The 66072-nt window shown below is 46.4% G+C and overlaps 1 protein-coding gene and 1 pseudogene across 1 annotated transcript; both read left to right on the top strand.

Annotated features, from left to right (window-relative positions):
- The first annotated feature begins 5346 nt into the window (after positions 1 to 5346).
- Positions 5347 to 42650, top strand: LOC134943272 (carboxypeptidase O-like). The gene is made up of 11 exons (XM_063932212.1): positions 5347 to 5420; positions 6504 to 6618; positions 11456 to 11499; positions 18313 to 18427; positions 22236 to 22337; positions 23886 to 23990; positions 25493 to 25603; positions 26028 to 26118; positions 28358 to 28560; positions 37327 to 37411; positions 40483 to 42650. The coding sequence occupies exons 2-11, from the start codon at positions 6508 to 6510 to the stop codon at positions 40734 to 40736; spliced, it is 1221 nt and encodes a 406-aa protein (XP_063788282.1). The 5' UTR covers positions 5347 to 5420; positions 6504 to 6507; the 3' UTR covers positions 40737 to 42650.
- A 5264-nt stretch (positions 42651 to 47914) lies between these two features.
- LOC134946254 (5S ribosomal RNA) lies at positions 47915 to 48033 on the top strand (annotated as a pseudogene).
- The last annotated feature ends 18039 nt before the right edge of the window (positions 48034 to 66072 follow it).

Below are 66072 nucleotides of genomic sequence, written 5' to 3'. Positions count from 1 at the left end.
TGATAGTTGCCAGGGGAGTGTAATGCTAGTTGCCAGGGGTGTGTAATGCTAGTTGCCAGGACTGTGTAATGCTAGTTGCCAGGGGAGTGTAATGCTAGTTGCCAGGGGTAATGCTAGTTGCCAGGGCTGTGTAATGCTAGTTGCCAGGGGAGTGTAATGCTAGTTGCCAGGGGTAATGCTAGTTGCCAGGGCTGTGTAATGCTAGTTGCCAGGGGTGTGTAATGCTAGTTGCCAGGACTGTGTAATGCTAGTTGCCAGGGGAGTGTAATGCTAGTTGCCAGGGGTAATGCTAGTTGCCAGGACTGTGTAATGCTAGTTGCCAGGAGTAATGCTAGTTGCCAGGGGAATATAATGCTAGTTGCCAGGGGTAATGCTAGCTGTCAGGGCTGTGTAATGCTAGTTGCCAGGGGTAATGTTAGTTGCCTGGGGTGTGTAATGCTAGTTGCCAGGGTTAATGCTAGTTGCCAGGGGTAATGATAGTTGCCAGGGGAGTGTAATGCTAGTTGCCAGGAGTAATGTTAGTTGCCAGGGGAATATAATGCTAGTTGCCAGGGGTAATGCTAGTTGCCAGGGCTGTGTAATGCTAGTTGCCAGGGGTAATGTTAGTTGCCAGGGGAATATAATGCTAGTTGCCAGGGGTAATACTAGTTTCCAGGGCTGTGTAATGCTAGTTACCAGGGGTAATGTTAGTTGCCAGGGCTGTGTAATGCTAGTTGCCAGGGGTAATGTTAGTTGCCAGGGGTGTGTAGTGCTAGTTGCCAGGGGTAATGCTAGTTGCCAGGGCTGTGTAATGCTAGCTGCCAGGGGTAATGTTAGTTGCCAGGGGAATATATTGCTAGTTGCCAGGGGTAATACTAGTTTCCAGGGCTGTGTAATGCCAGTTGCCAGGGGTAAAGCTAGTTGCCAGGGCTGTGAAATGCTAGTTGCCAGGGCTGTGTAATACTAGTTGCCAGGGTTAATGTTAGTTGCCAGGGCTGTGTAATGCTAGTTGCCAGGGATAATGCTAGTTGCCAGGGTTAATGTTAGTTGCCAGGTCTGTGTAATGCTAGTTGCCAGGGGTAATGCTAGTTTCCAGGGCTGTGTAATGCTGGTTGCCAGGGGTAATGCTAGTTTCCAGGGCTGTGTAATGCTAGTTGCCAGGGGTAATGCTAGTTTCCAGGGCTGTGTAATGTTAGTTGCCAGGGCTAATGCTAGTTGCCAGGGTTGTGTAATGCTAGTTGCCAGGGGTAATGCTATTTGACAGGGGTAATGTTAGTTTCCAGGGCTGTGTAATGGTAGTTGCCAGGGCTGTGTAATGGTAGTTGCCAGGGCTGTGTAATGTTAGTTGCCAGGGCTGTGTAATGGTAGTTGCCAGGGGTAATGCTAGTTTCCAGGGCTGTGTAATGCTAGTTGCCAGGGGAGTGTAATGCTAGTTGCCAAGGGTAATGCTAGTTGCTAGGGCTGTGTAATGCTAGTTGCCAGGGGTAATGTTAGTTGCCAGGGCTGTGTAATGCTAGTTGCCAGGACTGTGTAATCAGGGCTGGTACTAGCGCTTTTTGCGCCCCGGGCGGGAAATAGGGGGCGTGGCTGCATGCAGGGGGAGTGGTCAGTTTACGCCCCTTGTTCAGTAGAGTAGCGCCGCAAAAGGTCCTCTCCACGAAGGGAAACTAGACACTACGCGTCTAGTTCCCTTCGCAGCGGGCAGCTGGGGGCAGTAGCGGCGGGCAGCTGGGGCAGTAGCGGATCTTGCCATGGTGTGGCGCCCTCCACAAGGCGGCGCCCCGGGCAAAGGTCCTGCTTGCCGGTGTCAAGATCCACTACTGTGTGTAATGCTAGTTGCCAGGGTAGTGTATTGCTAGTTGCCAGGGCTGTGTAATGCTAGTTGCCAGGGGTAATGTTAGTTGCCAGGGGAATATAATGTTAGTTGCCAGGGGTAATACTAGTTTCAAGGGCTGTGTAATGCTAGTTACCAGGGGTAATGCTAGTTGCCAGGGCTGTGTAATGCTAGTTGCCAGGGCTGTGCAATGCTAGTTGCCAGGGGTAATGTTAGTTGCCAGGGCTGTGTAATGCTAGTTTCCAGGGGTAATGTTAGTTGCCAGGGCTGTGTAATGCTAGTTGCCAGGGGTAATGCTAGTTTCCAGGGCTGTGTAATGTTAGTTGCCAGGGGTAATGCTAGTTTCCAGGGCTGTGTAATGCTAGTTGCCAGGGGTAATGCTAGTTTCCAGGGCTGTGTAATGCTAGTTGCCAGGGGTAATGCTAGTTTCCAGGGCTGTGTAATGCTAGTTGCCAGGGGTAATGCTAGTTGCCAGGGCTGTGTAATGCTAGTTGCCAGGGGTAATGCTAGTTTCCAGGGCTGTGTAATGTTAGTTGCCAGGTCTGTGTAATGCTAGTTGCCAGGGGTAATGCTATTTGACAGGGGTAATGTTAGTTGCCATGGCTGTGTAATGCTAGTTTCCAGGGCTGTGTAATGCTATTTGCCAGGGGTAATGATAGTTTCCAGGTCTGTGTAATGCTAGTTGCCAGGGGTAATGTTAGTTTCCAGGGCTGTGTAATGCTGGTTGCCAGGGGAGTGTAATGCTAGTTGCCAAGGGTAATGCTAGTTGCTAGGGCTGTGTAATGCTAGTTGCCAGGGCTGTGTAATGCTAGTTGCCAAGGGTAATGCTAGTTGCTAGGGCTGTGTAATGCTAGTTGCCAGGGGTAATGTTAGTTGCTAGGGCTGTGTAATGCTAGTTGACAGGGCTGTGTAATGCTATTTGCCAGGGGTAATACTAGTTTCCAGGGCTGTGTAATGCTAGTTACCAGGGGTAATGCTAGTTGCCAGGGCTGTGTAATGCTAGTTGCCAGGGGTAATGCTAGTTTCCAGGGCTGTGTAATGCTAGTTGACAGGGCTGTGTAATGCTAGTTGCCAGGGGTAATACTAGTTTCCAGGGCTGTGTAATGCTAGTTACCAGGGGTAATGTTAGTTGCCAGGGCTGTGTAATGCTAGTTGCCAGGGGTAATGTTAGTTGCCAGGGCTGTGTAATGCTAGTTGCCAGGGGTAATGTTAGTTTCCAGGGCTGTGTAATGTTAGTTGCCAGGGGTAATGCTAGTTTCCAGGGTTGTGTAATGCTAGTTGCCAGGGGTAATGCTAGTTTCCAGGGCTGTGTAATGCTAGTTGCCAGGGGTAATGCTATTTGACAGGGGTAATGTGAGTTGCCAGGTCTGTGTAATGCTAGTTGCCAGGGGTAATGCTAGTTTCCAGGGCTGTGTAATGCTAGTTGCCAGGGGAGTGTAATGTTAGTTGCCAAGGGTAATGCTAGTTGCTAGGGCTGTGTAATGCTAGTTGCCAGGGGTAATGTTAGTTGCCAGGGCTGTGTAATGCTTGTTGCCAGGGGTGTGTAATGCTAGTTTCCAGGGGTAATGCTAGTTTACAGGGCTGTGTAATGCTAGTTGCTAGGGGGTATGTAACGCTAGTAGCCAGTGGTGCTGTGCATGTGTGTACAGCTCCCGCTCCAACCTGCTAGCTGAGTCCTGAAGCTGCCTGCTCGCTCCCTCGCTCCCCACTCCTCGCTGTCATATAACTCCACTCGGGAGGCGGAGTTTCTGAGAAATGACACGTTGCGCCATAACATCACGATGCAAACGCGTCATTCCGCAAAACTCCGCCCCCTGGACAGAGTACTATGTCTTGGAGGAGCAGTAGGGGCAGGGGGAAAGTGCCGCGGCGGGTGCCCCGTGCAGTGCTAGAAACGGCACTGGTCACATGCATTCCGCTTGCTGTTTATCGAGGGCTGGTTGCATTATGGCAGGGGGACCCCACACTTTGTGTCACCCAGGGGCTGGCTGGCAACTTTTTGCCTAGGGGGCAGACTCAAGCAGGTGGCCCGGCTTTTCAGCCAGTGCATGCAACGGAAAAATGGCAAAAAGTGTTGTGGGTGTACGGTAGTTTCCCTAGTGTGGGTGTGCTTCAAATAGCTATTGAAATATAAGAATAATTGTTATGGCACAGAGCTATAACAAATACATCATCTACCAGCACCATGAGGCTAAGGGCCTAATTCCGACTGACTGCTGCAGCGGCAGCGATCGCAGTCTGAATCCTCTTGTGAAGTGCGCACACGCAGCGGCACACTGCGCGTGCGCATCCCGGGAGCCCAGTGAGATGCTAAAAGCATCTCAGGGCTGCAATCGCCTCTGCCTGATTGACAGGCAGAGGCGGGCGACGGGGCGAGAAGGGGGTGCCAATGGCATTAGAACGCGATTGGCAGGGCATGGACCAGACAACATAGGCGTGTCCGGACCTTGCGGGGGCTGGCCGCTGCAGCTACATGACATCACACGCAGCCGCTGCGACCCGGGACGTGGCGGGTAGCCGCCTGCCAGCACAGCTAGGTTGTGCACTAGCTGCCCAGGCAGGGAGCTACTCGCCGGGTGCGAAGCCATCGCCGCCATGCAATGCTTTCGCACCCGTGTGTGTGTGTGTGGGGGGGGGGGGGGGGCAGAGCCAGACATGCAGGGCGGACTAGCCCTGTGCTGGGCGTACCCCCACATGCCTGAGAAAATGATCGTAGATGTGCTAAATTTAGCCCACCTATGGTCAGGTCTGAATTAGGCAGTGTCGGACTGGGGAATGTAGGGCCCACCGGGGGAATGCAGTGGTAGGGGACCATGTTAGGGGTGTGGCCAGTGTGCGAGGGGGTGTGGCCTGCCACCTCATTGGTTTGACTAACCATTAGAGAGTGCAACGTCTGGGCCCCTTCATATATACAATAAATTCAGCTGCTGCATGCATGATAATGTACCAGAGTAATAACAGATTAATAACAGCAATGCACTGTAGAAAATACACCATAGTCCAGTATAAGGTAACATATGTATGATGTATAATTCAAGTGCACAGTCTGGAACCTGATCCTTAGATCAGGAGGTGGGCCCCCAGGCAGTAGGGCCCACCGTTATTTTTCCCTTTACCCCTGTGGGCCAGTCCAAGCCTGGAATTTGGCCCTAAAATGGGACTATTCTAGTGACCGATATCCTGAGTAAAATCATATGTGGCATACCTGACAGCTGTTTCAACCAGCATAGAGTGGTTTTTCCATATAGCACGATGTATAGCACGATGTATAGCACGATGTATAGCATGATGTATAGCATGATGTATAGCACGATGTATAGCACAATGTATAGCACGATGTATAGCACGATGTATAGCACGATGTATAGCACGATGTATAGCACGATGTATAGCATGATGTATAGCATGATGTATAGCATGATGTGTTTGCAACAATGTTTCCTCATTAGTAATACTGTACATGACGTTATTTTCCATTGCAGCTGGATCTATGGAAACCAAGCGATGTAGAGAACGTCACCCCGGGTAGAGAGGTGCATGTACAGGTGCCTTCTTACCTTTTGCCGAAATTGAAACGAATATTTCTTCAAAAAGATATTCTAGTAAAGTAAGTCTATGGAACAGCATGTGCTGCTGCCCAATACGGTAGATGACGCAATAGTTTACCATACAGAAACCATCTAACACTATACCGAGCACTGAGCATAAAGGGTCTGACTAATCTGATGTCACTGTGTGACCTGGTGGATGCTTTAGTGCAGCTTTTCTGTCACATACTGTATTGCTGTATCATCCACTCTTTGGACCTTATGGTTACACGGAGTGTATGCAGAAAGATGGTGTCACAATTGTTCAGGAAAGTGATGAGTATTCTGGTTGGTGACTGGGTGGTTGCTATAACTGAATGCAAAAATTGTCTGTCTCATGGGGCGTGCTTTTGAAATGTCACAGGCTTGTCAGTGGAAGCGGCGGTGTTCCCAAACATGCATAGGCTGTAGTCAGACGGAGAAACTGCTCCGGTGGTGGTGATACATGCCAACACTTAGAGATCCAGAAGTGGCAGTATCCTCTGGCACCCGAGCCTCCTGGCGTTCCGGGATAAAATGCATACAAACATGCAGACAACAGTTAGAATTCCAAACCACGACTTGACTCCAACGAGTAAACCCCCCAATAATTTAGTATGGCCAGAAAAACTCTTTCTATGCTAAGTCTTTCTCAAGGTCTTGACCTACTGGACTACTCTTTAAGCCTACAGGAAATCTACAGACCAGTGCAGTCTCTTTACATCGCATGGGGTTTGCAGAAGGATAGGGGTTTCAAAAACGCTGAAGATTGATGGCTATTTAAGGAGCCCAGACCGACTTTTAGTAAATGTTGTATTTTGAACCCTCTGTGAATCCATGGCAATCCCCATGAGTTTGGATTCCTGCAGTACCGATCTTTAGTAAATCTTGATGGATCTTTTGTATAATTTACCCTGTAGTGACTATTGTTCCAAACTGCAGCGGGTAACAAGCCTAAACTTGCTGTACATTTCCACATTTGTTCCCCTGACATCGATGCTAACTGAATGTTCATTGGTAACATGTTTATAATAACAGGACACCAATAATATGTAGTATACAGGAAATATTCTATGACACTGGGTTTATTTTCATCATGTTTTATTTGTTATGTTCATTTCTAGGGTGATGATAAATGATGTACAGAAACTGATAGATGAAAACCGTTTCTATGAAGGAAAAAGCCATCAGAAATCGTTGTCTTCCTCTGATTACACAAAGCACCACTCAATTAAAGAGGTGAGGAGGGGGACTGTGCTATAACCACTCTATGGATGAGGTGAGGGGGGGAGGGGGGGTGCTATAATCACTCGATGGATGAGGTGAGGAGGGGGGCTGTGCTATAACCACTCTATGGATGAGGTGAGGAGGGGGCTGTGCTATAACCACTCTATGGATGAGGTGAGGAGGGGGACTGTGCTATAACCACTCTATGGATGAGGTGAGGAGGGGGACTGTGCTATAACCACTCTATGGATGAGGTGAGGAGGGGACTGTGCTATAACCACTCTATGGATGAGGTGAGGAGGGGACTGTGCTATAACCACTGTATGGATGAGGTGAGGAGGGGGCTGTGCTATAACCACTCTATGGATGAGGTGAGGAGGGGGCTGTGCTATAACCACTCTATGGATGAGGTGAGGAGAGGGACTGTGCTATAATCACTCTATGGATGAGGTGAGGAGGGGGACTGTGCTATAACCACTCTATGGATGAGGTGAGGAGGGGGACTGTGCTATAACCACTCTATGGATGAGGTGAGGAGGGGGCTGTGTTATAACCACTCTATGGATGAGGTGAGGAAGGGGCTGTGCTATAACCACTCTATGGATGAGGTGAGGATGGGGACTGTGCTATAATCGCTACCATGGATGAGGTGAGGAGGGGGCTGTGCTATAACCACTCTATGGATGAGGTGAGGATGGGGACTGTGCTATAATCACTACCATGGATGAGGTGAGGAGGGGGGATGTGCTATAACCACTCCATGGATGAGGTGAGGAGGGGTGCTGTGTTATAACCACTCTATGGATGAGGTGAGGAGGGGGCTGTGCTATAATCACTCCATGGATGAGGTGAGAAGGGGGGCTGTGCTATAACCACTCTATGGATGAGGTGAGGAGGGGTGCTGTGTTATAACCACTCTATGGATGAGGTGAGGAGGGGTGCTGTGTTATAACCACTCTATGGATGAGGTGAGGAGGGGGACTGTGCTATAACCACTCTATGGATGAGATGAGGAGGGGGCTGTGCTATAACCACTCTATGGATGAGGTGAGGAGGGGGGCTGTGCTATAACCACTCTATGGATGAGGTGAGGAGGGGGCTGTGCTATAACCACTCTATGGATAAGGTGAGGAGGGGGGCTGTGCTATAATCACTCTATGGATGAGGTGAGGAGGGGACTGTGCTATAATCACTCTATGGATGAGATGAGGAGGGGGGCTGTGCTATAATCACTCTATGGATGAGGTGAGGAGGGGGGCTGTGCTATAATCACTCTATGGATGAGGTGAGGAGGGGGGATGTGCTATAACCACTCTATGGATGAGGTGAGGAGGGGGCTGTGCTATAATCACTCTATGGATGAGGTGAGGAGGGGACTGTGCTATAACCACTCTATGGATGAGGTGAGGAGGGGGCTGTGCTATAACCACTCTATGGATGAGATGAGGAGGGGGCTGTGTCGTAACCACTCTATGGATGAGGTGAGGAGGGGGGCTGGGCTTTAATCACTCTATGGATGAGGTGAGGAGGGGACTGTGCTATAACCACTCTATGGATGAGGTGAGGAGGGGGCTGTGCTATAACCACTCTATGGATGAGGTGAGGAGGGGGGCTGTGCTATAACCACTCTATGGATGAGGTGAGGAGGGGGCTGTGCTATAACCACTTTATGGATGAGGTGAGGAGTGGGGCTGTGCTATAACCACTCTATGGATAAGGTGAGGAGGGGTGCTGTGCTATAACCACTTTATGGATGAGGTGAGGAGGGGGACTGTGCTATAACCACTCTATGGATGAGATGAGTAGGGGGCTGTGTTATAATCACTCTATGGATGAGGTGAGGAGGGGGCTGTGCTATAACCACTCTATGGATGAGATGAGGAGAAGGGCTGTGCTATAACCACTCTATGGATGAGGTGAGGAGGGGGGCTGTGCTATAACCACTCTATGGATGAGGTGAGGAGGGGGCTGTGCTATAACCACTTTATGGATGAGGTGAGGAGTGGGGCTGTGCTATAACCACTCTATGGATAAGGTGAGGAGGGGTGCTGTGCTATAACCACTTTATGGATGAGGTGAGGAGGGGGACTGTGCTATAACCACTCTATGGATGAGGTGAGGAGGGGGGCTGTGCTATAAACACTCTATGGGTGAGGTGAGGAGGGGGCTGTGCCATAACCACTCTATGGATGAGGTGAGGAGGGGTGCTGTGCTATAACCACTCTATGGATGAGATGAGTAGGGGGCTGTGCCATAACCACTCTATGGATGAGGTGAGGAGTGGGCTGTGCTATAACCACTCTATGGATGAGGTGAGGAGGGGGGCTGTGCTGTAACCACTCTATAGATGAGATGAGGAGGGGGCTGTGCCGTAACCACTCTATGGATGAGGTGAGGAGGGGTGCTGTGCTATAACCACTCTATGGATGAGATGAGGAGGGGTCTGTGTCATAACCACTCTATGAATGAGGTGAGGAGGGGGGCTGTGCTATAATCACTCTATGGATGAGGTGAAGAGGGGGGGGGGGTGCTATAATCAATCTATGGATGAGGTGAGGAGGGGGGCTGTGCTGTAATCACTCTATGGATGAGATGAGGAGGGGGACTGTGCTATAACCACTCTATGGATGAGGTGAGGAGGGGGCTGTGCTTTAATCACTCTATGGATGAGATGAGGAGGGGGCTGTGCTATAACCACTCTACGGATGAGATTAGGAGGGGGCTGTGCTATAGCCACTCTATGGATGAGGTGAGGAGGGGGCTGTGCTATAACCACTCTATGGATGAGGTGAGGAGGGCGCTGTGCTATAATCACTCTATGGATGAGATGAGGAGGGGGCTGTGCTATAACCACTCTATGGATGAGGTGAGGAGGGGGCTGTGCTATAACCACTCTATGGATGAGGTGAGGAGGGGGGCTGTGCTATAACCACTCTATGGATGAGATGAAGAGGGGGCTGTGCCGTAACCACTCTATGGATGAGGTGAGGAGGGGTGCTGTGCTATAACCACTCTATGGATGAGATGAGGAGGGGGCTGTGCCATAACCACTCTATGGATGAGGTGAGGAGGGGGCTGTGCTATAACCACTCTATGGATGAGGTGAGGAGGGGGCTGTGCTATAACCACTCTATGAATGAGGTCAGGAGAAGGGCTGTGCTATAACCACTCTATGGATGAGGTGAGGAGGGGGCTGTGCTATAACCACTCTATGGATGAGATGAGGAGGGGGGCTGTGCTATAACCACTCTATGGATGAGGTGAGGAGAGGGGCTGTGCTATAACCACTCTATGGATGAGGAGGGGGCTGTGCTATAACCACTCTATGGATGAGGAGGGGGCTGTGCTATAACCACTCTATGGATGAGGAGGGGGCTGTGCTATAACCTCTCTATGGATGAGGAGGGGGCTGTGCTATAACCACTCTATGGATGAGGAGGGGGCTGTGCTATAATCACTCTATGATCATTCTCAAGGCAGACTATAGTGAGAACACGGTGAAGTTAACCAGGGGGCAATGTAAAACACAGGACATTCTTGTTTTACTTTTTTTCTAATGCACTGACTTATTACACAGCACTGCACATATTACACAGCAATGCACATATTACACAGCACTGTACATATTACACAGCACTGTAATGGAGGGGATCTTAAACCGAATGACATACAATCATAGGAAACAGTAAGTAAACATGACGCTGGTTAAATGAGTTTATAACCTCGGCGTTGTGGGGAACTTGATACGTCATATAATATAGTAGCACCTGTAGCTGCTGGTGGGGGTGTACAGTATGCATGGCTACTCTACTTCATGGCGGCTGCATTATAATCATCCAATGATGAAGCAGCCACTGGTGACTGGTGTTTCTGTGCAGCCACTGGACGTCTGGTATGGTTTAGGGCTGTTGTTGTAATGAGAAAAGACCTTTGAGAGTTGAGACACAAAGAGTGACCTAGATGTTGTAGGAATCTCCAAATGTCAAATGCAAGAGCTAAACCAGAATGCTAGAAAATCAGCATTGCGATTTGCGATTATTTGGGGGGGGGGGGCAGTTTTGCCGTTGCAGTGTTTCTATTCTTCCACTTAAAATAAGATCCATAGTTACCTTCTATTGTAGTCTATTGTCGTATTTGGACTTAGTAAATCAAAGGATTGCACTCCTGCTATGAATATGCCCAGCAAATATATTCCTTATCAGGAGACGTTGCTGCCACTGGGCACGTGCAGCAGCTCCGCTCCGTCCCATATGCTGCATGATGTGGCCACAGCTATAGTAAAGTCATATTTTATACTGCTGCTATTCTGGTGATGATTTGAGCTGCCGGCCTGGTCGGGGGAGGGAGGGGGATCTGCATCTGTTTTTGCCTGTTCTGGAATATATTTTTAGGAGTGAAAACATAGGGATCATTTAGGGAAACTGGTGCATAGTGAGAGCGAATGAAACCCGTAGCAATCGCACTCATGTGACTTTCCTGCACCGCTCAGGAAACAAAAGCAAGCATCTGATTCGCTGTCATGGAAAACGGGAACATTTTACAGTGCACCACTATCCTATATTAAAAAAAGGCTAATGTTGCTCCTCACCTCTGCGGGGTGAATTCAAGTGTTTTGCACGCCTGCAGCCTCTAGATGGCGCCCGACGGAGCAATTCAAGTGTTGCTCCATTTGTGCACGCACAACCGTTGGTGCAGAACCTTATTGTTATGTTGTTCCGTCATTTTGATGGGCTGGTAACTAATAATACTATAATACATTTCCATATAGCATGATGTAAAGCATGATGTATTTGCAAAATGTTTCCCTATTGATAACACTGTATATTATTATGTTTTTTTTACATTGCAGCGTGATCTGAAACAAAACTTTCTTCAAAAGGATATTCCAGTAAAGTAAGTCTATGGAATAACATGTGCTGCTGCCCAATATGGTAGATGCCACTGCCGTACCTAGATATTTTAGTGCTGTGTGCAAGAAACAGCATCAGCTACCCCCCCCCCCGTGTGACAAACATATAGGGACATGGCTTTATGGGGAAGAGGCGTGGCCACAAATTAATACCAATTCATATTACGCTGCACAGTAGTCTTCATTATTCAAATGATGCCGCTAAGTAGCACCACTCACAAACATTACGCCAGGTAGAGCGCCATTTTACACATTACAGCAGGTAGAGCACCCTTGTACACATTACGGCAGGTAGAATCCCCTTTTACACATTATGGCAGGTAGAGTGCCCTTTTACACAGTACGGAAGGTAAATTCATGGAAGGATTGACATTAATAATTAATTTCTAATCCCGGCAATGCGGCTCTACCATGTAATCATAATAGTCATATGCACAATCATTTTTAGCTCATGACCTCAAAAATTTGCAAGTTATAAATGTCCTTCTCTGGTTAAATAATATGAATACATGCAGTAATTCCAATTCTTTACATCAAGGCTGTAGCCATGTAAAGTCTTTTCCGTCAATCTATTATAAATACAATATTATTTGTCACAGCAATACAATACAATGCATCTTCAGACAAATAGGAGGAAAAACATCTCCCTCCCATAGGGCCTCATTCCAACCTGATCACACGCTAGGTTTTATCGCCGCGCTGTGATCAGGTCAGAACTGCGCATGCGTATGCACCGCCGTGCGCATGCGAGTCGTACGGGTACAAAGAGGATCGTGCTGGGCGATGGATTTAACGAACAATCCATTCGCACAGCCGATCGCAAGGAGATTGAATGGAATAGAGGCCTTTGTGGGTGGCAACTGACCGTTTTCTGGGAGTGGTTGGAAAAACACAGGCGTGTCCAAGCGTGTGTTTTATGTCTGACATAAATTCTGGGCCCGGACAGGCTGAAGTGATCGCAGCGGCTGAGTAGGTTCTGGGCAACTCAGAAACTGCACAAAACTTTTTTGTACAGCTCGGCTACACACGCGTTCACACACTTGCACAGCTAAATTACACTCCCCGGTGGGCAGCAACTATCTGATTGCAGCGCTGCAAAAAGTAGCTAGCGAGCGATCAACTCGGAATGACCCCCATAGTCTCATAAAGTAGCAGGTTTAAGGTTCCTGTGTTGATACTTTGAATGATATGTGGTTATATTTATAATTACTATATCAACACTGTGACACTGTGACAATGTGGCTGTATCTATGTTGCAAGCTATGGGATTCTTTTATACAATCATATTGGTACATGTAATAATTCCAATTCTATACATCAAGGCTACAGCCATATGGAGTTTCCTCCCATCATTCACTATTATAAACTCAATATTGATTGTCACAGCAATACAAACAATGCGTCCTTGGATAAATAGAAGGGAATAAAGCCTCTCCCTGCGGCTGTTTTATTATATGCGTTGATAATATACCACTGAGTTGTAACCTCAGAATTTGACCTCATAAAAACATATCAACATCATATGCACCATAGGAGTACAGCCTGAGTCGCAATCACCCCCATCTGCTTTCCATCGTCATCCGTGGAGCGGGCGTTGGGTGAGAGTTGGAGCGGATGCCATGCTAATGGAAAAGTGTCCCTCCGGATCCCCGTATTCGGTGTTAGGTGGACCCTGTTACCAAAGGCATTGCAAGGTCCAGATACGCCGCGGGGACCGGGAAGACACCTGTGAAGGAAGAAGGGGAGGGAGAAAATAGTATTAGATATCAGACCGCCAATCGCGGTTATGTGCACTTCTGGGTACAGCTCCCCGAACCTCCGATCACGGTTAGCGCACAGCTAGGTACAGCATATATCTATAAATAGTATATACACAATAATAGAGTTCTCCAAAAAGGAATCTTCTCCAGGGCTAGTCCCCAAAAACCCTGTATATGTGAAATTTCTTCATGATTCCAGGAGCACTTCCAGCCTCATAAATATAGGATTTGTATCGGATAAAAAGTGACTGGTTTTCTGTTAAATATTGAATGTAGAAAAATATTATAAAACTAGTCTGGTACCGGATATAAATATATATTTTTTAGAGTCCCCTTTTACACATTACGGCAGGTAGATTCCCATTTTACACATTACGATAGGTAGAGCACCCTTTTACACATTACAGCAGGTAGATTCCCCTTTTACACATTACGGCAGCCAGAGTCCCCTTTTACACATTACGGCAGGCAGAGTCACCTTTTACACATTACGGCAGGCAGAGTTCCCTTTCACACATTACAGCAGGCAGAGTTCCCTTTCACACATTACAGCAGGCAGAGTCCCCTTTCACACATTACGGCAGGCAGAGTCCCCTTTTACACAGTACGACAGGTAGATTCCCCTTTTACACATTACGGCAGGTAGATTCCCTTTTACACATTACGGCTGGTCGAGTCCCCTTTTACACATTACGGCAGGCAGAGTTCCCTTTCACACATTATGGCAGGCAGAGCTCCCTTTTACACATTACGGCAGGTAGATTCCCCTTTTACACATTATGGCAGGTAGATTCCCCTTTTACACATTACGGCAGGTAGATTCCCCTATTACACATTATGGCAGGTAGATTCCCCTTTTACACATTATAGCTGGTCGAGTCCCCTTTTACACATTACGGCAGGCAGAGGTCCCTTTCACACATTTTGTCAGGCAGAGCTCCCTTTTACACATTACGGTAGGTAGATTCCCCTTTTACACATTACGGCAGGTAGATTCCCCTTTTACACATTACGGCAGGTAGATTCCCCTTTTACACATTACGGCAGGTAGATTCCCCTTTTACACATTATGGCAGGTAGATTCCCCTTTTACACATTACGGCAGGTAGATTCCCCTTTTACACATTACAGCAGGTAGATTCCCCTTTTACACATTACGGCAGGTCGAGTCCCCTTTTACACATTACAGCAGGTAGATTCCCCTTTTACACATTACGGCAGGTAGATTTCCCTTTTACACATTACGGCTGGTCGAGTCCCCTTTTACACATTAAGGCAGGTAGATTCCCCTTTTACACATTATGGCAGGTAGATTCCCCTTTTACACATTACGGCAGGTCGAGTCCCCTTTTACACATTACAGCACGTAGATTCCCCTTTTACACATTACGGCAGGTCGAGTCCCCTTTCACACATTACAGCAGGTAGATTCCCCTTTTACACATTACGGCAGGTCGAGTCCCCTTTTACACATTATGGCAGGTAGATTCCCCTTTTACACATTATGGCAGGTAGATTCCCCTTTTACACATTATGGCAGGTCGAGTCCCCTTTTGCACAGTATGGCAGGTCGAGTCCCCTTTTACACATTACGGCATATATAAGTATTATTGGAAAAATATCACTAACAAGTGCCTTCAGGAAGAAGACCAGGCAATTGGGTGTAGTAATAGGGTACAGCAGCCAGTGGAGGGACTGTGGCAGTCGGAGGTTACAGCATCTGCCAAGTGCCAAGACACACAGCACAAGTGCATAACCTGCTATTCGGAGGTCTTTGAAGGGGATGAAGCCAAATTCCACAGGGGGCGGGGCTTAAATAGCGGCTCCGGCTCCTTTACATTAAAAAATTATTTGGTCTGTCAGCGGGGCTTTCTGGGTACTCAAAACCACCGTGCGTGCAGGGCAACACTGCAGCTGCGGGCAGCAGGAGGCAGTAAGAGAGCGGACAGTGGCCGTGCATCAGATGGTGCACCCACAGTGCAGTTGCGCTGTGTGCAAGGCACCACTGGCACACACCTAGTTATGGCCTTGGATGATGCAACAGTTTACCATGCATAAACCATCTAACACTGTACTCAACACTAAGCTTAAAGGGTCTGACTAATCTGTGTCACCACGTGACCTTGTGGATGCTTTAGTGCAGCTTTTCTGTCACATACTGTATTGCTGAATATTCCTCTCTTTGGACCTCGGTCCTCATTAAGCAGCAGTTGCTGCTGCGGTGTGATCGCATTGTCCCGCCTGTCTGCCCAGTGCGCACGCAGGCAGATCGCATCTCAGTAATGCGAACGTCTCAGCCTGACTGACAGGCAGAGGCATTCACGGGGCGGTTGGGGGCAGCGACGCAGTGTTGCAGGGATGGTGCAGCAAAAATAGTGGTGGGTATGGGCCAGTTTTGGGGCATCCGCGTGACATCACACGCTGCTTCTGCGACAGGAAACACAGCATCTCTGCACCTGCCATCACAGCTAGGCTGCGCAGACAGGGGGCATCCCTTATTTTGCGGGGACAGCGATACGATCACAATTGAATTGTGATCGCATTGCTGGCAGCCATTTACATGTTGGACAGCCTGTGCCAATTTATCAAAACTGCAGCTGAAGCTGAATAAGGCCTCTGATGAGGATGTGGTTACATTACCGGCGGTCAGGATCTCGGTGGTCTGGATACTGATGTTGAAATCCCGACCACTGGCAATGCCGACGGAAGGAATGCCGACACACTGGGTCTATTCCCACTCGTGGGTGTCCAAGACACCCATAGAGTGGAGACAGAACTTAAGGCAAGTGCAGTAAGCCACCAAGCCCGCTGCATTGCGAGCGCAGTGAGCCTACAAGGATTTGTTGCACTTACCTTGACCGCCAGCATCCTGGCAGCCAGGACAATGAGGTTGGTATGCTGACCTCCGGGACCCTGACAGCCGGCAACACCTAACCACTCTGGGGTAAATTTACTAAGATGGGAGTTCTATTTAAGATGAGATTTTGCCCATAGCAACCAATCAGATTCTACTGTTCATTTATCTAGCATCTTCTAGAAGATAGTACCTGGAATCTGATTGGTTGCTATGGGCAACATCCCATCCTAAATAGAACTCCCATCTTAGTAAATTTACCCCCCTGTGTTACACAAAGTGCATGCAGAAAGGGGCTATTTCAATTGTGACAGATGGGGTCACAATTGTTCAGGAAAGTGCTGCACATTCTGGTTGGTAACTGGGTGGATGCTATAACTGACTGCAAAAATTGTCCATCCCATGGGCATGCTTTGGAGATGTTGCGGCATGTCATTGGAAGCGGCAGTATTCCCAAACACACGGCTGCAACCACAGAGGCCGTCGTCAGACGTAGAAACAGCACCGATAGCCAGGGATACACTGGTTTTGGATTTGGATTTTTTTTTTTTACATTTAAAAAAAAAAAGCTAAAATAATATAATTTGGGCTTTTTTTGGGGGGTTCTACAGTATTATTAACTTCAATAGCATTAATTTCCAGTCATCTCCAGTCAATTTTGACCACCTCACTGCTCACAATATTGTTTACACCAATATTGTCTAAAGCCTGCACGAGCTGGCTGGTTACTAAGCAACAGAGCAGCGGCACAAATACACAGCGGTTTATAGCACATCTATGAAACATTGCCACACCGTACTGGGGTACAGTACACAGAACAGTACAAACAATAGATCTATATATTTTCTTTTCTTTTTTGAACTCGCATCTCGGTTCAAATTGCGTGAATCACTGGGCTTTTGGATGCATGTCAACAAAGTGCACTAGGATAAAGCTCACCAACCATTACAATTTACAGCAGAGTACGGCACAGCATACAGCAGCATGCAGCGTGCCCCGATACACACAGCACAGCCACTTGTGCATCCTGGAGTCTCATTACAGCCACTACAGCAGAGTACAGCTCATCTTTTAGTAGCACACCCCCTATATACAGTCGCAGCGCAGCCACTTGTAAGTCCCAAGTCTCATTACAGCCACTACAGCAGAGTACAGCACAGCTTTCAGCAGCGTGCCCCCTATACACAGTCGCAGCACAGCCACTTGTAAATCCAGAGTCTCATTACAGCCACTACAGCAGAGTACAGCCCAGCTTTCAGCAGCGAGCCCCCTATACACAGTCACAGCAGAGCCACTTGTGTGTCCGGAGTCTCATTACAGCCAATACAGCAGAATATAGCACAGCATACAGCAGCGTGCCCCCCATACACAGTCACAGCACAGCCACTTGTAAATCCAGAGTCTCATTACAGCCAATACAGCAGAGTGTATCGCAGCATACAGCAGTGTGCCCCTATACACAGTCACAGCACAGCCACTTGTGAGTCCGGAGTCTCATTACAGCCAATATAGCAGAATATAGCACAGCATACAGCAGCGTGCCCCCCATACACAGTCACAGCACAGCCACTTGTGAGTCCGGAGTCTCATTACAGCCAATATAGCAGAATATAGCACAGCATACAGCAGCGTGCCCCCCATACACAGTCACAGCACAGCGTAATGAGTCCGGAGTCTCATTACAGCCAATATAGCAGAATATAGCACAGCATACAGCAGCGTGCCCCTCATACACAGTCACAGCACAGCCACTTGTGAGTCCGGAGTCTCATTACAGCCAATATAGCAGAATATAGCACAGCATACAGCAGCGTGCCCCCCATACACAGTCACAGCACAGCCACTTGTGAGTCCGGAGTCTCATTACAGCCACTACAGCGCAGCTTTCAGCAGCGTGCGTTAGTGTGAAATGGTCCCGGCCATGGCGCCTTATATAGTATCCATGTCTCGCAAGAATGCAACACCGGGAGGATGACATTCGCCCTCAACGTGGGATCTGAGTCTGGCGGGAACACCCGAGCCGTGGGCTCGGATCCCCACTGTTCGGAGAGGTCTGGATATGAAGGAATCCGGACTGCTCATCTCTAATAGTATCAGTACACCAATAACATAAAGTATACAGGAAATATTCTATGACACTGGTTTTATTTTCATCATGGTTTATTCTTTATGCTCATTTCTAGGGTGATGATAAATGATGTACAGAAACTAATAGATGAAAACCCTGTCGATGAAGGAAGAAGCCGACAGAAATCGTTGTCTTCCTATGATTACACAAAGTATCACTCAATGGATGAGGTGAGGAATGCATGAACTTCTTGCTAAATGAGGGTCACCAGATATATGGATTGTAAGAGCTTCTGCACAGTTGTGTCTCATGCATTGATAAGGCAAACAACATCACAGTAAGCTCAAATATATCAAATAAATCAGATGTATCAATATTGCATGCAGGGACAGATCTTGCAAGAAAGCTCTGTCCCTGCAATGTCCCTCTGCAGCCAAATCAGGGTTCCCGATTATGGATCCTTTTCAGTAAGGATTGCAAATTCTGCTTTTTAGCAGAATTGGCAATCCTTTGTCTTGCATGCTGTGGGCTGCCCATCGCAGGGCAAGGCCGCCCAGGATGCTAACCGTTCCCCCATCTGCGACCCGCACTAATTAGTGCGCGGTCGCAGAAATTAGGGAAGCCTCCTGCCGGCGCAGCCTGGCTGCGACGGCAGGAGGCTCCCCACTGTCTTCTTGATTGGAGCATCATGTAGTTGCCCTGATAACGCTGCCGCCACGCCCCCTGTTTGGAAGCCGCTGCCCTGTAACGCTTCATCTCCGCCTCAGGCAGAGGCGTTTGCAAATACTGCGGGGCGCCCGCAGTAAATGCAGGCGCATGCATAGGACGGGCCCTGTGCATGCGCCCTCATCATCATCATTGTAATTATTTTGGTTGGATCGCAGCCAACACCCCCTCCCCATTTAAATGACAACGTCCCCCCCACCCCTTCCCCCGTGCTGCTAACCATATTCACCAATCAATCGGGGGTCGTAGCTACTGGAGGGCTGCCGGTCATCGGAACGCCCTGCTGCTGTGACATCTGGTACTGTGAAGTGAGCTGCACCAGAGGTCTCAGGAGCGGAAGGGAGACCCGATGACCGACCGCACGCACCGGAGCACCGATCACCGCTCCCTCGGCAGGTGATATGATCATCGGTGAAGTGGGGGTTGTGGCATGGGGGGAGAGGGTCATTGTGACGAAGAGGGTGATCAGCTTGTGCGTCCATCAGACAAACATAGACTAGCTGATCACACTGGCCGGGTCCCTGCACAGCTTTCTCTACCTAGGTGCAGAGAAAGCTGTGCAGAAGTACAGAATCTGCAGTGAGCGCTGTGATGACGCCACAATTGTCACAGGGCTCACTGCAGAATTTTTTTCACAATTTTCTTTTCAGTCAATTCAGCCAGATCACATTTGCTATGATAAGTATGGGAAACGCGATCCGGTTACTAAAAAAAAAAAAAAAGTGAATTAAAGGATTTGGAGCAGTTTTTACTAAAATTGCTCCAAAAGTCCTTTATCACATTCAGGTGATACTAAAATAACGTGAATCAGGTGAGAAAACACCTTTTTCACATCATTTTATTCATATAAACGTTAATAAATATGACCTTTAATCATAGAAAACATGATGGATACTTGTCGTAATTTAATTTGCACATTGGGGGTCATTCCGAGTTGATCGCTCGCTGGCTAGTTTTAGCAGCCGTGCAAACGCTATGCCGCCGCCCACTGGGGTTTGTATTTTAGCTTAGCAGAAGTGCGAACGCATGTGCAGCCGAGCTCTGCAAAAACAGTTTGTGCAGTTTCTGAGTAGCTCTGAACCTACTCAGCGCTTGCGATCACTTCAGCCTATTCATGTCCGAATTTGACGTCATATACCCGCCCAGCGAACGCCCATCCACACCTGCGTTTTTTCAGACACGCCTGCGTTTTTTCAGACACATCTGAGTTTTTACAAACACTCCCTGAAAACGGTCAGTTGACACCCAGAAACGCCCCCTTCCTGTCAATCTTCTTGCAACCGTCAGTGCGACTGAAAACTTTGCTAGAACCTGAGCACAACCTCAACGGGCTTAGTACCCGTACGTCGCGAGGGCACATTGCGGTGCATACTCATGCGCAGAAATGCAGATTTTTAGCCTGATCGCTGCGCTGAGAACAACGTCAGCGAGCGATCAACTCGGAATGACCCCCAGAGTCTCTTAGAATCCAAGAGCCTGATTCACTCCTGATCGCTGCTGTGCGTTTTTTGCACAGCAGACAATCAGGTCCTAACTGCGCATGCATATGCACCGCAATGCGCATGCACATCGGACAACAACAAAGGGCATCGCCGACCAGAGACGGTATGGTGCGAAAAATCCAATCTCACGGGCATTCGCAAGGTGATTGACAGGAAGAGGACGTTTGTGGGTGGTAACTGACCGCTTATTGGGAGTGTCTGGTAAAACGCAGGCGTTCCCAAGTGTTATCAGGGAGGGTGTGTGACGTCAGCTCCAGCCCCGATCAGCCTGTTCTCATCGCACTGTAGGAGCAAGTCCTGGGCTGCGCAGAGACTGCAGACACTGGATTTTTGCAGCTCTGCGTACACAAAGCATCGCACACTTGCACGGAAAATTTATATTCCCCCTGGAGGCAGTGACTATCTGAACGCAGTCCAGCAATCAGATCTGAATCACCCCCAAAAGTAAAGAAGCCTTTTACTAACAGGTTTGGATGTCCTCACTTGCATATCCTGAAGTTGCTCCAAATAACCTCTTTGGCGCGCTACGGAAAATATGATGCGTCCCGTCATTCAGCATTGTTTCCTGAAGTTTCTTCTGTTCCGTACTGCTAATGCACACTACTAGTGAATGTGGGTGTTATAACAGTGTGACAAGGACGCTAATCTGAGAAAAGAAGTCAAGAGACCAGCGGCCAATGTGATTGAGCCACGCCATGCGTCCAGCCACGTAACTTTGTGCAGTTTTACACTGCCACGATTGCAAAACAAGTGCAAATTCTAAGAACTCAGGGGGTCATTCCGAGTTGTTCGCTCGCTAGCTGCTTTTAGCAGCTTTGCACACGCTAAGCCGCCGCCTACTGGGAGTGAATCTTAGCTTATCAAAATTGCGAACGAAAGATTAGCAGAATTGCGTATAGACACTTCTTAGCAGTTTCAGAGTAGCTCCAGACTTACTCGGCATCTGCGATCAGTTCAGTGCTTGTCTTTCCTGGTTTGATGTCATAAACACACCCAGCGTTCGCCCAGACACTCCTCCGTTTCTCCAGCCACTCCCGCGTTTTTCCCAGAAACGGTAGCGTTTTTTCACACACTCCCATAAAACGGCCAGTTTCCGCCCAGAAACACCCACTTCCTGTCAATCACATTACGATCACCAGAACGAAGAAAAAACCTCGTAATGCCGTGAGTAAAATACCTAACTGCATAGCAAATTTACTTGGCGCAGTCGCACTGCGGACATTGCGCATGCGCATTAGCGACTAATCGCTCCGTTGCGAGAAAAAAATACAGAGCGAACAACTCGGAATGACCCCCTCAGTACAGTCATGTTTGTGTGCGGCTGCAATGCGAGAAAGATGCAGCGGGGCAAATGTAGTAAGCCCTATAGAGTGATAAAGTGGAGAGAAATAAACTACCAACCAATCAGCTCCTAACTGTCTTTTTTTAAACACAGCCTGTAACACGGGAGTAATGAGCTGATTGGCTGGTACTTTATCTCTCTCTGCATTATCTCTCTGCAAGGCTTAGTACATCTCCCCCGCAATGTGGTGCTAAAATGATGCTAAATTATGAAAGTCTGGGACTAACGTTCTGTGACGCGGGAGCTGAGTCACTCCATGCGGCGTGCAACCATATAGCGCAAAAGCACTAGATCGATAAGGACACGTCTGTAGACAGGGAGCGAGAACTCCAGCACAGGCCACGTGCATAGGAAGTGTAACACGCCATACAATTGTACATACAAGGCAGCACCGCCTGTGTAATATTTCTGTATTACCTTATGACAATTATTACATAAATAAATGAGGGATTTTCTTGCATTTTACAGATATACAAATGGATGGATCAAATAAAAGACACACGCAAAGATCTCGTAACATTACATTATCTGGGGCGGACCTATGAGATAAGACCAATGTACTATTTAAAAGTGAGTGTCATTTATACCTTATGGTCTTCATGTTACTGCATTAGGGGGATATTCAGGTTTATTAGCAAATCAAATAGCACACTAATGGGCAGCACCATGTGCACTGCAGGTGGGGCAGATGTAACATGTGCAGAGAGAGTTAGATTTGGGTGGGGTGTGTTCAAACTGAAATCTAAATTGCAGTATAAAAATAAAGCAGCCAGTATTTACCCTGCACAGAAACAAAATAACCCACCCAAATCTAACTCTCTCTGCACGTGTTACATCTGCCCCACCTGCAGTGCACATGGTTTTACCAAGTGGCAAAGTTATTTTGTATAGCTTTGCTTCCAACCCAGGTATCAGTCCCAAAGTGGCAGTACTTACCACCGACTTACAGTATACTCAACTCTGCAACAGCCCCAAAGTGCAGTAATAAAACCATCAGATATCTGTAGGAACCATCAGCGTTTGGACTTTCATCCAATTTAGTATCAGCCCCTAAATGACAACTGGGGAGAAATTTACTGTAAATGGTTTTGGGCTGCGTTCCTAAATTGCCCCTTATCTACAGAAATTGCTAATTTACTAAGAAGCGTGTTGTGCTGAATCGTGTTGTCCGATGGTGATAGGAATGGTGTTGTTTCATTTTGGAGCTGTGTATTTCCAGCAACCAGCACTGGACTCTTACTAGGAGGGTGGTATTGCCACAGCCAGGGAAGGGGGACACTTGATGGGGTCCCCCAGCTAAAGCTAATGCAACATAGACATAAGATTTGAAATAAATATTACATACTGTAGTTACATAGTTAGTGAGGTTGAAAAGAGGCAAAGTGCCCATCGGGTTCAACCTGAATTCTGTGTTAAGCTGTGCACATGCTGAAGTAAGGGTTTAGCACCAATTGACAACTATGGTTCTTACCAATCCCAGATACATAATGTCACTATGTTATGAGCTATAGCCCTGGATACATTTTCCAGTTAGAAATTTTGTCCAATTCTTTTTACATTTATTTACAGAGTTTGCCATTATTACCTGTTTCGGCAGGGAGTTCCAAATCTTTTTTGCCCTTACCGTGAAGAACCCTTTCCTACATTGTGTACGGAACTTTCTCTCCTCTAGCCTCAACGAGTGCCCACGTGTCCTATTATTAAACAAATCCCCTGCTAACTCCTTGTAATGCCCCTTTACATATTTGAAGATATTAATAATGTCTCCTCTTAGTCGCCTCTTGTCTAGTGTATACATATGTAACCTAGTAAGCCTTTCCTTGTACTCCAGTGACTCTAACCCTTTAATCAATTTAGTGGCTCGCCTTTGAACTCTTTCTAGTTCCCCGATATCTTTTTTATAATATTGGTAGTGATATAAGTGATACAGTAATAATACAAGTAATGTATAACGTTGTGTAACCAGGAGGAGTTACCCTGGCTAGCAGTGCACACACAGTTACACAAGCTACAACATACTATAAGGCTGACACTTTAATAGCGGCTCTTACAGTGATGACCGGACTGTTGTTTCTTCCCATATGATGTAGAACCCTGATTATGTCGCCCTGTTTGTAGATTGGTCTGCCATCCGATAGAAAGAAGAAAATCTTTTGGATGGACTGCGGAATTCATGCTCGTGAATGGATTTCGGTGGCATTTTGTCAATGGTTCATTAAAGAAGTATGTAATTGTAACTGTTAGAGTTTCCAGTTGTGTTCCCCTGATATTGTCTGTCACTGACACGTCAAGAACCTTACGCAGTGCGGTGACATAACATGTAATAATATAATATAGAACTGATTGCCAATAGACAGATATTGGGCCGGATTCAGATGTGGTTGGAGGCAGTGGCGTCACAACCGGGGTGCAGGGGGTGCGGCCCGCACCCGGGTGTGTCACCCACCGAGGGGTGTCACCAAAGTGTCGGCTCCGGCTCAGTGACAGGAACATTAGGTGCAGTGCCCGGCTTCTGTCACTGTGAAGAAGCAGACACTGCAGTCTCCAGGGTCAGCCAGCACCTCCCGCACCCCCTTAGTCACGGAAACGGGGGTCGGGAAGCGTAGCCACGCCCATGTGCAGCGCAACCACGCTCCCATCTCGCAAAGCCATGCCCCTTCTGACGGCACCCGCGAAGACACGCCTATTATTGAGCAGGAGCCGCACTGGGTGTCAAACATGTAAGTGACGCCTCTGGTTGGAGGTGCTATTGCTGGCGCTTACATGGAAGCAGCAGCGATAGCGCTAATATGGTAAAGTAGCCGGCTGCGTCACGTCTCCTGCCGCATTACTGATGCAAGCTGCATCCTGGGATGCAGCATCAGATCATCTGCAACGATGCATGGGTTCTCCGCAGCTCCTACCAAGAGCCGGTCTTCCGACTGAGATCCTGGCCTCGTCACTCCCCACAACAGCGGCGACACGCCTCCATCTTGGGAAACGGAGGCCGTCACTGACCCCTCCCAGAGCCCCAAACAGCAGCAGACCGTCAATCACTGACAGTCTGCTGCCAATCTGCATCTGACGTTGGAGACTGCACATGGGCGTACCCGACAGCCGTACTTTGCGTCACGTCTCGCACCTTAAACCGCATCTGAATTAGGCCCATTGAATTTATTGTATATCTGCAACACTCTGACACTCACATTACTTTTGTACCGCCCCCTCTTTGTAGCCCTACAAGGTTTGATACTTACTGTAACTGAAGTGCGTGCTGGTCTGCGCAGCCGCAACTGCGTGCATTCACTCTCTGAGTGTACGCTGTGTATAACCACACAGAACACGCAATGCAGTAAGGAATACAGAGGGTCATTCCGACCCAATCGCACACTGCAGTTGTTCACAGCGGTGCGATCGGGTCAGTACTGCGCATGCGCCGGCACCGCAGAGCGCCAGCGTATGGCGTACAGGCAGAGGCGGTTGCTGGGCCGGAGGGGGAGGCACGGCGTCATTCCGACGCTGTTTTGTGGGCGTGGTCTGGCCAACGCAGGCGTGACGTCCCCCCACATGTCTGTGTAAGTGTTCGTAGCAGCACAGCTACGATCATGTCGGAATGACCCCCACAGTCACATCTCCACAGATTCCCGTGACTCTATTTCTGGAGAACAAAAAAGTAACATTACGTATGGAAACAGCGTCTAATGGTAAACGTCCGTCTTTACATTTGGATTTTTTTTTCATTTCAGATTCTTGAAAATTACAACAGCAACCCTGTGATCCACAAAGCACTTACACACATAGATTTCTATATTCTGCCTGTCCTAAATATTGATGGATTTATTTATTCCTGGACTACGGTAAGAATGTAATAAGAAACTAACAATAACTAATGTAGATTCATTAACATTTAACAGTTGTTAAAAAATTCTTTAATAAGATGATAACAATTTGTTCCCAGAATTCTGGTTTTCACATCGCTCTGAAGAGTACGGAGCCATCCCTTATCTTGGTGACACAGTGACGCTGTTAGTCTAAACTTTCTTGCAATATTTACCGCCACTTTGTAAATCTAGCACATGCAGTATTTAAATTCATAGAAACATAGAATCCATGTAAACTCTACGTCACCTGCTGTGGGGTGAGATATTGCTGTTTTAAACATAGACATGAACTCAAGATGAGCCAGTGGCCTTTAGAACTGTTATGTGATTAATTTTCATTGTTTTTTGGCTACCCACAGTTAATTCATATACATTACTTTATTTTGAATTTAATTTATAGGAACGTCTCTGGAGAAAATCGCGCTCACCGCATAACAATGGAACTTGCTACGGGGTTGATCTAAACAGAAACTTTGACACAAAGTGGTGCAGTAAGTTCATGACATAAGACAATGTTTTGCCTACAGTATGTGGAAGTACAAAAAAAATCACTCCCCCTGCAACTCCTTCATCCTAGAGAACCAGTTGCCTGGGAAAAAAGACGCATAGCTCAAAACATGTGCATTAAAAATAAAAGAGGAGCTTTCAGGCCGCACAGTTGAGCCATATTATGGCCTGTCATGCGCCTGAGGGTTGTAGGAAATGGTTTCCCTTGGAAAGAGATCTGATTGATCACTAGTTGATTAGGTTTCTCCCATTGCTTCCCTCCTCATATGAGACCAGCCTTGGTTCACAATGCTCCCTGTGTCCAATCTGTCCTGAAGATGTGGGATAGTCTAAACAAGAAATTGGATTTTACATCTTATCCTTCCCCCCTGACTCCCCTCTGGCATCATCTCCACTTCCCAATGGGTTTTATGACCTAATATAGATACCCCTGGACCACAGTGGGGATAACTAGATTTTTACCCATATATGAAGACTTTGCCCCCCCCCCCCCCTAAATTATGCAGCACTTTGTGAGAGATACTGCATGCAGACCACTCGTCACTTTGATTACTTGCAAATTTCCAATTTTGTACATTCCTTACCTAAATCTGGCAAATTCAGAAAATGCAACCCTTTTGAAGGCCTGTGTGTTTACGACCCAGGGCGATATCTTTGTTCTGTACTCTCTTTTGGCCAATTTGTCTTCTGAATTCAAAGAATCCTTTGTACAGGCCGGGGAACAAGATTTGGGGATAAGCCTGGAAAAAGACGATTGGTCAAGAATCAGATGTTGGGTTTCCAAAACATCTATCAATACCAACTTAACGGAAAATGCATACAACATGTACTCACCATGGTACATGGTATCATTTCCCAACATCTTCAGACTTATGTTGGAGATACTGAGGGCACAGTGGCTCATTTCTGCATGTCTGGTGGGATTGTCCTTTGATTACAACCTATTGGAATGAAATTCTTTCTCTTATAGGTAATATTCTCAATATACAGTATCTCCCGCAAAAGATCCCATTACACGTCCTGCTTTGTAAACCATTGAAATGGGTCTCAAAGCCCTTGAGTAAACTTTGTAGCCACATTTTTAATGCTGCTAAACTTTTAATTGCTGCACAAAGGAACCAACCTGCGGCTCCTTCCTTACACGTGGTACCCAACATAATTTGGTATGCCGCTGCAATGGAGTACATTACCACCCTGAACCACAACTCTGTGGATACATTTCATGATATTTGGAGTTTCTGGTACCTCTACTTCCATATACATATCCCCTTTACCTTGTAGTGTTACTGGACGCTCCCGGTTTGATACTTGGGTTTCTATTTATATCTCAACACCTTGTTTAATACACTTTGTAGTAGTAATTGCCTTCTCCCCCTCCCCCCTCCCCCTTGTGTTGTTTTATTGATGTAACATTCTATACTATATGAAACACAAATAAGTTGTACAATTGAAATGGATTTAGCACATCATTATTGTATTTCTAATTCGCAAATTATAAAATGTATTAGTTTATCTTATTGCATTCTGACACTTTCTTGCTATGTGATTGTTGTACATTTTTGCCTTTCGCTCTTATAAACAAAGAGATTACAAAAAAAAAATAAGAGCAAGTTGTGGCCAAAATGAGCTACAACTTGAGTACTCCTCCATCTCAGAACGGGGTCCTATGTGTGTTTCAAATAATTTTATGGAAAAGGTTTTCAACACTTCAAGTTGGCAATAATGTAAATTGATTTACAGAGAATAGATTTTAAACTAAAAACACATTTTTTTTCAAACCTTGAATAAATAGTCCAAATGCAGCAGAATCATTCTGTCTCATCATTCTGGTACAATGGTTGATCTAAGGATGGGTCCATTGAGTTCTGACCAAAAGACAATCTCTAGCCAAGCACTTAGCTGGATTTAGAAACAATCCTTTGTGTTATGTAATATAAACCTGCAAAGTAACAAATTCAAAAAAAATAATCTAGACTTTATCTTTGAATGTGGTCACACCTGTATCTGGAACTATGGACGGACCCTAGGCAAATGCCCACCTTCCATAGTCTGGACTTGTCTTGCTATTTTAATAAATCCCAAATGTTACTTTATGAATTATAGTGACACATTGTCGATTTTGCTCCATCTATAGCCTTATTAAGTATACCAATTGTATTTGGTCCTTGTATGAAATGAATTGTAATGTATCCGGCTAACCATTTTGTACATCTTTCCTTTTAGCAATTGGCGCATCCAATAACTGTAGCGCCATCAGATTCTGTGGAACTGGCCCAGCCTCAGAACCGGAGGTCCAAGCTGTGTCTCAGCTGCTGAGCAGTCTTAAATCTGATATCTTATGTTTCCTGACAATTCACTCATACAGCCAACTCATTCTCCTTCCCTACGGCTACACCACAAATGCTTCAGCCAACCATGATGAACTGGTAAGTTGCCAAATAGGTTTTTATCAAAGACTCTCTTTTGACCATTGCATAACTGGTGGAATTCACTGTGTGGGAGACATGTATCAAACATTGGAGGAGATAAAGTGGAGAGAGAGTAAAATACCAACCAAATAGCTCCTAAATGTATTTCTGCAGGCTGTGTTTGAAAATGACAGGAGCTGGTTGGTTGATACTAGAGATGAGCGGGTTCGGTTCTCTGAGAACCGAACCCTACTGAATTTCACTACCCGAGCCCGGATCCTAGCCGGCTCAGGTTTTCCCGCCTGACTCGGAAACCAAAATGAGGCAAAACGTCATCATCCAGCTGTCGGATTCTCGTGGGGTTTGGATTCCGTATAAGGAGTCGCGCGTCGCCGCCATTTTCACTCTGGAAATTGGAAAGTGTAATGAGAGGACGTTTCAGTGCTGTCTTGTGCTGCTCCATCCAGTGTAGTGTCTTATGCTGCATCAGTCCAGTCACAGTGGTGGTGTCCTCTGTTGCCATATGTCCAGTGTAGCTGTATAAGTCCAGTGCAGTGGTGCTGTGTTGTGCTGCATCACTACAGTGGTGGTGTCTTGTGCTGCATCAGTCCAGTCATGGTGGTGGTGTCCTCTGCTGCCATATGTCCAGTGCTGCAGCTGCTGTATAAGTCCAGTCCAGTGGTGCTGTGTTGTGCTGCATCAGTACAGTGGTAGTGTCTTGTGCTGCATAAGTCCAGTCACAGTGGTGGTGTCCTCTGCTGCCATATGTCCAGTGTAGCTGTATAAGTCCAGTGCAGTGGTGCTGTGTTGTGCTGCATCAGTACAGTGGTGGTGTCTTGTGCTGCATCAGTCAGTCACAGTGGTGGTGTCCTCTGTTGCCATATGTCCAGTGTAGCTGTATAAGTCCAGTGCAGTGGTGCTGTGTTGTGCTGCATCACTACAGTGGTGGGGTCTTGTGCTGCATCAGTCCAGTCATGGTGGTGGTGTCCTCTGCTGCCATATGTCCAGTGCTGCAGCTGCTGTATAAGTCCAGTCCAGTGGTGCTGTGTTGTGCTGCATCAGTACAGTGGTAGTGTCTTGTGCTGCATAAGTCCAGTCACAGTGGTGGTGTCCTCTGCTGCCATATGTCCAGTGTAGCTGTATAAGTCCAGTGCAGTGGTGCTGTGTTGTGCTGCATCAGTACAGTGGTGGTGTCTTGTGCTGCATCAGTCAGTCACAGTGGTGGTGTCCTCTGCTGCCATATGTCCAGTGCTCCTGTATAAGTCCAGTCCATTGCAGTGGTGCTGTATTATCCTGCATCAGTACAGTGGTGGTGTCCTCTGCTGCCATATGTTCAGTGTAGCTGTATTAGTCCAGTGCAGTGGTCCTGTGTTGTGCTGCATCAGTCCAGTGGTGGTGTCCCTGTGCTACCGTATATGTCCAGTGATACTACTGTATATGTCCAGCAGTATTGCCGTATAAATCCAGTGATACTGCCGTATAATTCCAGTGGTACTGGCGTATAAATCCAGCGGTACTGGCATATAAATCCAGTCCTGTGATACTGCTGTATATGTCCAGTGGTACTGCCATATAATTCCAGTGATACTGCCGTATATGTTCAGTGGTACTGCAGTATAAATCCAGTGGTACTGGTGTATAAATCAAGCCCAGTGATACTGCCGTATAATTCCAGTAGTATTGGCGTATAAGTCCAGTCCAGTGGAACTGCTGTATAAGTCCAGCGGTACTGCCGTATAATTCCAGTAATACTGCCATATAATGCCAGTGATACTGCCATATAAATCCAGTCCAGTGGTACTGCCGTATCAGTCCAGTGGTACTGCCGTATCAGTCCAGTGGTACTGCCGTATCAGTCCAGTGGTACTGCCGTATCTGTCCAGTGGTACTGCCGTATCAGTCCAGTGGTACTGCTGTATAATTTCAGTGGTACTGCCATATAATTCCAGTGATCCTGCCATATAATTCCAGTGGTACTGGCGTATAAGTCCAGTGATACTGCTGTATAAATCCAGTCCAGTGGTACTGCCGTTTAAATCCAGTAGTACTGCCGTATAAATCCAGTAAAACTGCCGTATAAGTCCAGTGGTACTGGCGTATAATTCCAATGATCCTGCCATATAATTCCAGTGGTACTGGCGTATAAATCCAGTGATACTGCCGTATAAATCCAGTCCAGTGGTACTGCTGTATAAATCCAGTAGTACTGCTGTATAAATCCAGTAGTACTGCCGTATAAATCCAGTGGTACTGTCGTATAATTCCAGTGATACTTATGCATAATTCCAGTGATCCTAGTGTATAGTTCCAATGGTACTGGCGTATATGTCCAGTGATACTGCCGTATAAATCCAGTCCAGTGATACTGCCGTATAACTCCAGTGGTACTGCCGTATAAATCCAGTGGTACTGCCGTATAATTCCAGTGGTACTGCCGTATAATTCCAGTTGTACTGCTGTATAAGTCCAGTCTAGAGGTGCTGCCATATAAGTTCAGTGGTGCTGTCCTGTGCTGTATATTATTTACTCCAAATTAAGGCGTTATTAATATTTAATCCAAATAATTTTCACAGGGTTTGCCCTGTGTGGTGTAGAGGTACACTCTCCTGTACAGTATATTGTTATATAACTCCAGAAAAATAATGGAGAACAAAAATTTGGAGGATAAAATAGGGAAGGATCAAGAACCACTTCCTCATAGTGCTGAAGCTGCTGCCACTACTCATGACATAGACGATGAAATGCCATCAACGTCGTCTGCCAAGGCTAATGCCCAATGTCATAGTAGAGGGCATGTAAAATTCAAAAAGCCAAAATTCAGTAAAAAGACCCCAAAAAATTAATTGAAATGGTCTGAGGAGAAACGTAAACTTGCCAATATGCCATTTACGACACGGAGTGGCAAGGAACGGCTAAGGCCCTGGTCTATGTTCATGACTAGTGGTTCAGCTTCACATGGAAGCCCTCATCCTCCCACTAGAAAAATGATAAGGGCAAAAGCACAGCGAAGAACTGTGCGTTCTAAGATGTTATCACAAATCTCCAAGGAGAGTCCAAGTGAGTCAGTGGTTGCGATGCCTGACCTTCCCAACACTGGACGGGAAGAGGATGGCTCCTTCCACCATTTGCATGCCCTCTGCAAGTGCTGGAAGGAGCACCCACATTCCAGTTTCTGATATTCAAATTGAAGATGTCACTGTTGAAGTACACCACGATGAGGATATGGGGTTGCTGTCGCAGAGGAGGAAGTTGACAATGAGGTTTCTAATGGTGATGTGGTTTGTTTAAATCAGGCACCAGGGGAGACACATGTTGTCCATGGGATGAAGAAGCCCATTGTGATGCCTGGGCAAAATACCAAAAAAGCCACAGGTGTCAAGCCATGTGTTGCCTCTGTCAATCTGTAATAAGTAGGGGTAAGGACGTTAACCACCTAGGAAAATCCTCCATTATACGTCACCTGCAGCACATTCATCAGAAGTCAGTGTCAAGTTCAGAACCTTTGGGTAAGAGCGTAAGCAGTCCACTGACACCTAAATCCCTTCTTCCTGTTGTACCCAAGCTCCTGCAAGCCACACCACCAGCTCCCTCAACATCAACTTCCTGCTCAGTCAGGAACGTCAGTAGTCCTGCAGGCCATGTCACTGGCAAGACTGAGGAGTCCTCTCCTAACCAGGATTCCTCCGGAGGATCCTTGAGTGGTATGCCTACTACTGCTGTTGCTGCCGCTGCTGTTGTTGCTGATGGGAGTCGATCGTCATCCCAGAGGGGAAGTCGAAAGACCACTTGTACTACTTCAACTAAGCAATTGACTGTACAACAGTCCTTTGTGAGGAAGATGAAATATGACAGCAGCCATCCTGCTGCAAAGCGGATAACTGAGGCCATGAAAGCTATGCTGGTGTTAGACGTGCGGCCAGTATCTGCCTTTAGTTCAGTGGGACTTAGAGAATTGTTTGAGGTAGTGTGTCACCGGTACCAAATCCCATCTAGGTTCCACTTCCCTAGGCAGGCGATACCGAGAATGTACAGAGACATCAGAAAAAGTGTCCTCAGTGTCCTAAAAACTGCAGTTGTACCCACTGTCCACTTAACCACGGACATGTGGACAAGTGGAACAGGGCAGACTAAGGACTATATGACTGTGACAGCCCACTTGGTAAATGCATTGCCTCCGGCAGCAACAACAGCAGTGGCACAGTAGCAGCATCTCGCAAATGTTCCTAGGCAAGCTACACTGTGTGTCACCGGTTTCCGTAAGAGGCACACCACTGACAAACTCTTACAGAAACTGAGGGACATCATCACACAATGGCTTTCCCCAATTAGACTCTTCTGGGCATTTGTGATATCAGACAACACCACCAATATTGTGTGTGCATTTCATCTGGGCAAATTCCAGCACATCCCATGTTTTGCACATACAATTAATTTGGTGGTGCAGAATTTTTTAAAAATTACAGGGGTGTGCAGGAGATGCTGTCGTGGCCTGAAAAATTTCGGGCCACTTTCGACATTCAGCCACCACGCGCCAAAGACTGGAGCGCCTTCAAACACTCCTGAACCTGCCCTGCCATCACCTGAAGCAAGAGGTGGTAAAGAGGTGGAATTCAACACTCTTTATGCTTCAGAGGATGGAGGAGCAGCAAAAGGCCATTCAGGCCTATACATCCACCTATGATATAGGAAAAGGAGTGGGAATGCACCTGACTCAAGCGCAGTGGAGAATGATTTCCATCTTGTGCAAGGTTCTCAAACCATTTGAACATGCCACACGTGAAGTCAGTTCATACACTGCCAGCTTGAGTCAGGTCATTTCCCTAATCAGGCTTTTGCAGAAGCAGCTGGAGAAATTAAAGGAGGAGCTAAGAAGGAGCGATTCCGCAACGTATGTGGGACTTGTGGATGGAGCCCTACATTTGCTTTGCCAGGATTCAAGGGTAGTCAATCTGTTGAAATCAGAGCACTACATTTTGGCCACCGTGCTTGATCCTAGGTTTAAAGCCTACGTTGCATCTCTTTCTGGCAGACACAAGTCTGCAGAGGTTCAAAGACCTGCTGGTGAGAAAATTGTCAACTCAAGCGGAACGTGACCTGTCAACAGCTCCTCCTTCACTTTGTCCCACAATTGGGGCTGCAAGGAAAAGGATAACATTTCCTAGCCCACCCGCTAGTGGTGATACAGGGCAGTCAGGAGTGAGTGCTAACATCTGGTCCGGACTGAAGGACTTGCCAACGATTACTGACATGTCTACTGTCACTGTATATGATTCTGTCACCATTGAAAGAATGTTGGAGGATTATATGAGTGACCGCATCCAAGTAGGCATGTCAAACAGTCTGTATGTATACTGGCAGGAAAAAGATGCAATTTGGATGCCCTTGCGCAAACTGGCTTTATTTTACCTAAGTTGCCCCCATCCAGTGTGTACTCCGAAAGAGTGTTTAGTGCAGTCGGTAACCTTGTCAGCGATCAGCGTAGGAGGTTACTTCCACAAAATGTGCAGAAGATGATGTTCATCAAAATGAATTATGAATTCCTCTGGGAAGACCGTTACCAGCAATTGCCTACAGAAAGTACACAGGGACCTGTGATGGTGGATTCCATTGGGGACGAATTAATACTCTGTGAGGAGGGGGATGTACACAGTGAAAGGGGTGAGGAATCGGAGGATGAGGATGAGGTCGACATCTTGCATCTGTAGAGCCAGTTTGTGCAAGGAGAGATTGCTTCTTTTTTGGTGGGGGCCCAAACAAACCAGTCATTTCAGTCGTGTGGCAGACCCTGTCACTGAAATTATTGGTTTGTTAAAGTGTGCATGTCCTGTTTATACAACATAAAGGTGGGTGGGAGGGCCCAAGGACAATTCCTTCTTGCACCTCTTTTTCTTCTTTGCATCATGTGCTGTTTGGGGCCTAGTTTTTTAAAGTGCCATCCTGTCTGATACTGCCGTATAACTCCAGGGGTACTGCTGTATAAGTCCAGGGGTACTGCCGTATAAATCCAGTGGTACTGCCGTATAAGTCCAGACCAGTGGTGCTGTATTGTGCTGCATCCGTCCAGTGGTGATATCTTGTGTTGCCATAAGTCCAGTGGTGGTGTCCTGTGCGGTACATTATTTACTCCAAATAAAAGGGTTATATACATTACTTATATTATTATCCAAATAATTTTGTACAGGGTTTGCCCTGTGTGGTGTAGGGGTACGCTCGCCTGTGCTGCATGTTATTATAATAGCGCCAAATAATAGGGTTATTATTATCCAAATTCATTTTACAGGCTTTGCCGTGTGTGTGTTTAGTTTAGGGGTACGCTCTCCTGTGCCACCAATATTGTGTGTGTATTACATCTGGCCAAATTCCAGCACGTTCCATGTTGTTTGTGCCGCGCACTTGGGTCGCTTAACTTAGTTACACAGCTACCTCATTGCACCTCTTTTTCTTCTTTGCATCATGTGCTGTTTGGGGACTAGTTTTTTTAAGTGCCATCCTGTCTGTAACTGCAGTGCCACTCCTAGATGGGCCAGGTGTTTGTGCTGCACATTTGTGTCGCTTAGCTTAGTCATACAGCCACATCGGTGCAACTTTTAGGCCTAAAAACAATATTGTGAGGTGTTCAGAATAGACTGGACATGAGTAGAAATGATTGCTATTGAGGTTAATAATACTATAGGATCAAAATTACCCCAAATTCTATGATTTTAGCTGTTTTTATGTTTTTTTCAAAAATCATCCAGATCCAAAACCAAAACACGAAAGGGTTGTTTTGGCAAAACCAATCCAGATCCAAAACACGAGCATGGAAACAGAACCAAAACACAAAACAGGAAAAGCGCCCGCCGCACATCTCTAGTTGATATTTTATCTTTCTCCACTCTATCTCACTCCAAGGTTTGATACATCTTCCCCTTACTGCACTTTTAACTTATTAGGAACCAGGAACAAGTGATCGTTCCAGGTGTCGCTAAGAGGGTTGCAGCAATAGGGCCACTACCAGCCTGAACACGCTGCATTCTGGGGCTTCAACCTGATTAATGTGTGCGTGACCAGGCTCTACCCTCTGGGGATCCGGTCTGAAGATCGAGACTGTCTAGGTCGACAGTGTTTAGGTCGACCACTATAGGTCAACAGTCACAAGGTCGACAGTTTCTGAAGGTCGACAGGGTTTCTAGGTCGACATGGGCTAGGTCGACATGTCAAAAGGTCGACATGAGTTTTTCAAATTTTTTCTTTTTTTGAACTTTTCCATACTTAACAATCCAAGTGGACTACAATTGGAACGGTAATCTGTGCCGAGCGAAGCACATGTCGACGTAGAAACCCTGTCGACTTTCAGACCCTGTCGACCTAGTGACTGTCGACCTATAGTGGTCAATGTAAACATTGTTGACCTAGACACTGTCGATTTCATGATCCACACCCATCCTCTGAACAGGATGTAGTTGGAATCCCCGCAGTCGGAATCCCGGCGGTCAAAATACCAATGCCGGAATCCCGACCATGAGGATAGCGGCAGTGCCGCCACAGCTATTCCCACTCCTGGGTGTCACAATACCGACACTGGGATCCCGAACCCTGAATATCCCGCTAGTCGGCATGCCGACCAACAGGGACTATTCCACGACACTAATAGAGTCGGAAAAGAACCTGTGGCAAGTGCAGCGAGCCACTGAGCCCCTTGCACGGCGATCACAGTAAGCTCGCAAGGGGCTTCATTGCACTATCCTCTCCCCCCCGCTGGCCATCTAACAGCTGGGATCCCAGCGTCAGTGTTGTGACCGGCGGTCTCCTCACCGGTCACACATACCCAACCCTCCCGGGCCACAGAATGGTGCTTCCAGCGCTGTTTAATATGCGAATGGGGCTGGGACTCAGGGTCGACACCAGTTAGGTCGACACCACTTAGATCGACACCAATTGGTCAACACACCTTAGGTCGACACCTGAAAAAGGTCGGCATGGAAAATACGTCGACATGAACGATGTCGACTTTGAAAAAGGTCGACATGGTGTTTTTTTTTTTTTTTTTAAATGGTGTTGTTTTCTCTGTAATGTGACCGGGAACCCCAATTACTGCTCCGTGTCCCATCACATGGCGAGCAAACTTCATGCAAGGTGCCTCGTTCCGCTACCACTACGCTCGGCACAGGTTACTGTTCCCAATTATAGTCCACGTGGATCGTAAAGTATGAAAAAGTGTAAAGAAAAAATGTGAAAAACTCACGTCGACCTTGTTCATGACTTATTGTCCGTGTCGGCCTATTTCAGGTGTCGACCTAAGGTGTGTCGACCAATTGGAGTCGACCTACGTGGTGTTGACCTAAGTGGTGGCGACCTGGAGTCCGGATACCTATGCGAATGCTGTATTCTGAACTAATTTAGACAGGTGGTATCCAAATATTTGATTTTTGGATGAAATGAACCTCACACTTGCGAACAGAGAGGAAAATGTGATAGACTAAAGCATTATACAATGTACCACAGTATATGGGTGAGATTAGATTAGAGAGATTAAGACATTAGCCCATTAAACGCAAAATATCATTGGGTGAACAATAGCAACCTCCTACTTATGTCTGCGACACTGACTTCTGATTACCTCCCACGTTACTTCCCCATACTGGAGACTCAATGCGGTGACATCAGTACTACCTAACCCCCTTGGTCCCAAACCAAAAGAACAAATTGCATTGTCCAAGGGATCACTAACAACAGGATATTTATTTTGAGGTATAAGACAAAATCATATATTAACCATCTTTCATTTTCAAATATTTATTACAGATGGCCGTAGGGCTGAATGCCACTACCGAAATAGCGAAGCTTTATGGTACACAATATAAAGTTGGATCATCATCTAAACTACTGTGTAAGCTTCTACAACAAGATAATGATGATAAATCTGGACACATATTATTATAGCCTGAAATATTAACTATTTTGTGTAGTATTTGTACTTATATTATTATTACTAGCTGTTCTACCCGTTCTTCGCACGGGAGTTTCTGATTTTTATGGCTGTAAATATAAATGAGTGTTAAAAATTAGATAAATCTATAGAGATGTTAATTTGAGACGTCTTAATTTAAGTAAATATTAATCCATGGTTCTTGGCATTACCCGAGGAGCCCCCGTAGCAGATACGGTAAAAAGTGAGAGGAACATTTTTGTGTTTTATTAAATTCTACACACTGGAGGTGCAATCCAAATTTTGATCTGATTGTCCGTTTGGGTGTTATCGTTCACGCAATGCAAGCCACACATCGGTAATGACGTCATTATGTAAACCCCCTGTTCATCCCCTTAGGGGAGGTTTATTAAAATTCTAATTAAGTAGTTTTCCTATTTCCCACCAGAAGAATACCTGTGTTACATTTCATCTTCCTGACATATCGGGAAGTAAGAGAATTAGTGATGAGTGAGTGAGTGAGTGAGTGAGTGAGTGAGTGAGTGAGTGAGGGCTTTCGTATATATATTTTCGTATATATAGAAGATTATTATTAATAAAAATAATAATAATAACAATAATAAACTTTATTTATAGGGCACCATAAGTGGTCAGCAACACCATACATAGGGAAAACAATAATACAGTACAGGGTTAAAAAGTACAGTACAGAGAGTTGTACAATGCCATAGACAAGTAACAAATATCACTACTACTCTCAATACAGCCACTGTTGCAATGGGTGCAATGTAAATATTCAGAGTAATCCGAAACCTGTACGCTAAGGTGCAGAGAACAGTTCTAATGTGGCTAAAGAACAGAAAACAACTTTGGAGTGGAGTCCGGAGGCAGAGAGCCCAAGGAGGAGGTGTAGAGTGTAGCTGGTGTGTAAGCGAAGTAGGAAATGAGAACAAGAGGGAGATTACAGGACCCTCCTGCTCATGGATCTTAAAGGGAAAGGGTGAGACAAATGGAAGACATTAGGAGTGAGCCAGTATAAAACTAAGGGCAAGATGTGATAGTAGGAAAGTTGGAGGGTGCAAGAAGGTGAGGTAGACTATGTGGTGATATGGTTTAATGGTGGACAGATGGGTTTTCAGTGCCTGCTTGGAGCAATGCAGGCTATGGATGGTGTAATAGATAAAGGAAAAGTCTTGGATTCTGGAGTGAGATGTGGTAACCAGAAAGGAGGAAAGGTGACCGTCATTGGCAAACCAAAGAAGGTGTGAGGGAATGTGCATGGATCTCAGGATGGAGATGTAGGGAGCATTGGAGTTTGAGAAGGATTAGTACATGGTGGTGAGGAGTTTGAAGAGGATTCTGTAAGGGAAGGGGAGTCAGTGAAAGACTTGGTGAATGTGGAGTGGCAGGAGAGGAAGATAAGTCTAGCTAAAGTATAGATTGTAGAGAGCAAGATGACAGAGGAGAGTCCAGTTAGGAGAAGGATGAGTGTGTGGACAATGGTTTTGGTGACTTCCTAGGAGAGGAAGGGTCTGATGTGAGCAATGTTGCAGAGCTGGAACAGATAGGATAGGGAATTTGTTTGAATGTGACAGTTGAAGGAAAGGGAAGAGTCAAGAATGGCTCCCAATCAGTGGCGTTGGGGAACAGAGGTTATAGAAATGGTATCGACAGTGATAGAGAGGTTGGGAGAAGAGGAGACTCTAGAAGAAGCGAAGAAGATGAATTCAGTTTTGACAATGTTGACAAAGCACTCTGACATCCAGGAGGGGATGACAAAGAGGCAACTGGAGACCTTTGAGAGATAGAGTTGATACTGGAGGCCAATGAGTTCACCCAATGAGGAAGTGTAGAGAGGAAAGAGCAGAAGGCCAAGGACAGAACCCTGGGGTATACCAACAGGAATGATGGATTGGGGAAGATGGAAGCAGAAGTAGAACCAGAGAAGGAGTGGTTGGTGAGGTAGGAGGAGAACCAAGAAAGAACGGTGTCAGAGAGACCAATGGTCTGAAGGGTGTGCAGTGGGAGAGGATGATGCATGGTGTCATAGGCCACCGATTGGTCAAGGAGGATGAGGAGAGAGAAGCGGCCCCTGAATTTGGCAGAGAAAAGATTGTTGGTGACTTTGGCCAGGACAGTTTCAGTGGAGTGGAGGGGGCATAAACCAGATTGGAGGAGATCATGGATAACAGTAAAGATTTATAACTAAAGGATACAATCACAACCTGATAATTCCAGTTTATGTTGCTTCCAGTGTTGTACTGTAGCTATTTCTTGTGAATAGATTATGTTACTGAATGAAAAAGAAAGATCCTAAAGGAAGTCGGTTAAACCATGTTTTGTTGCTGGGGGGATGCCCTATTGTGACCTTATTGCACAGGCTGTGTGGAGGTAGCGTGATCTGTGATGGGGCAGTGTGATGTGTACAGGGAACCTGTGTGGAAGTAATGTTATTTGTGTGGGGAGCTGGAGAGTGGGCATTGTGATCTGTGAGTAGGGGTCTGTGTGTGTGGGCAGTGTGATCTTAGGGGGAAGCAGTGTGAGTGAGTCTATAAAGCTATGGGGGCCATAAGAGGGGGAGCACAAAAAGAAATTCTTGCCCTGGGCTCCACTTGGTCTAGAACTGGCCCTAAAGGTTTATTACCATCTACATGGGGGCACCAGAGTCTTTGCCCAGGGTGACAGAAAGTCTAGCTTTACTCCTTTTATATTCAGAATCCACTCACAGTAAAAAAAATATTCCAGTAAAATTAATTTTACAAAAAAGTCAAAATGAATACCCTCTGACTGCCCCACTTTGACGGGACATTCTTGATTTTGGAGGATTGTTCATCCAGATTTGCAAAAGTGAAATTACTGTACAGTAGGTCCAAAACTCGCAGTAGAGCACAAAATCGAAACATTAAAAAGATTAATTATACCACAGCATTGGGGGTATGTGAGGCATTAATAACAAAACATGTGGGATATCTATAGTAATTATAAGGGAAAAATAAACTACTTGCTAATACCTGTTTTATTTTCATTGACAGATAGCACTTCTGGCTCCTCACAGGATTGGGCTGCCGATCTGGGAATTGATCTAGCATACACGTTTGAGCTTAGAGATAATGGTACATATGGATTTATACTTCCTGAAGAGCAGATCAGACCTACGTGTGAGGAGACCACAGCTGGAATTTTGTACATTGTCGACTACATCAATGAAAAACATTTTCCCAATGCAGCAAATATGTTGTTGGCCACTTTGTGGCTTTATTTAAGCCCAATTTATTTATTATTTTAATAATAGTAGTAATAACTCATATGTGGATTATGCTGTTTGTAGTTACCGGCTAAACAGAAACATGTAAAAGACAATGTTTTACTTAAACTCCCTAAGGGTTCAAATCTGTCATTAAGCTCCCTTTAATAATTAAACGTAGCAAAAAAGACTTATCTCATAATATAACAACACATTATAACTGGAGTTGGAGTTTCAAATTGGGACACATTTATTTTGACATATGATCTATTATTTTTATGAAGATGCTAGCGTGGTGGCGAAAAAAGGGGAAAAAAAAACTAACGGGACAGCAACACGCATTGAATAACACAATCATTGGCGCTCAATGCTCCCCAATACAGGTCAGCAGGCCCGGGCGGGTGGAGTCAAAATCTCCCAGTCAGGGCAATAGGCCTAATATTTATAGTAGTTTTCGAGGAGAGCGCACCCAAGATTTTTAGCCAATCCAGATCTAAGCCTAAAAGTTGCCTATTGAGGCCTATCCTGACCCTTTACCTGGAGATAAGAATTTCTGAACTCTTGTCCTGTCCACCCTGACCCTTGCACGTATCACAGATCCCTGGAGTACAATGAGCATCGTGGTTTGTAACGAACATTCCAGTCGCACGGCCGAACGCAGGAAGATTGACATGAAGTGGGCGTTTCTGGGTGTCAACTGACCATTTTCAGGGAGTGCTTAGAAAAACGCAGACGTGGCAGAAAAAACGCAGGCGTGGCTGGGGGTTCGCTGGGCGGGTGTGTGACGTCAAAAGCCGTCCCTCCGTCGTTAGAATCAACGCACATGAAGAGTAACTACAGGGCTGGTCTTGTTTTGCACAAAAAGATTTTGCAGGCGCTCTGCTGCACAGGCGTTCACACTTCTGCGAAGAGAAAATACACTCCCCCGTGGGAGGCAGCATAGCGTTTACACGGCTGCTAAAAACTGCTAGAGAGCGATCAACTCGGAATGACCCCCAATATCCTGAGCTGTCCAGTTTTCACGTCTCTGGACTCAGTGACATCTTTAACCTCATCCATAGATATGCCTCCTTTTCCTGTCTGTATTTATCTTTGGGTTGCTTCCCATAGACCACCACCTCCACTTCCACAAACCTCATTTACACTCTCTTTTCTCTGTGATAAATTCACATATTTACAGATACAGTATGTGAAATGAGTAGTTTATACATATATCTAAAATGTAAAAATATTTTTTAATTCATATATTTACACTAAGAATGCCATTTATGAGGTAAATATTGTAAGCAACATACATTTACTCTTAAATAGGTATAGAGTGAGGGAAAGGGTTAACGTGGTTCATATATCTATGCTGAAAATTACATGTTGAAGTGCCTAAATTTATTTACAGCGATGTGAATGTAGTTTTAAATGCATTTAATGCTGACTGTAGGGCTTCACGGGGCTTCTAATGGGTTAATGTGCTGGTAGAAAGCTCTAAAAGGGCTCGTGTGCACCCCCCACCTGTCAATCACTGTCTGTGAGGTAACTGCCGGAGTTTTTGGTGGGAAAAGAGCTGTTCATGATAGGTGACAGAGGGGTCATGTGACTCGGGATCTGGGGTTTGTACAGAGCTTTCAGCAGTGTGGTTGGGGTGAGACTAAAGAGTCTATTTACCAAGCCTTAGATGGAGATATGGAGATAAAGTGGACGGAGATAAAGTACCAGCGAATCAGCTCCAAACTGCCATGTGACAGGCTGTGTTTGAAAAGTGACAGTTAGGAGCTGGTTGGTTAGTACTGTAACTCCGTCCACTTTATCTCCATCTAAGGCTTAGTAAATAAACCCCTAAATCTTGTTGATATGTTACATATATGTATTAGACCGTTACATCTCTAACTATATATGAAATTGTTGCCATAGAAATCTTTATGGACTAAACTAAGCATTAAACTTTACTCATTGAAGAATGTGGATTCAGATTGGTTGTTAGTTTTTCAGTATTATGTCATATGCGCTACCTATTACAAAGTGTAAGGGGGTTTGGTGTAACACTGGATTGGGCTGTCCCAAGTGGGTCCATATTACATTACCACCTACCGATACTTGGATTGGAGATACTGATAGGTCAAAGTACCCCCTGAATTGGAGGCTATGGGTGGGTACCCGTTGGACAACAAGGTAATCGGTAACCTAGAGTCCCTTTGTAGGTTAAAGGGGATTGGGGGGGGGGGGGGGGGCGTTGCAGAAGGATTTGCTTTCTTAAAAAGATTGACATACTTATTTGAGGCTTCCCACAATGTTAAGGGCTCCTCCGCACAGACATTTAATTTACTTGTTTTAAGCATAGACAGAACCATGAACTGTGTCCTCAGTCCTCATATCATGTCCTAGCATACTCCCTGTCCGGTACTAACAGCCAGTGGACCTACAGTATGTCCATTTGTTTGGTACATCCATAAGCAGATTGGGATTCATCTTACCAGAACCGTAAACCAGACTTTTTGGAGCTCTGTGCCAGAAAGAGAATTGGTTCCAGACCCCCCTCATTTTTCCAATAGGGACATAAGGTACATGCCTCAGAGGCATGACAAAACTGATCCCAGAGAAAGCGCCCATGCTATGATTCCCCTTCGAAAGTGTTAAGTCATGGCCTTTCTTTTGTTCCGACCGTGAACTTTTGTTCCAACCTTGATGGCTTTATAGAGAAAAAACGAGAAATACCGCCTTAACAGGCAATTAAGACTGCATGAACATTTTAAAGGTGGTAAATCCCAAATACAGTCTGTATCGAAAGAAAGGGAGATTCCACCGCAATTATATAGTTTATTACCTAGATCCTCGTTTAACCCCATTTCTAATAGCTCGTCAATAAAGACCTTTTCACGTATGCTGAGCAAAAGTGTAAATGAACTTGGTTTATTTATTAAGGCTAAATCCAAGGAGAATGATATATCTATTGATGAGTTTAATGCACTCCAGACTTTATCCACATACACTAATATCACAATTCGCCCCTCGGATAAATGCGGGGCAATTGTGATACAGGATATGTATATGTATAAAAGGGAAATCAAAAGACAGCTCTCTGATGTGGGGGTTTGCAGGATGCTTAGCGGTGACCCTACTTTGTCCCTTAAAAAGGATTTATACAATTGTTTGGATAGGGCAGTTAAAAATAGCTTTATATCGAAGTCTTTGAGTGAAGCATTGATCCCAAAATGTCCAGTTTCTCCATTGATTTGTACATTACCCAAAGTCCAGACGGACAGTCGATGTCCACCAAGTCGTCCTATCTTTAGTGCCTAAGGCTCCTTGTTTCAACATTCCTCAGTGTATATGGATTTACTATTGCAACCCTGTGTAGTGGGGCATCTTAATCACGTCATGGATACTACACAATTTTTAAATAAATTGGCTGAAGGATATCCCACTGGACAGTTTTTGTGTGTAGTATTGATATAGCCATCCTCTACACAGTTATTCCAATTGCATATGGTCTTTTTGCTGTCCTTAGATTACTCACTGATAACCCCTTATATATTGGTCCTAATATTGATGTGGTTATTGAGTTGTTGGAATTACTTTTTTATGATGGGAGGTTCTATCTACAGACCTCTGGGTGTGCGATGGGGTCCAGTGTGGCCCCATCGTACGCTAATTCATATATGTGTTATGTGGAGGATGAGATCCTTAGTGATGTCAGGATGTCTGGCAATATTAAATTCTATGCTAGATACTTAAATGATCTCTTTTTGATCTGGACGGGTACTTGTGATCAATTTATAACATTTATGACATCTTATCCTCTCCAGCCCGACAGCTGTTTCGGTGTTCATCCACCTTCTACTGGGGGCATATCTACAGGGGGCATATCTACAGGGGGCATACCTACAGGGGTCATAACTACTGGGGTCATAACTACAGGTGGCATATTTATTGGGGGCAATACTACATGGGGACATTACTACTGGGGGCACTACTAATGAAGGCATTGCATAGGTGGCACTTCATAGGGGGCACCACTTCTGGGGACATAAGAGGCACTAATCCTGGGGACACTGCATAAAGGGCACCAATACTATGGGCTGTACATAAGTGGCACTACCACTGTGGGCACTACCACTACAGTGGGCATTGCATAAGGGGCACTACTACTGTGGGCATTGTATAAGGGGCACTATTACTGTGGGCATTATGTGTATTTGGGGTGCTACTACTGTGGGCTTTGTGTATAAGGGGCACTAATGTGTCTCATAACATGTATAAGGAACACTACTATGTGGTGTAATATGAATAAATTGTGCTACTGTGCAACGTAATTTGAATTGGGGGATACTATTGGGTGACCATGCCCCTTTCTTTTTGAGACCACGTGGGAATATGAGTTCCACCACCTCTCTAGGACCACTTTAAGCATTGATATTATCCAAAAGTAGAGATGTGCGCCGACCCTCATTATTTGGATTTGTTGTTGGATCTATAGCTCTCTCATGTTTTGGATCTGTATTTGGTTTTGCCAGAACTGCTCTCTTGTGTGTTTCGGTTTTGGATCTGTATTTTTGCCAAAATAAATCATACAAACAGCAAAAATCTGGGCCTGGTTTGTTCCTACAGTGTTATTGACCTCAATAACATTCATTTCCACTTACTTCCAGTCACCTTTGACTACCTCACAGCTCACAATATTGTTTTCATCCACTTTAGGCCAAAGACTGCATCGAGCCGGCTGGTTACTAAGTGACAGAGAAGCAGCAAAAACACATGGCAGTTTATAGCACATCTATGAAATATTGCCACACAGCAGTGGCAGAAATGAAAAGTGGTGCAAGATGGAATTGTTCTTCCCCTCCCCACCCTTATGTTGGTTATTAAAAAGGACATGCACCGTTTAACAAACCAAGCACTTCAGTGACAGGGAGTGAGACTTTTGTGGCTGAATTACAGTACATGCTTTGTTTGGGCTCCCACAAAACATTTTTTTGGAAGGACTAGCTCCGACCACTAATGAGGAGGTTGATGATGAGGGTGTTAATTACATTATAATCTTGTGCAATAAATTTTATGAACTCGCCGCAAATGACATAAGATGGAGGAGTTGCCTAGATGGCTAACGTCCCTACCTCTACTAACTTTGTCTTCACAAATGGAGCAGATGCCTTCAGAAACTTTGTCAAGATTTGGGTAAAACTGATCCTACACCCAAGAGGTGGCTTTTTTGGTCTTCTGCCCAGGCCTCACAATGGCTTACTTATTATCACAGGCAAGAACTGCAGCCACTGGTGGCTGACTTACACAAACATCATCATCAACATTCAGTTTGGAGTTACGGTCATTTTGCACACATATTGTCCTCATCCTGTTCCACTTCCACACATGAATCCTCAATTTCTATTATGCCGTCATCCTCACCATCTTTACTTGTACTGCTCCCCACATGTGCAGATGGTGCAGAAATGATGGAAGGAGGTGAAAGAAGTTTCTCTATGAGGACAGTGTGAGAAATGTCAGACTCACATAGCTAACGTGGACACCCCTAAACGTTCTGAATGCTCAGTTTGTTCTACTGCTTTAGTGGCATAGGCATTTCTATAATGGGCTTACAATGGGAGAGAACAGAAGGCTCTTGTGTGGGCGCACTCTTGAGAAAAAAAGTTGATAATGTATGAAAATCTAGAAAATGCTAAAGACATAACTTTTATTAACATTGTTAAAACGAAAATACCCTTCCCAAAGATCTATGAAACAAATTTGCAAAAATATTAAAATTGTTCTGGTCTCTTTATTTCAAAGAGTATTTGGAAAGGTTGTAGACATGGAATTGTCATACCCCCATTTCCCCTGACCAGTACAAGGTTTCTGTATTGATGGAACCGGGGGTTGGTCAAAACACAGTTTTTATAAGGGAAGTCCAAATAAATAGACTATGAATAACTAGAATGGCAATCAGCGGTCACCACTCTAGGGATTATACACCTGAATTACATATAAATGCCATATTTACAGGCAAAAATTACAGGCATCATAATATAGTCAAAAAACTGTTAATGTTGTAAACACTGTGATGGAGAAATACAGATTAGAATTAGTCGTGATACTGCTGTTGGTGTTTTTTATCACATAAATGAGAAAATTAATTCCTGATCTACAACACCAGGTATTCGCAGGCAGTCGCCTATCCTGATACTAACCTGGCCCAACGCTGTTTAGCCCCCCCCCCCCCCCCCCTCGTGTGGCTCCGTCCACACAGTCCCATCATGGCATTATCCTAATACACCTGTTCAGCTTCCCTGGCTTTCTGACTGATTGGAGATTCGTAAGCCCCCACTATCTTGTGGACTTATGCCACAGATAGCAACATTCCATTTAGGGAGATTCATATTAATTAATTTTTTCCCTTATTACACATGTTATTTTTCAGTGTGATTATTTTGTTGTCAAGGGGTTTCTCCTTTATATGAGCTAAATATTCAATTTCTTTTCTAACTGAGGCCAGGACAGCGTCACTATTATTGTTATCTTCTACATATACATAACAATTGATTGGCATCAATATATTTTTTTAGATTCATTTTTCCTCTTGTAAACACTTACATTTTTGCAGTATATATTTTTTCTTTCTATATAGGGACAACCTTTTCATGTCCTTTCATGTGTTTTTTCATGCTCTTGGCATGATCACAACCTTGCCCTGTGAAATTTATTTACAAAGCCCCATATCATCTATATTACATAACTGACATATGTTGCCTTTATTTGTATTCTACCCAATACTGTTAGAACCTGTTTATATTATATCATATATTTCTTATTGTGTCAAGGGACACACCATCTTTTTAACAATTTCATGTATATGTTATAATAAGATTCTCAATCACACCAGCATTTAAGGGTGAGACACCAGGGAATCTTTTGCCATTACTATTGGAAGATCTAGTCTTCAGAAATTACATTTCGTGTAGTAGCAAAATCCTTGTATTATCTTGCTAAAGTTATTAACCTAATATATGCGTTATCTAACTAACTGATTATTATATTCTTTATTCACTAATTTCGTGGACTCTCATTCATGATTCCCGGAACATTGTACCACAACAGTGGGAATCTTTGAACCGGGTCTAACGTGGAAAGCAGATCCACATATTTTCACCAACCTTTTTCTTATTCTCCATCTCCTCTCTGTTTTCTCAATTTCTTATTTCCTATATAAGTGCACTCTCATTGGCGTACATATAAATCTCTACTACCATACCACGCTGTCAGCACCCGATCTCGTCCGATCTTGGAAGCTAAACAGCGTTGGGCCAGGTTAGTATCAGGATAGGCGACTGCCTGCGAATACCTGGTGTTGAAGATCAGGAATTAATTTCCTCCTTTATGTGATAAAAAACACCAACAGCAGTATCACCACTAATTCTAATCTGTATTTCTCTGACGTCCTAGTGGATGCTGGGACTCCGTCAGGACCATGGGGAATAGCGGCTCCGCAGGAGACAGGGCACAAAAGTAAAAGCTTTAGGATCAGGTGGTGTGCACTGGCTCCTCCCCCTATGACCCTCCTCCAAGCCTCAGTTAGGTTTTTGTGCCCGGCCGAGAAGGGTGCAATCTAGGTGGCTCTCATAAAGAGCTGCTTAGAGTAAAAGTTTTGATAGTTTTCTTATTTTCAGTGAGTCCTGCTGGCAACAGGCTCACTGCAACGAGGGACTTAGGGGAGAAGAAGTGAACTCACCTGCGTGCAGGATGGATTTGCTTCTTAGGCTACTGGACACTAGCTCCAGAGGGACGATCACAGGTACAGCCTGGATGGGTCACCGGAGCCGCGCCGCCGACCCCCTTGCAGATGCCGAAGTAAGAAGAGGTCCAGAAACCGGCGGCTGAAGGCTTTTCAGTCTTCATGAGGTAGCGCACAGCACTGCAGCTGTGCGCCATTGCTCTCAGCACACTTCACACCAACGGTCACTGAGGGTGCAGGGCGCTGGGGGGGGCGCCCTGGGCAGCAATGTTAATACCTTTTCTGGCTAAAAAGAATACATCACATATAGTCCCTGAGGCTATATGGATGTATTTCACCCCTGCCAGGTCTCAGAAAAACCGGGAGAAGAGCCCGCCGGAATAGGGGGCGGGGCCTATCTCCTCAGTACACAGCGCCATTTTCCCTCACAGAACTGCTGGTGGGAAGGCTCCCAGGCTCTCCCCTGCACTGCACTACAGAAACAGGGTTAAAACAGAGAGGGGGGGGGCACTTATTTGGCGATATGATTATATATTAAGATGCTATAAGGGAAAACACTTATATAAAGGTTGTCCCTGTATAATTATAGCGTTTTGGTGTGTGCTGGCAAACTCTCCCTCTGTCTCCCCAAAGGGCTAGTGGGGTCCTGTCCTCTATCAGAGCATTCCCTGTGTGTGTGCTGTGTGTCGGTACGTGTGTGTCGACATGTATGAGGACGATGTTGGTGAGGAGGCGGAGCAATTGCCTGTAATGGTGATGTCACTCTCTAGGGAGTCGACAACGGAATGGATGGCTTATTTAAGGAATTACGTGATAATGTCAACACGCTTCAAGGTCGGTTGACGACATGAGACGGCCGGCAAACAAATTAGTACCTGTCCAGGCGTCTCAAACACCGTCAGGGGCTTTAAAACGCCCATTTACCTCAGTCGGTCGACATAGACACAGACACGGACACTGACTCCAGTGTCGACGGTGAAGAAACAAACGTATTTTCCTTTAGGGCCACACGTTACATGTTAAGGGCAATGAAGGAGGTGTTACATATTTCTGATACTACAAGTACCACAAAAAAGGGTATTATGTGGGTGTGAAAAAACTACATGTAGTTTTTCCTGAATCAGATAAATTAAATGAAGTGTGTGATGATGCGTGGGTTTCCCCCGATAGAAAATTATTGGCGGTATACCCTTTCCCGCCAGAAGTTAGGGCGCGTTGGGAAACACCCCTTAGGGTGGATAAGGCGCTCACACGCTTATCAAAACAAGTGGCGTTACCGTCTCCAGATACTGCCGCCCTCAAGGAGCCAGCTGATAGGAGGCGGGAAAATATCCTAAAAAGTATATACACACATACTGGTGTTATACTGCGACCAGCTATCGCCTCAGCCTGGATGTGCAGCGCTGGGGTGGCTTGGTCGGATTCCCTGACTGAAAATATTGATACCCTTGACAGGGACAGTATTTGATTAACTATAGAGCACAGAGAGATATTTGCACTCTGGCATCAAGAGTAAGTGCGATGTCCATATCTGCCAGAAGATGTTTATGGACACGACAGTGGTCAGGTGATGCAGATTCCAAACGGCACATGGAAGTATTGCCGTATAAAGGGGAGGAGTTATTTGGGGTCGGTCCATCGGACCTGGTGGCCACGGCAACAGCTGGAAAATCCACCTTTTTTACCCTAAGTCACATCTCAGCAGAAAAAGACACCGTCTTTTCAGCCTCAGTCCTTTCGTCCCCATAAGGGCAAGCGGGCAAAAGGCCAGTCATATCTGCCCAGGGATAGAGGAAAGGGAAGAAGACTGCAGCAGGCAGCCCATTCCCAGGAACAGAAGCCCTCCACCGCTTCTGCCAAGTCCTCAGCATGACGCTGGGGCCGTACAGGACCCCTGGATCCTACAAGTAGTATCCCAGGGGTACAGATTGGAAATTCGAGACGTCTCCCCCTCGCAGGTTCCTGAAGTCTGCTTTACCAACGTCTCCCTCCGACAGGGAGGCAGTATTGGAAACAATTCACAAGCTGTATTCCCAGCAGGTGATAATCAAAGTACTCCTCCTACAACAAGGAAAGGGGTATTATTCCACACTATATTGTGGTACTGAAGCCAGACGGCTCGGTGAGACCTATTCTAAATCTGAAATATTTGAACACTTACATACAAAGGTTCAAATCAAGATGGAGTCACTCAGAGCAGTGATAGCGAACCAGGAAGAAGGGGACTATATGGTGTCCCGGGACATCAGGGATGCTTCCTCCATGTCCCAATTTGCCCTTCTCACCAAGGGTACCTCAGGTTCGTGGTACAGAACTGTCACTATCAGTTTCAGACGATGCCGGTTGGATTGTCCACGGCACCCCGGGTCTTTACCAAGGTAATGGCCGAAATGATGATTCTTCTTCAAAGAAAATGGACGATATCCTGATAAGGGCAAGGTCCAGAGAACATTTGGAGGTCGGAGTAGCACTATCTCAAGTAGTTCTACGACAGCATGGGTGGATTCTAAATATTCCAAAACCGCAGCTGTTTCCGACGACAATTTGCTGTTCCTAGGGATGATTCTGGACACAGTCCAGAAAAGGGTGTTTCTCCCGGAGAAGAAAGCAAGGGAGTTATCCGAGCTAGTCAGGAACCTCCTAAAACCAGGAAAAGTGTCAGTGCATCATTGCACAAGGGTCCTGGGAAAAATGGTGGCTTCTTACGAAGCGATTCCATTCGGCAGATTTCACGCAAGAACTTTTCAGTGGGATCTGCTGGAAAAATGGTCCGGATCGCATCTTCAGATGCATCAGCGGATAACCCTGTCTCCAAGGACAAGGGTGTTTCTTCTGCGGTGGCTGCAGAGTGCTCATCTACTAAAGGGCCGCAGATTCGGCATTCAGGACTGGGTCCTGGTGACCACGGATGCCAGCCGGAGAGGCTGGGGAGCAGTCTCACAGGGAAAAAATTTCCAGGGAGTGTGATCAAGTCTGGAGACTTCTCCCACATAAAACAATGCTCTAAGCTTAGCAAGACCTCTGCTTCAAGGTCAGCCGGTATTGATCCAGTGGGACAACATCACGGCAGTCGCCCACGTAAACAGACAGGGCGGCACAAGAAGCAGGAGGGAAATGGCAGAAACTGCAAAGATTCTTCGCTGGGCGGAAAATCATGGGATAGCACTGTCAGCAGTGTTCATTCCGGGAGTGGACAACTGGGAAGCAGACTTCCTCAGCAGGCACGACCTCCACCCGGGAGAGTGGGGACTTCATCGGGAAGTCTTCCACATGATTGTGAACCGTTGGGAAAGACCAAAGGTGGACATGATGGCGTCCCGCCTGAACAAAAAAATGGACAGGTATTGCGCCAGGTCAAGAGACCCTCAGGCAATAGCTGTGGACGTTCTGGTAACACAGTGGGTGTACCAGTCGGTGTATGTGTTCCCTCCTCTGCTTCTCATACCCAAGGTACTGAGAATTATAAGACGTAGAGGAGTAAGAACTATACTCGTGCCTCCGGATTGGCCAAGAAGGACTTGGTACCCGGAACTTCAAGAAATGCTCACAGAGGACTCATGGCCTCTGCCGCTAAGAAGGGACTTGCTTCAGCAAGTACCATGTCTGTTCCAAGACTTACCGCGGCTGCGTTTGACGGCATGGCGGTGGAACGCCGGATCCTAAGGGAAAAGGGCATTCCGGAAGAGGTCATTCCTACCCTGGTCAAAGCCAGGAAGGAGGTGACCGCACAACATTATCACCACATGTGGCGAAAATATGTTGCGTGGTGTGAGGCCAGGAAGGCCCCACGAAGAAATTTCAACTCGGTCGATTCCTGCATTTCCTGCAAACAGGAGTGTCTATGGGCCTCAAATTGGGGTCCATTAAGGTTCAAATTTCGTCCCTGTCAATTTTCTTCCAGAAAGAATTGGCTTCACTTCCTGAAGTCCAGAAGTTTGTCAAGGGAGTACTGCATATACAACCCCCTTTTGTGCCTCCAGTGGCACTGTGGGATCTCAACGTAGTTCTGGGATTCCTCAAATCACATTTTAAACCGCTCAAATCTGTGGATTTGAAATATCTCACATGAAAAGTGACCATGCGGTTGGCCCTGGCCTCGGCCAGGCGAGTGTCAGAATTGGTGGCTTTGTCTCACAAAAGCCCATATCTGATTGTCCATTCGGACAGGGCAGAGCTGCGGACTCGTCCCCAGTTTCTCCCTAAGGTGGTGTCAGCGTTTCACCTGAACCAGTTTATTGTGGTACCTGCGGCTATTAGGGACTTGGAGGACTCCAAGTTGCTAGATGTTGTCAGGGCCTTGAAAATATAGGTTTCCAGGACGGCTGGAGTCAGGAAAACTGACTTGCTGTTATCCTGTATGCACCCAACAAACTGGGTGCTCTTGCTTCTAAGCAGACGATTGCTAGTTGGATGTGTAGTACAATTCAGCTTGCACATTCTGTGGCAGGCCTGCCACAGCCAAAATATGTAAATGCCCATTTCACAAGGAAGGTGGGCTCATCTTGGGCGGCTGCCCGAGGGGTCTCGGCTTTACAACTTTGCCGAGCTGCTACTTGGTCAGGAGCAAACACGTTTGCAAAATTCTACAAATTTGATACCCTGGCTGAGGAGGACCTGGAGTTCTCTCATTCGGTGCTGCAGAGTCATCCGCACTCTCCCGCCCGTTTAGGAGCTTTGGTATAATCCCCATGGTCCTGACGGAGTCCCAGCATCCACTAGGACGTCAGAGAAAATAAGAATTTACTTACCGATAATTCTATTTCTCGTAGTCCGTAGTGGATGCTGGGCGCCCATCCCAAGTGCGGATTGTCTGCAATACTTGTACATAGTTATTGTTACAAAAATCGGGTTATTATTGTTGTGAGCCATCTTTTCAGAGGCTCCGCTGTTATCATGCTGTTAACTGGGTTCAGATCACAGGTTGTACAGTGTGATTGGTGTGGCTGGTATGAGTCTTACCCGGGATTCAAAATCCTTCCTTATTGTGTACGCTCGTCCGGGCACAGTATCCTAACTGAGGCTTGGAGGAGGGTCATAGGGGGAGGAGCCAGTGCACACCACCTGATCCTAAAGCTTTTACTTTTGTGCCCTGTCTCCTGCGGAGCCGCTATTCCCCATGGTCCTGACGGAGTCCCAGCATCCACTACGGACTACGAGAAATAGAATTATCGGTAAGTAAATTCTTATTTTCTCCATCACAGTGTTTACAACATTAACAGTTTTTTGACTATATTATGATTCATATAATTTTTGCCTGTAAATATGGCATTTATATGTAATTCAGGTGTATAATCCCTAGAGTGGTGACCGCTGATTACCATTCTAGTTATTCATAGTCTATTTATTTGGACTTCCCTTATAAAAACTGTGTTTTGACCAACCCCCGGTTCCATCAATACAGAAACCCTGTACTGGTCAGGGGAAATGGGGGTATGACAATTCCATGTCTACAACCTTTCCAAATACTCTTTGAAATAAAGAGACCAGAACAATTTTAATATTTTCGAAAATTTGTTTCATAGATCTTTGGGAAGGGTATTTTCTAGAGATGAGCGCCTGAAATTTTTCGGGTTTTGTGTTTTGGTTTTGGGTTCGGTTCCGTGGCCGTGTTTTGGGTTCGAACGCGTTTTGGCAAAACCTCACCGAATTTTTTTTGTCGGATTCGGGTGTGTTTTGGATTCGGGTGTTTTTTTCAAAAAACACTAAAAAACAGCTTAAATCATAGAATTTGGGGGTCATTTTGATCCCAAAGTATTATTAACCTCAAAAACCATAATTTACACTCATTTTCAGTCTATTCTGAATACCTCACACCTCACAATATTATTTTTAGTCCTAAAATTTGCACCGAGGTCGCTGTGTGAGTAAGATAAGCGACCCTAGTGGCCGACACAAACACCGGGCCCATCTAGGAGTGGCACTGCAGTGTCACGCAGGATGTCCCTTCCAAAAAACCCTCCCCAAACAGCACATGTCGCAAAGAAAAAAAGAGGCGCAATGAGGTAGCTGTGTGAGTAAGATTAGCGACCCTAGTGGCCGACACAAACACCGGGCCCATCTAGGAGTGGCACTGCAGTGTCACGCAGGATGGCCCTTCCAAAAAACCCTCCCCAAACAGCACATGACGCAAAGAAAAAAAGAGGCGCAATGAGGTAGCTGTGTGAGTAAGATTAGCGACCCTAGTGGCCGACACAAACACCGGGCCCATCTAGGAGTGGCACTGCAGTGTCACGCAGGATGTCCCTTCCAAAAAACCCTCCCCAAACAGCACATGACGCAAAGAAAAAAAGAGGCGCAATGAGGTAGCTGTGTGAGTAAGATTAGCGACCCTAGTGGCCGACACAAACACCGGGCCCATCTAGGAGTGGCACTGCAGTGTCACGCAGGATGTCCCTTCCAAAAAACCCTCCCCAATCAGCACATGATGCAAAGAAAAAGAAAAGAAAAAAGAGGTGCAAGATGGAATTGTCCTTGGGCCCTCCCACCCACCCTTATGTTGTATAAACAAAACAGGACATGCACACTTTAACCAACCCATCATTTCAGTGACAGGGTCTGCCACACGACTGTGACTGATATGACGGGTTGGTTTGGACCCCCCCCAAAAAAGAAGCAATTAATCTCTCCTTGCACAAACTGGCTCTACAGAGGCAAGATGTCCACCTCATCTTCACCCTCCGATATATCACCGTGTACATCCCCCTCCTCACAGATTATCAATTCGTCCCCACTGGAATCCACCATCTCAGCTCCCTGTGTACTTTGTGGAGGCAATTGCTGCTGGTCAATGTCTCCGCGGAGGAATTGATTATAATTCATTTTAATGAACATCATCTTCTCCACATTTTCTGGATGTAACCTCGTACGCCGATTGCTGACAAGGTGAGCGGCGGCACTAAACACTCTTTCGGAGTACACACTTGTGGGAGGGCAACTTAGGTAGAATAAAGCCAGTTTGTGCAAGGGCCTCCAAATTGCCTCTTTTTCCTGCCAGTATAAGTACGGACTGTGTGACGTGCCTACTTGGATGCGGTCACTCATATAATCCTCCACCATTCTATCAATGTTGAGAGAATCATATGCAGTGACAGTAGACGACATGTCCGTAATCGTTGTCAGGTCCTTCAGTCCGGACCAGATGTCAGCATCAGCAGTCGCTCCAGACTGCCCTGCATCACCGCCAGCGGGTGGGCTCGGAATTCTGAGCCTTTTCCTCGCACCCCCAGTTGCGGGAGAATGTGAAGGAGGAGATGTTGACAGGTCGCGTTCCGCTTGACTTGACAATTTTGTCACCAGCAGGTCTTTCAACCCCAGCAGACCTGTGTCTGCCGGAAAGAGAGATCCAAGGTAGGCTTTAAATCTAGGATCGAGCACGGTGGCCAAAATGTAGTGCTCTGATTTCAACAGATTGACCACCCGTGAATCCTTGTTAAGCGAATTAAGGGCTGCATCCACAAGTCCCACATGCCTAGCGGAATCGCTCCCTTTTAGCTCCTTCTTCAATGCCTCCAGCTTCTTCTGCAAAAGCCTGATGAGGGGAATGACCTGACTCAGGCTGGCAGTGTCTGAACTGACTTCACGTGTGGCAAGTTCAAAGGGCATCAGAACCTTGCACAACGTTGAAATCATTCTCCACTGCACTTGAGACAGGTGCATTCCACCTCCTATATCGTGCTCAATTGTATAGGCTTGAATGGCCTTTTGCTGCTCCTCCAACCTCTGAAGCATATAGAGGGTTGAATTCCACCTCGTTACCACTTCTTGCTTCAGATGATGGCAGGGCAGGTTCAGTAGTTTTTGGTGGTGCTCCAGTCTTCTGTACGTGGTGCCTGTACGCCGAAAGTGTCCCGCAATTTTTCTGGCCACCGACAGCATCTCTTGCACGCCCCTGTCGTTTTTTAAAAAATTCTGCACCACCAAATTCAAGGTATGTGCAAAACATGGGACGTGCTGGAATTTGCCCATATTTAATGCACACACAATATTGCTGGCGTTGTCCGATGCCACAAATCCACAGGAGAGTCCAATTGGGGTAAGCCATTCCGCGATGATCTTCCTCAGTTGCCGTAAGAGGTTTTCAGCTGTGTGCGTATTCTGGAAAGCGGTGATACAAAGCGTAGCCTGCCTAGGAAAGAGTTGGCGTTTGCGAGATGCTGCTACTGGTGCCGCCGCTGCTGTTCTTGCGGCGGGAGTCCATACATCTACCCAGTGGGCTGTCACAGTCATATAGTCCTGACCCTGCCCTGCTCCACTTGTCCACATGTCCGTGGTTAAGTGGACATTGGGTACAACTGCATTTTTTAGGACACTGGTGAGTCTTTTTCTGACGTCCGTGTACATTCTCGGTATCGCCTGCCTAGAGAAGTGGAACCTAGATGGTATTTGGTAACGGGGGCACACTGCCTCAATAAATTGTCTAGTTCCCTGTGAACTAACGGCAGATACCGGACGCACGTCTAACACCAACATAGTTGTCAAGGACTCAGTTATCCGCTTTGCAGTAGGATGACTGCTGTGATATTTCATCTTCCTCGCAAAGGACTGTTGAACAGTCAATTGCTTACTGGAAGTAGTACAAGTGGGCTTACGACTTCCCCTCTGGGATGACCATCGACTCCCAGCGGCAACAACAGCAGCGCCAGCAGCAGTAGGCGTTACACGCAAGGATGCATCGGAGGAATCCCAGGCAGGAGAGGACTCGTCAGAATTGCCAGTGACATGGCCTGCAGGACTATTGGCATTCCTGGGGAAGGAGGAAATTGACACTGAGGGAGTTGGTGGGGTGGTTTGCGTGAGCTTGGTTACAAGAGGAAGGGATTTACTGGTCAGTGGACTGCTTCCGCTGTCACCCAAAGTTTTTGAACTTGTCACTGACTTATTATGAATGCGCTGCAGGTGACGTATAAGGGAGGATGTTCCGAGGTGGTTAACGTCCTTACCCCTACTTATTACAGCTTGACAAAGGGAACACACGGCTTGACACCTGTTGTCCGCATTTCTGGTGAAATACCTCCACACCGAAGAGCTGATTTTTTTGGTATTTTCACCTGGCATGTCAACGGCCATATTCCTCCCACGGACAACAGGTGTCTCCCTGGGTGCCTGACTTAAACAAACCACCTCACCATCAGAATCCTCCTGGTCAATTTCCTCCCCAGCGCCAGCAACACCCATATCCTCCTCATCCTGGTGTACTTCAACACTGACATCTTCAATCTGACTATCAGGAACTGGACTGCGGGTGCTCCTTCCAGCACTTGCAGGGGGCGTGCAAATGGTGGAAGGCGCATGCTCTTCACGTCCAGTGTTGGGAAGGTCAGGCATCGCAACCGACACAATTGGACTCTCCTTGTGGATTTGGGATTTCGAAGAATGCACAGTTCTTTGCTGTGCTGCTTTTGCCAGCTTGAGTCTTTTCATTTTTCTAGCGAGAGGCTGAGTGCTTCCATCCTCATGTGAAGCTAAACCACTAGCCATGAACATAGGCCAGGGCCTCAGCCGTTCCTTGCCACTCCGTGTGGTAAATGGCATATTGGCAAGTTTACGCTTCTCCTCCGACAATTTTATTTTAGGTTTTGGAGTCCTTTTTTTACTGATATTTGGTGTTTTGGATTTGACATGCTCTGTACTATGACATTGGGCATCGGCCTTGGCAGACGACGTTGCTGGCATTTCATCGTCTCGGCCATGACTAGTGGCAGCAGCTTCAGCACGAGGTGGAAGTGGATCTTGATCTTTCCCTAATTTTGGAACCTCAACATTTTTGTTCTCCATATTTTAATAGGCACAACTAAAAGGCACCTCAGGTAAACAATGGAGATGGATGGATTGGATACTAGTATACAATTATGGACGGGCTGCCGAGTGCCGACACAGAGGTAGCCACAGCCGTGAACTACCGCACTGTACTGTGTCTGCTGCTAATATATAGACTGGTTGATAAAGAGATAGTATACTCGTAACTAGTATGTATGTATAAAGAAAGAAAAAAAAACCACGGTTAGGTGGTATATACAATTATGGACGGGCTGCCGAGTGCCGACACAGAGGTAGCCACAGCCGTGAACTACCGCACTGTACTGTGTCTGCTGCTAATATATAGACTGGTTGATAAAGAGATAGTATACTCGTAACTAGTATGTATGTATAAAGAAAGAAAAATAAAACCACGGTTAGGTGGTATATACAATTATGGACGGGCTGCCGAGTGCCGACACAGAGGTAGCCACAGCCGTGAACTACCGCACTGTACTGTGTCTGCTGCTAATATATAGACTGGTTGATAAAGAGATAGTATACTCGTAACTAGTATGTATGTATAAAGAAAGAAAAAAAAACCACGGTTAGGTGGTATATACAATTATGGACGGGCTGCCGAGTGCCGACACAGAGGTAGCCACAGCCGTGAACTACCGCACTGTACTGTGTCTGCTGCTAATATATAGACTGGTTGATAAAGAGATAGTATACTCGTAACTAGTATGTATGTATAAAGAAAGAAAAAAAAACCACGGTTAGGTGGTATATACAATTATGGACGGGCTGCCGAGTGCCGACACAGAGGTAGCCACAGCCGTGAACTACCGCACTGTACTGTGTCTGCTGCTAATATAGACTGGTTGATAAAGAGATAGTATACTCGTAACTAGTATGTATGTATAAAGAAAGAAAAAAAAACCACGGTTAGGTGGTATATACAATTATGGACGGGCTGCCGAGTGCCGACACAGAGGTAGCCACAGCCGTGAACTACCGCACTGTACTGTGTCTGCTGCTAATATATAGACTGGTTGATAAAGAGATAGTATACTCGTAACTAGTATGTATGTATAAAGAAAGAAAAAAAAACCACGGTTAGGTGGTATATACAATTATGGACGGGCTGCCGAGTGCCGACACAGAGGTAGCCACAGCCGTGAACTACCGCACTGTACTGTGTCTGCTGCTAATATAGACTGGTTGATAAAGAGATAGTATACTCGTAACTAGTATGTATGTATAAAGAAAGAAAAAAAAACCACGGTTAGGTGGTATATACAATTATGGACGGGCTGCCGAGTGCCGACACAGAGGTAGCCACAGCCGTGAACTACCGCACTGTACTGTGTCTGCTGCTAATATAGACTGGTTGATAAAGAGATAGTATACTACTAATATTATATATACTGGTGGTCAGGTCACTGGTCACTAGTCACACTGGCAGTGGCACTCCTGCAGCAAAAGTGTGCACTGTTTAATTTTAATATAATATTATGTACTCCTGGCTCCTGCTATAACCTATAACTGGCACTGCAGTAGTGCTCCCCAGTCTCCCCCACAATTATAAGCTGTGTGAGCTGAGCAGTCAGACAGATATATAATATATATAGATGATGCAGCACACTGGCCTGAGCCTGAGCAGTGCACACAGATATGGTATGTGACTGACTGAGTCACTGTGTGTATCGCTTTTTTCAGGCAGAGAACGGATATATTAAATAAACTGCACTGTGTGTCTGGTGGTCACTCACTATATAATATATTATGTACTCCTGGCTCCTGCTATAACCTATAACTGGCACTGCAGTAGTGCTCCCCAGTCTCCCCCACAATTATAAGCTGTGTGAGCTGAGCAGTCAGACAGATATATATAATATTATATATAGATAATAGATGATGCAGCACACTGGCCTGAGCCTGAGCAGTGCACACAGATATGGTATGTGACTGAGTCACTGTGTGCTGTGTATCGCTTTTTTCAGGCAGAGAACGGATTATAAAGTAAACTGCACTGTCCTCACTAGTAAACTCTCTCCACTCAGTCTCTACACTTCTACAGTAACAGTACTCCTCCTAGTCAGCTCCAGTAAATCTCTCTCAGTCTCTTATAATCTAAATGGAGAGGACGCCAGCCACGTCCTCTCCCTATCAATCTCAATGCACGTGTGAAAATGGCGGCGACGCGCGGCTCCTTATATAGAATCCGAGTCTCGCGATAGAATCCGAGCCTCGCGAGAATCCGACAGCGTCATGATGACGTTCGGGCGCGCTCGGGTTAACCGAGCAAGGCGGGAAGATCCGAGTCGCTCGGACCCGTGAAAAAAAACATGAAGTTCTGGCGGGTTCGGATTCAGAGAAACCGAACCCGCTCATCTCTAGTATTTTCGTTTTAACAATGTTAATAAAAGTTATGTCTTTAGCATTTTCTAGATTTTCATACATTATCAACTTTTTTTCTCAAGAGTGCGCCCACACAAGAGCTTTCTGTTCTCTCCCATTGTAAGTCTACGTACTTTCTGGCTCTGGGTGCACCGCCAACCAGGACAGCATACCATAGAAAAAACGGTAACATACGTTGTTTTCTCCCTATTAATAAGGGTAACACACTGTCCAACTTTGGTCTTTTTCTTTCGAATTTATAAATTATCATATTTAAATAAACACTGTGCCAGATCGCCCGTTGTCTTTCTATTTCTATAATGGGTGCAGAATGTGTGGAGCACATGGGCTCCTGGGTCCAGGGGAGCCCAAACTGCACCCATATATTATACTTACCCCTCCGTAGTTCCGCGAAGGCAACCATGCACTGCAGACAGAAATCACTTGGAAAATGGCCGCCGTGGCCATTTCTGAGTGATTTGTGCATGCACACTGGAGATGTCCCCAGGAACAAGGCATGGGTGCCATGTTCTCGGAGACCTGCACATGCGCAGTAGACTCTGACATTATGCCAAAGTCTACTGATGCCGGAGAGGAGGGGGCCCGCAATGGAGGCTGCACGCAGGTCCCCTTTTCTCTTATAGTGCCCCTGCTTAGTAGTTTTTATGTTTTTGACGCTTCTTCTAAACTCTGGGTGAAATGCTCTTGCATCATAATGAGATGCAGAAGCTGCCTCACTGACAGTTGCAGTACCATCACTGAAAGGCCAAGACCTACTTCTTTCCTTGACACTTTCATGTTTCTCTGCAGCCAACTAAGGCATCGCCCTTAGTAGATGACGTTGACGGACTGGTATTGTCATGACTGGTGGCAGCACCTGCAGCACTAGTATGTGTTTCCTGCTCTCTTCTCGATTGTTTGTCCCCCATATCTATCCACAAACATGAACGAAGAGGGGTACAGCACACACCACAATTTGTACAAAAAAAGTACCACCTATAGTGTCACAATACGTGTATGAGTATGAAATAAAATATATTACTGTGGTACCATCTTTACCCACAGTGTAAGTGCAGAAGACTTGACCACTTCTCTGGGGGGGAGGGGGGGGGGCTGGGAGTGCAGATCCATAGGCAACTACAAGGGGGTTTCCAGTTGCCCAGAAACCCCCCTTCCCCACAGCCTGGCCACTACATGCAGTATTAATGGTAGAATGGAGCTGCTGCACAGGCCCAGTGGCAGCAGATTTTCCTACCAAGTCTGCTGTGTGTGTGTCTGTGGATCTGAGTGCTCAATCATCTCACCAGAGAGAGAATGTGGTAATTGGCTTACAGTGATCATTGGCCTGTATACGTCTTACGTTGTGTATTACATACACTGCACTGTGTTTGGGAGAGCCTATAGCTTGTTATATGCTAATTATGCATCCTTCATGGGCAGGTGACAATCGCTCTAAAATCAAGCATTTGGAAACCCCCCCTCCAGAAATCCTGCATATGCCCTTGAGATCCAAGTCGCTATTCAATGCAGTGAAACTTGCAGCATGTACAATTTTATTTATTTTATTACTGATCTCGGCTCCGGTTTTCTGTACCGGCTATCCGGTTTCCAGGGAAGTAATTCCTGGTAATATATTTTAAATACAGAAATAATTTGTCTTTTAGATGATAATAACCTACACGGGCAGAGTGTACTTCTACTCCATAAACTGTTATATTGCAGTCATTATCCTAATCAGCATGAATTTAATCATTACAAGTATTCTCTGAACATTTTATAGTACGATAATTCTCCATGTGCAATATGAATAACAGTTTATATAACCGCACATCATTTCAGCTGTAAATGATAAACCACAAGTCCTTGTAATACTGTACATAGCTATGTCACAGTGCCTTCCTGTCCCAAATCAGGTCCCAGTGGCTTCCTGTCCCAATCCAGTCATAGAACTTTCCTGTCCCAAATCTTGTCACAGTGCCTTCCTGTTCCAAATCCTGTCACAGAGCCCTCCTGTCCAAAATCTGATGACAGTGCCTTCCTGTCCCAAATCTGTTCACAGTGTAATCCTGTCCCAAATCCTGTCACACTGCCTTCCTGTCCCAAATCTGGTCACAGTGGAATCCTGTCCCAAATCCTGTCACTGTGCCTTCCTGTCCCAAATCCTGTCAAAGGGCCTTCCTGTCCCAAATCCTGTCACAGTGCCTTCCTGTCCCAAATCCTGTCACAGAGCCTTCCCGTCCCAAATCCTGTCACTGTACCTTCCTGTCCCAAATACGGTCACAGAGCCTTCCTGTCCCAAATCCTGTCACAGTGCATTCCTGTTCCAAATCCTGTCACAGAGCCCTCCTGTCCCAAATACGGTGACAGAGCCTTCCTGTCCAAAATCTGATGACAGTGCCTTCCTGTCCCAAATCTGTTCACAGTGTAATCCTGTCCCAAATCCTGTCACACTGCCTTCCTGTCCCAAATCTGGTCACAGTGGAATCCTGTCCCATATCCTGTCACAGGGCCTTCCTGTCCCAAATCCTGTCACAGGGCCTTCCTGTCCCAAATCCTGTCACAGTGCCTTCCTGTCCCAAATCCTGTCACCGAGCCTTCCTGTCCCAAATCCTGTCACTGTACCTTCCTGTCCCAAATACGGTCACAGAGCCTTCCTGTCCCAAATCCTGTCACAGTGCCTTTCTGTCCCAAATACAGTCACAGAGCCTTCCTGTCCCAAATCCTGTCACAGAGCCTTCGTGTCCCAAATCCTGTCACAGAGCCTTCCTGTCCCAAATCCTGTCACTGTACCTTCCTGTCCCAAATACGGTCACAGAGCCTTCTTGTCCCAAATCCTGTCACAGAGCCTTCCTGTCCCAAATCCTGCCACAGAGCCTTCCTGTCCCAAATCCTGTCACAGAGCCTTCGTGTCCCAAATCCTGTCACGGAGCCTTCCTGTCCCAAATCCTGTCACAGAGCCTTCGTGTCCCAAATCCTGTCACAGTGCCTTCCTGTTCCAAATCCTGTCACAGAGCCCTCCTGTCCAAAATCTGATGACAGTGCCTTCCTGTCCCAAATCTGTTCACAGTGTAATCCTGTCCCAAATCCTGTCACACTGCCTTCCTGTCCCAAATCTGGTCACAGTGGAATCCTGTCCCAAATCCTGTCACTGTGCCTTCCTGTCCCAAATCCTGTCAAAGGGCCTTCCTGTCCCAAATCCTGTCACAGTGCCTTCCTGTCCCAAATCCTGTCACAGAGCCTTCCCGTCCCAAATCCTGTCACTGTACCTTCCTGTCCCAAATACGGTCACAGAGCCTTCCTGTCCCAAATCCTGTCACAGTGCATTCCTGTTCCAAATCCTGTCACAGAGCCCTCCTGTCCCAAATACGGTGACAGAGCCTTCCTGTCCAAAATCTGATGACAGTGCCTTCCTGTCCCAAATCTGTTCACAGTGTAATCCTGTCCCAAATCCTGTCACACTGCCTTCCTGTCCCAAATCTGGTCACAGTGGAATCCTGTCCCATATCCTGTCACAGGGCCTTCCTGTCCCAAATCCTGTCACAGGGCCTTCCTGTCCCAAATCCTGTCACAGTGCCTTCCTGTCCCAAATCCTGTCACCGAGCCTTCCTGTCCCAAATCCTGTCACTGTACCTTCCTGTCCCAAATACGGTCACAGAGCCTTCCTGTCCCAAATCCTGTCACAGTGCCTTTCTGTCCCAAATACAGTCACAGAGCCTTCCTGTCCCAAATCCTGTCACAGAGCCTTCGTGTCCCAAATCCTGTCACAGAGCCTTCCTGTCCCAAATCCTGTCACTGTACCTTCCTGTCCCAAATACGGTCACAGAGCCTTCTTGTCCCAAATCCTGTCACAGAGCCTTCCTGTCCCAAATCCTGCCACAGAGCCTTCCTGTCCCAAATCCTGTCACAGAGCCTTCGTGTCCCAAATCCTGTCACGGAGCCTTCCTGTCCCAAATCCTGTCACTATACCTTCCTGTCCCAAATACGGTCACAGAGCCTTCTTGTCCCAAATCCTGTCACAGAGCCTTCCTGTCCCAAATCCTGTCACTGTACCTTCCTGTACCAAATACGGTCACAGAGCCTTCCTGTCCCAAATCCTGTCACAGAGCTTAACTGTCCCAAATACAGTCACAGGGCCTTCCTGTCCCAAATCCTGTCACAGAGCCTTCCTGTCCCAAATCTGGTCACAGTGGAATCCTGTCCCAAATCCTGTCACAATGCCTTCCTGTCCCAAATCCTGTCACAGGGCCTTCCTGTCCCAAATCTTGTCACAGTGCCTTCCTGTCCCAAATCCTGTCACTGTACCTTCCTTTCCCAAATACGGCCACAGAGCCTTCCTGTCCCAAATCCTGTCACAGAGCCTTCCTATCCCAAATCTGGTCACAGTGGAATCCTGTCCGAAATCCTATCACACTGCCTTCCTGTCCCAAATCCTGTCACAGGGCCTTCCTGTCCCAAATCTTGTCACAGTGCCTTCCAGTCCCAAATCCTGTCACTGTACCTTCCTGTCCCAAATCCTGTCACAGAGCCTTCCTTTCCCAAATACAGCCACAGAGCCTTCCTGTCCCAAATCCTGTCACAGAGCCTTCCTGTCCCAAATCCTGTCACAGTGCCTTCTTGTCCCAAATCCTGTCACAGAGCCTTCCTGTCCCAAATCCTGTCACTGTACCTTCCTGTCCCAAATACGGTCACAGAGCCTTCCTGTCCCAAATCCTGTCACAGAGCTTTACTGTCCCAAATACAGTCACAGGGCCTTCCTGTCCCAAATCCTGTCACAGAGCCTTCCTGTCCCAAATCTGGTCACAGTGGAATCCTGTCCCAAATCCTGTCACAATGCCTTCCTGTCCCAAATCCTGTCACAGTGCCTTCCTGTCCCAAATCCTGTCACTGTACCTTCCTGTCCCAAATCCTGTCACTGTACCTTCCTTTCCCAAATACGGCCACAGAGCCTTCCTGTCCCAAATCCTGTCACAGAGACTTCCTGTCCCAAATCTGGTCACAGTGGAATCCTGTCCCAAATCCTATCACAGTGCCTTCCTGTCCCAAATCCTGTCACAGGGCCTTCCTGTCCCAAATCTTGTCACAGTGCCTTCCTGTCCCAAATCCTGTCACTGTACCTTCCTGTCCCAAATCCTGTCACAGTGCCTTCCTGTCCCAAATCCTGTCACAGTGCCTTCTTGTCCCAAATCCTGTCACAGAGCCTTCCTGTCCCAAATCCTGTCACTGTACCTTCCTGTCCCAAATACGGTCACAGAGCCTTCCTGTCCCAAATCCTGTCACAGAGCCTTCCTGTCCCAAATACAGTCACAGAGCCTTCCTGTCCCAAATCCTGTCACAGAGCCTTCCCGTCCCAAATCCTGTCACAGAGCCTTCCTGTCCCAAATACTGTCACAGAGCCTTCCTGTCCCAAATCCTGTCACACTGCCTTCCTGTCCCAAATATTGTCACAGTGCCTTCCTGTCCCAAATCCTGTCCCAGTGCCTTCCCGTCCCAAATCCTGTCACAGAGCCTTCCTGTCCCAAATACTGT

This window comes from Pseudophryne corroboree, chromosome 7 (assembly GCF_028390025.1).
Source record: "Pseudophryne corroboree isolate aPseCor3 chromosome 7, aPseCor3.hap2, whole genome shotgun sequence".
NCBI lineage: Eukaryota > Metazoa > Chordata > Amphibia > Anura > Myobatrachidae > Pseudophryne > Pseudophryne corroboree.
This window is presented reverse-complemented; position numbering and strand designations above follow the sequence as displayed.

Excerpts from the sequence above, each read along its gene's own strand:
- LOC134943272 (XM_063932212.1), top strand. The coding sequence starts at position 6,508 with ATGATAAATGATGTACAGAAACTGATAGATGAAAACCGTTTCTATGAA. Across the intron at positions 11,500-18,312 it reads CAAAAGGATATTCCAGTAAA|GGTGATGATAAATGATGTAC; the intron begins GTAAGTCTATGG and ends GCTCATTTCTAG. Across the intron at positions 37,412-40,482 it reads ATCATCATCTAAACTACTGT|ATAGCACTTCTGGCTCCTCA; the intron begins GTAAGCTTCTAC and ends TTTCATTGACAG.